Genomic DNA, 60,948 nt, shown 5'->3' with positions numbered 1-60,948 from the left:
TATCATGTCTATAGATTACCACATTGTCTATCATGTCTATAGATTACCACATTGTCTATCATGTCTATAGATTACCACATTGTCTATCATGTCTATGGATTACCACATTGTCTGTCATGTCTATAGATCATCATGTCTATAGATTACCACATTGTCTATCATGTCTATGGATTACCACATTGTCTATCATGTCTATAGATTACCACATTGTCTATCATGTCTATAGATTACCACATTGTCTATCATGTCTATAGATTACCACATTGTCTATCATGTCTATGGATTACCACATTGTCTGTCATGTCTATAGATCATCATGTCTATAGATTACCACATTGTCTATCATGTCTATGGATTACCACATTGTCTATCATGTCTATAGATTACCACATTGTCTATCATGTCTATAGATTACCACATTGTCTATCATGTCTATAGATTACCACATTGTCTATCATGTCTATAGATTACCACATTGTCTATCATGTCTATAGATTACCACATTGTCTATGGCGTCTATAGATTACCACATTGTCTATCATGTCTATAGATTACCACATTGTCTATCATGTCTATAGATTACCACATTGTCTATCATGTCTATAGATTACCACATTGTCTATCATGTCTATAGATTACCACATTGTCTATCATGTCTATGGATTACCACATTGTCTGTCATGTCTATAGATCATCATGTCTATAGATTACCACATTGTCTATCATGTCTATGGATTACCACATTGTCTATCATGTCTATAGATTACCACATTGTCTATCATGTCTATAGATTACCACATTGTCTATCATGTCTATAGATTACCACATTGTCTATCATGTCTATAGATTACCACATTGTCTATCATGTCTATAGATTACCACATTGTCTATGGCGTCTATAGATTACCACATTGTCTATCATGTCTATAGATTACCACATTGTCTATCATGTCTATAGATTACCACATTGTCTATCATGTCTATAGATTACCACATAGTCTATCATGTCTATAGATTACCACATTGTCTATCATGTCTATAGATTACCACATTGTCTATCATGTCTATAGATTACCACATAGTCTATCATGTCTATAGATTACCACATTGTCTATCATGTCTATAGATTACCACATTGTCTATCATGTCTATAGATTACCACATTGTCTGTCATGTCTATAGATTACCACATAGTCTATCATGTCTATAGATTACCACATTGTCTATCGTGTCTATAGATTACCACATTGTGTATCATGTCTATAGATTACCACATTGTCTATCATGTCTATAGATGGTACTTGAGTCTGGAGATTACCACATTGTCTATCATGTCTATAGAAGGTACTTGAGTGGAGAACATGATTTATTTATTAGTTGGCTTTAAATTGGTAACTGTCAGTGCTCTAATGTGTGAGATTTATACTGTTTCTGTTGTCTTTGTGTTTGTTGTTAATGGTGCTTTGTACCAATTTGTAGCTGAATCCTACAGTTGGATATTATATTGTACTGTAAAACCACTTGTAGGAAAGGTTTGGGTGCTTACAACCAGGTTGATGTCACATTCTTTTTGAGTATAATCATGATGTTTTACCATATTCTTGCGCTAGACGTTCTTGTTCATATAGAAAATAAGATGTGGTATAATTGCAAATGAGACATCTCACAAGAACCCAAATAACAAACAATGAGCAAAGCTTACACTGCAGTCATCTATCAATGGCATCAAAATGACGAATGTAAAATAATTCAAAGGAGAAAACTAACAGCCTAATTACCTTTCAAACAAATTACAAAAACACAGCAACCACTGAATTACAGGTCCTGACTTTGGGACAGGCACACACATACAGAATGTGGGGGGGTTAAACATGTTAGCAGGATCCCAACCCTCCCCTAAATATAGCCTGAGACAGTGGTGCAACAGTACAAAATATGAATGAACTACAAAAGTCAGTTGAAAAATGCTTTACTCATTAGATGGATACAAAAAGAAACACTTCTAATTTAAACAGAGTTGACGTGGCCGGGAACTTATACATTCCAACAACAAAAAGACATTAAGTACAGATCTGAGAGTACTCAGTTACTGACAGCTAGTTCAAAGCCAATAACAAGTTATACAAAAATCATGCATCTAAGACTAAATTATCAATCAGTACACATCCAACATCTAATGATTTATAGTTTTACGTTTGCCATAAAGGGGCCTTTTATAGTTGTATGGGTTATGCAACTTATGCTCATTGTGGATGGCTGTAGTATGGCATGCCATGTAGTATATATGGTGATCTATAATCGTATAAATCCACACCATTAACTATGTTGATAAGTTTTTCTTTGGCAATCATACTATAAAAAAGAAGATGTGGTATGATTGCCAATGAGACAACTCTCCACAAGAGACCAAAATGACAGGAATTAACAAAACTATAGGTCACCATACGGCCTTCAACAATGACCGAAGCCCATACCCCATAGTCAGCTACAAAAGACCCTGAAATGACAATGTAAAACAATTCATACATGTGAACCTCCCGACGGGAGTACAATAATCCTGTTTTCAGGGGTCTCCTCCCGTCCTCCGGGTTAAGAGAAATTCAAACTAGAAAACTAACGGCCTTATTTATATATTTTTAAAAACAATGAACGAAAAACAAATATGTAACACATAAACAAACGACAACCACTGAATTCAAGGTTACAGGCTCCTGACTCGGGACATGTACAATGTTATTGAAGGAATCTAGTTTTTATTGATCTTCAGATACACTAGGATCTAAATATGTTTCTGTTACAGATAAGACATCAAATTCGTCAGTGAAATTATTTAAAGTCATTTGCAACGAGTGGCTGTTGAAAAATAATGTTTATCCAATTCTTGAACCAACGCATGTATATATCATAAACTTAGTCTTCTGTGCCTGATTGTTAAATTGTTTTCTCATTCGTAAATATAGCTCAACATGCAGACTTCTAATACGTTCAGGTATTTCACATCCATTTTTTTATGGAAATATTCTTTATAAAGCACAAAGGTGTCAGTATTCACCTCAGAAACTTACAAAACCTTTGAATAGACTTATTAAGAAGGGATATAATTACGATACTGTTGTCAAGTCATTAAAGATTGCATATTTTGGCGTTAATATTGAGTCACTGATAAGGTCTTTGCATCGGAACTAAACACATTTATTCTAAAAACAGTTGTTGGCATGACACGGGTTATGTTCTTTTCATATATGTTATGAAGGTATGATACTAAACCCCTAACGGGAAGGATTGTGCCTGATGTTCATATGATGAAATCATAATCTTTCAGTCAGTTTAATTGAAGTCTGGAGCTGGCATGTCAGCTAACTGCTAGTAGTCTGTTGTTATTTATGTATTATTGTCATTTTGTTTATTTTCTTTGGTTACATCTTCTGACATCAGACTCGGACTTCACTTGAACTGAATTTTAATGTGCGTATTGTTATGCGTTTACTTTTCTACATTGGTTAGAGGTATAGGGGGAGGGTTGAGATCTCACAAACATGTTTAACCCCGCCGCATTTTTGCGCCTGTCCCAAGTCAGGATCCTCTGGCCTTTGTTAGTCTTGTATTATTTTAATTTTAGTTTCTTGAATGTGTACAATTTGGAAATTAGTATGGCGTTCATTATCACTGGACTAGTATATATTTGTTTAGGGTCCAGCTGAGGGACGCCTCCGGGTGCGGGAATTTCTCGCTGCATTGAAGACCTGTTGGTGACCCTCTGCTGTTGTTTTTTATTTGGTCGGGTTGTTGTCTCTTTGACACATTCCCCATTTCCATTCTCAATTTTATTCTCTCTGTCTGTTAAGATTTAACAAATATGGAGGCTCATTAAACAAATGGAAGTGTTTAACGACCTTGACTGGCTATACAGCCCTCGCACGGTCAGATCATTAAACTGTTAAATGCCGTGTTATGAAGCCGAAGTTTACCGATTGTCGTTAAAGCTGGGGTCACACATTCACGATTTTTACTGCCGTCCTTGACAGGACCATTCCCGATTAAAATTTGTCAAAAGTCTGATCAAGATCCTGTGAATCGTGGATGGAAATTTTATTTGTATCTTTCGCCAGGTAAAATTCGACCGAGTCTGTCACGACTGCGTCCCGATTCTACCGAATGTAATCCGACAGAGATCAGATAGTGACAATACACAGAACATTGTTAGGAATTCGATCCGATACAGCAGAATCTGTCACGACATAGGCACGATTGTAATCCGACTAGACAAAATCGGCTGAGTTTCCCCGAATGTTACGGGACGCACCTAACTGTCGGGGTGCTTTGCCGAACTATTCGGACCCTTCCCGACCAGTAGGAATCTGTTACGAACTAAAACGACTGCAATCAGACAATAATAGGACATTCCAGATAATTGAGGATACTAATCCGACTTTTTCACTTTTCGTGTCGTATCGCTGTCTGATCTCAAACGGGAGCAATAATCGGCAATGTGTGAACCCCGCATTACAAACAACTAAAAGCATGGTCATTGAGCACTTGTTTAATATGTACAATCAGATAATTGTTAATTTTAATAACAGATCCATGCGTATTGCGATCACCTGATTTTTACGAGGAGGGTTACGCTAAGGTCACTATGCATACTGAAAATATGTCGGCGGATTGCTTTCTGGAAGCAAGCAATTAAAAAAAAGTAATCTTCTAAATGTGGAAAAAAAAAGAATTTTCTACAGAAAATAGTATATGTACATAAGTTATATAATGAAGACTATCCATTTAGTTATAAAAAACATGCATATTTCTTTTTGTGTTTGAGGTTTCATATGACTTTAATTACATATCGAGATGGATTTTATCGATTTCACTAACACAGTGTGGGAACAGAACTGCACGGTTTTCTATTAATTTGGTCATTCGGGAGTCATTTTTATACGAGCGCAAAAAATTTGAAAATTTTTTGGTCGTATATTGGTATCACGTTGGCGTCGTCGTCGTCCCTAGTCGTCGTTGTTGTCGTCGGCGTCCGAAGACTTTTGGTTTTCGCACCATATCACAATGAAAATATGTTGAAAGTTACCTTCAAATCAATTATTTTGGTATTTTCGAAACGTAAACAAATACAGTTTTCGCATGATCCTTTATTCTACAATAGACATTCTCGCATATGATAGTGAAAATGAACTAGCTGGATTCGCACTTTATATACACTGTTATATATATTTGTTTATTTTACACATTACAGGTGTAGTACATTGGCGGCTCCAGGGTTATTCGATTGTTTTTTTTAATTATGTTATCGTTTCATGGTGTTCTGGGGATTGGAACACCACCTTTTCAAAATGAATTATATATCTGCGTGTACAGTACGTGATGGATGTTTGTTACATAAGAAAAAGTAAATTAAATCACATATTTACTGAAACAAAAGACAGTAATTGTTTTATTCTATATTCCGAGACAGTACTTATTATAGAGAAATGTATTTGATGACAATTATTTGCCAAAAACAATCTATATCAAACGATTTTAACATAATTATATACGTAAAAGCACGCGCAGAATGCGCAGTGAATATACTTTTAGCCGCAGGTCAATATGATTACTTATTCAAAATACCATTCATATAGAAAAACCTGTTAATGCGCTATCAATATGGAATAAAATAAATTATTTTACCAGACGGACATTTCTTTTGAAAGTTGAAATATGCCAAAGAATTGTTTACAGCCAATACTAACAACAACACAGACCACATAATCATTATGATATCTGAGAGAAATGATTCGTAACACAAATATTATTCATGTTTTTAGAAACTGTAAATAATTTATAGATTGACCTGTAAATCTATAAACCACAATGTGTTACCTCTAAATATGAAGTTACCATGACAAAGTGATATCCAAGAACTCTTTTGGTAATATTCCAACTATATATAGTACGTGGAATTCTTTGTTAATTCTAGATACTTATAAACTATTTTTACCGATTTAAGACACCCCTCGTACCTATTGCGTCGCTCATGCCTCTAAAGACGAAAAATAGAAAATAAAGTTTTATTCCATCGTTGACACTGCCATATACATATTGACATCTGATTTCACTCCCGCGGTGTTTAGTGGAGTTCGTGCTATTTCTTAATAAGGTCTTTCAACTTTTCTGTGGAAAGACCTATTGTGTTTCTTCTTCTGATTATTATTAAATTTTTTTCTTCTTCCGCCACTTTTTTCTGACGGTGCTTTTTTGTTTCGCAAGATTTTGCTCAGATTTTTCGCGTATGATATCAGACAGTTATTACAATTTTGAAACTGACACTGTTAAGCCGAACACTTCTTATTGTAAGAGTTATCTCCCAAAACACTGTTTTTCTTGTGTACAAATCTCCTTCGCAACCGTTAAAGATTACGACACAATTATTTCACTTCTCGTTATATCCTCAGGATCTCAAAAATAATTTTGAACGAAGCGGTCTAAAAACTCCAGATGAGAGTTATTTCTCCTTCTGTATTTAAAAAATATTTTATAGAATGCTACGCCGATGATACGCAGATTTATTTGTTTTCGAACCTCTTGATAACTGGAAAAACACATCGAATCGAATTGAGGACTGTTTGGCCGATATAAGTTCCTGGATGTGTGTAAACATGCTTAAACTGAACGAGGACAAAACGGAACTGATGCTATTTGCTCCGAAAAACCGATTGAAAGATTTGAAGGATTGCAATCTCACCTTTAAAGGAAACATCATTACAAGTTCTGAGTGTATTAAAAATCTGGGCGTTCATTTTGATAAGACTCTGTCAATGCACCAACAAGTCAGTTCAGTTTCGAGATCATGTTTTTATCAAATACGAAATATAGGCCGCATACGTCCGTACATCAACGAGGATGCATGTAAAACTCTGGTCAATTCGTCGATCATTTCTCGATTGGATTATGGCAATGGTTTACTCTATGGACTACCAGCTTACATGATTCAGAGACTACAAAGGGTTCAGAACACTGCTGCGCGAGTGGTTACAAGAAAAAAGAAATACGAACACATTACTTCGACACTTGAGTCTCTTCACTGGCTGCCTGTGCAATACAGGGTGCAATACAAAATATTATTATATGTATTCAAGTCTGTGAAACATGAAGCGCCATTATATCTTAGTGAACTTGTAAATTTATACAGACCATCAAGATCATTAAGGTCTGAAAACAACTTAACACTCGTAACTCCTATTGTGCGAACCAAAACCTACGGCAATAGAAGATTTGATCAAGCAGCGGCCATCCTTTGGAATGCATTACCAAAAAAAACTTCAAAATGCAAAGTCGGTGCCTGTATTTAAAAAGAACTTAAAAACTCACTTTTTTCGACAAGCATTTTTAATCCCTTAAATTCGTTTCTGTGATACATTGTGCCATAGACGTTAGCCTGCTTTTGATTTATCGAACCTTTCTTTTAACTGGAGATATGTTTCATTTATAATATGTACATTGTATGTTTTTTAGTAGCACACATATTTTTCATTTCAGTAATTATATTTTTACATGGTAATATTCCTTTTCCATCTTTTGAATACGTTTTCAAATTTTTAACTTATATTAGATAATTTGTAATAGCAATCTTACTTTAGACTTTTTTGGCTATTTATTTTACCAACTTTATTCAGTATAATTTTTTACTCGTTTTTTTATTTTGATTCATTGATATATATATTCCACTTTTTTGTAAAAATTTCCACATTATTAATCCTTTTATCTAGAAAAGTTTTAACACTTAAATATTTATTTTGTGGGTTCATGTTTTATATTTTTATCACTGTCTGTGTGTATATTTCGTTTAACATGTGATGTAAAGCGCTTTGAGTAATATTGTTTTAGATTTAGCGCTATAGAAAAATTGTAATAATAATAATAATAATATAGAAACCATATATTTCTGGAATCATCGTTCAATAAGCTATCATTTGACGCTGGAAATTACAGTTTAAACCGAATTTTACTACTTTTACTACTTTCATATCAAAATACATGGTTTTTGGTGGAAAGACCTTCAATTGTTTTAATTATCATTTATAACTGTTGATGTAAATGTCCTTTATTTTTGTGAGTCTTTGTTAACTCCTTGATTTTGATTGTTATTGTCTAGACATGGTCTAATGGTGCTATCCAAACAGTTTGAAAATATCACTACTACTTAAATGTATTTCATTGTATTAAGGAAAGTAAATGAATTCCATCGGTTAAAATGAGATAAGATAATGTATACTATTGACAGCAATTACACATGTGATTTAAGACACACGAACACATACTGTTGACAATCCTAGGACAAGTGATCTGAGTCACATACGCATTTACTCTTGACAGCCTTAACACGTGATCTAAGACAAATAAACACATACTATCCTAAGACATGTTATCCAAGACACATGAGCATATACTCTTGACAGACTTTACACATGTGAGATAAGACACACGAACACATACTGTTGGCAATCCTAGGACAAGTGATCTTAGTCACATACGCATTTACTCTTGACAGCCTTAACACGTGATCTAAGACAAATAAACACATACTATCCTAAGACATGTTATCCAAGACACATGAGCATATACTCTTGACAGACTTTACACATGTGAGATAAGACACACGGACACATACTGTTGACAATCCTAGGACAAGTGATCTAAGTCACATACGCATTTACTCTTGACAGCCTTAACACGTGATCTAAGACAAATAAACACATACTTTCCTAAGACATGTTATCCAAGACACATGAGCATATACTCTTGACAGACTTTACACATGTGAGATAAGACACACGGACACATACTGTTGGCAATCCTAGGACAAGTGATCTAAGTCACATACGCATTTACTCTTGACAGCCTTAACACGTGATCTAAGACAAATAAACACATACTATCCTAAGACATGTTATCCAAGACACATGAGCATATACTCTTGACAGACTTTACACATGTGAGATAAGACACACGGACACATACTGTTGACAATCCTAGGACAAGTGATCTAAGTCACATACGCATTTACTCTTGACAGCCTTAACACGTGATCTAAGACAAATAAACACATACTATCCTAAGACATGTTATCCAAGACACATGAGCATATACTCTTGACAGACTTTACACATGTGAGATAAGACACACGGACACATACTGTTGGCAATCCTAGGACATGTGATATAAGTCACATACGCATTTACTCTTCAGAGCCTTAACACGTGATCTAAGACACATAATCACATACTATCCTAAGACATGTTATCAAAGACACATGAGCATATACTCTTGACAGCCATTCCACATGTGATATAAGACACACGAACACAACTATTGACAATCCTAGAACAAGCCATATAAGACATATACGGATATGTTTTTGACAGCCTTTACACATGGGATATAAGATACATGATCATATGGTCTTGACAGCCTTTACACATGTGATATAAGACATATACGCATATGTTCTTGACAGCCTTTACACATGTGATATAAAACACATATGTATAGGCTCTTGACAGCATTTGCACATCTAATAAAAGAAACATACGCATATGCCCGTGACAGCCTTAACACATGTGATTTATGACACATACGCATATGCTCATGACAGTCTTTACACATGTGATATAAAACACATACGCATATGCTCTTGACAGACATTACGCATATGATATAAGACACACGAATACATACTATTGACAATCATAGGACATGTGATCTAAAACACATACGCAGTAACTCTTGACAGCATTTACACATGTGATTTAAGACAAATGAGAACTTATTGTTGACAACCCTAGGACATGTTCTAAGAAACACGATCATACGCTCTTCACAGCCTTTATACATGTGCTATAAGACATATACGCATATGCTCTTGACAGCAATTACGCATATGATATAAGACACACGAATACATACTATTGACAATCCAAAGACATGTGATCTAAGACACATACGCAGTTACTCTTGACAGCATTTACACATGTGATTTAAGACAAATGAGAACATATTGTTGACAATCCTAGTACATGTTCTAAGACACACGATTATATGCTCTTGACAGCCTTTACACATGTTATATAAAACACATATGCATATGTTTTTGACAGCATTTGCACATCTAATAAAAGAAACATACGGCATAAGATTATGCTCTTGACAGCCTTAAGACATTTGATTTATGACACATACGCATATGCTCTTGACAGCCTTTACACATTTGACATAAGACATATACATATGCTCGTGATAGTCTTTTTAAATGTGATTTATGACACATACTTATATGCTCTTAACTGCATTTACAAATGTGATTTGTGACACATTCGCATATGCTCTTAACAGCATTTACACATGTGATTCATGACACATACGCATATGATCTTGACAGCCTTTTCACATATGATATAAGACACATATGCATATGCTCTTGACAGCCTTTATACATATGATATAAGACATATACACATATTGCGTCTAACAGCCTTAACACAATTGATATTAGACACATACGCATATGCTTTTGACAGCATTTACACATGTAATATAAGACACATACGCATATGCTCTCGACAGCATTTACACAGGTAATATAAGACACCTACGCATATGCTCTTGACAGCCTTTACATATGTAATATAAGACACATGAGCATATGCTCTTGACAGCCTTAACACATGTAATATAAGACACATGAGCATATGCTCTTGAAAGCCTTAACACATGTGATATAAGACATATACGCATTATGCTCTTGATAGCATTTACACATGTGATATAAGACACCTACGCATATGCTCTTGACAACCTTTACACATGTGATATAAGACACATGAACACATACTCTTTTCAGGCTTCACACATGTTACGGTGCTTCTGAATCAGGGGTTATATCAATTGAACAAGAGTTTTCGACAGCGATGTACGCACATCAACATTGGTTACGAGTTACGTGACAAAGAAAAAACTGTTAAAGTGTTAACGGGTAATCGTTCCACCTCACAGAAATACCATTGAAAATTTGCTGTAATCAATGTCATTATATCTGTACATGTTGGAACAAATAGTATGCACTATTTATTCCGTTAGGAACATAATATAAGATTTAATCTTGTGGAAATGGTAGTCCAGAATATTTTTTCATTTTGGAACTTTGATTATGAAGGAACTTCTATTTCGTGACAGAAGGAATTTTTAGAAGTTGAACTGCAAAGGGTTAGTGTTTTTTTTTATATTAAAATGTTAGAAATATACTCAGTTCAAGTTGTGTGGAAATTAAAATCATAAGAACATTATGGACCGTTCCACGTTTTAGCGTGTAATAGAAGCCGAGGTCGTACATAATTTAAAGGAATTTCGAAATGTTCACGATAATTTGATACATTAAAAAGTTTAGCTTCATTTAGAGTAACACGAAGCTATCTAGTTTTAACGGTCCAACATAACTGTCATTTAGAGTAACAAGAAGCTATCTAGTTTTAACGGTCCAACAGCTTCATTTAGAGTAACAAGAAGCTATCTAGTTTTAACGGTCCAACATAATTGTCATTTAGAGTAACGCAAAGCTATCTAGTTTTATCGGTCAAACAGCTTCATTCAGAGTAACAAGAAGCTATCTAGTTTTAACGGTCCAACAGGCTCATTTAGAGTAACAAAAAGCTATCTAGTTTTATCGGTCCAACAGCTTCATTCAGAGTAACAAGAAGCTATCTAGTTTTAACAGTCCAATAGCTTCATTTAGAGAACAAGAAGCTATCTAGTTTTAACGGTCAAACATAATTGTCATTTAGAGTATCAAGAAGCTTTCTAGTTTTAACGGTCCAACAGCTTCATTTAGAGTAACAAGAAGCTATTTAGTTTTAACGGTCCAACAGCTTCATTTAAAGTAACAAAAGCTATCTAGTTTTAACGGTCCAACAGGCTCGTTTAGAGTAACAAGAAGCTATCTAGTTTTAACAGTCCAACAGCTTCATTTAGAGTAACAAGAAGCTATCTAGTTTTAACGGTGCAACAGCTTCATTTAGAGTAACAAGAAGCTATCTAGTTTTAACGGTCCAACATAATTGTCATTTACAGTAACAAAAGCTATCTAGTTTTAACAGTCCAACAGCTTCATTTAGAGTAACAAGAAGCTATCTAGTTTTAACGGTCCAACATAATTGTCATTTACAGTAACAAAAGCTATCTAGTTTTAACAGTCCAACAGCTTCATTTAGAGTAACAAGAAGCTATCTAGTTTTAACGGTACAACAGCTTCATTTAGAGTAACAAGAAGCTATCTAGTTTTAACGGTCCAACAGGCTCATTTAGAGTAACAAGAAGCTATCTAGTTTTAACAGTCCAACAGCTTCATTTAGAGTAACAAGAAGCTATCTAGTTTTAACAATCCAACAGCTTCATTTAGAGTAACAAGAAGCTATCTACTTTTAACGGTCCAACAGATTCATTTAGCGTAACAAAAGCTATCTAGTTTTAACGTTCCAACATAATTGTCATTCTCTAAGCAACCTCATTCAAGTGTAGATGAATATAAAATCAGATGCGGCTCCAGGAGTTTTAGATGAATATCAAATCGGATGCGGTTCGATGATTTTTAGATGAATATCAAATCGAATGCGGCTCCATGATTTTTAGATGAATATCAAATCGGATGCGGCTCCAGGATTTTTAGATGAATATTAAATCGGATGCGGCTCAAGAATTTTGAAAAAAAGGAAGCTAACATTCTAAGTAAATACTTTTGACATTAATTGTCTGCGTTTACCATATATAAAGCTCATTATACGGGGCGTGCTCCCTCCGTTTACCATATATAAAGCTCCTTATACGGGGCGTGCTCCCTCCTGTCTCCATACGTTAACCGTATATATAAAGCTCCTTATACGGGGCGTGCTCCCTCCTGTCTCCATACGTTTACCGTATATATAAAGCTCCTTATACGGGGCGTGCTCCCTCCTGTCTCCATACGTTAACCGTATATATAAAGCTCCTTATACGGGGCGTGCTCCCTCCTGTCTCCATACGTTAACCGTATATATAAAGCTCCTTATACGGGGCGTGCTCCCTCCTGTCTCCATACGTTAACCGTATATAAAGCTCCTTACACGAGGGTCTGAATGGAGGGGGGGGGGTGTCTGTTATTCTGTAAACATTTAATTTTCACCCCTTTTTTCTCTAATCTTCAAAAAATAAGTCTATTCTTTAAAAGTGATTTTTTACGCATTATTCTCTAATTTTTTCCCCAATTTTCTTTAATCTTTAAAAGAAAGTAAAAAAACATTCTTTTAAATGAATGAGAACGGTGATTTCCAAACAACAGCAAGGCTTTCATTTGTTTCTCAACAATGACGTGTTGATGTGTATTGTTCTGCATGATTAAAGTGCTAGTTCCTTGAAGTAACAAGTCCAAATTCTCATCAGTTCTTTCCAGTGATTTTGACTACTTATAAGAAGATGTGGTGTAATTGCCAATGAGACAACTCTTCAAAGAGACCAAATGACACATAAATTAACAACTATAGGTCACTTTACGGCATTTAACAATGAATAAAAGCCAACCGCATAGTCAGCTATAAACAGGGCCGGATTCAGGTTTTTTGAAAGAGGGTCGTAGTTTGTAAAGATCGCCGAGCGGAGCGAGTCTAAATTTTGTTTTGGCCCCTTTTTAGGACTAAAAACATTAAATAAGTGAAATATGCACTTTTTAAACGGTTCCTGGTGTGGGCATGCATATTTTGTAGTTGCTGGTAAGGTGTAAGGGTTGGACATTTTAGATGCTGTATCTCCTTTTGGATCCAAGAGCTATGTACTGAAACATTTAATGTGTGATTTGTCAGTAAAACATAGGCATGGAAAATTCTCGCACGTTTGTTGTAAGTTAAGTTAGAATAACCTCACAGAGTTCTTGTTGTTAACAAGATATACGCTGGGCTATTCGATTGAATTTGAAATACGACCGACACGAGTTAAGAAAGACAAACAAGCAATTTTTATCCAAATGTTTGGTTGATATGTTTCACCCAACAACATTAAGGGAAATAAAGGGTTCCAAATCAATCAAAGGCTAAGAATGAGTCTGAAATGACAACGAATTTATAAATGCCGGCCGACAAATGAAGACATAAAGGCCACACCCAGCAGGCAGGTTGCAGTCTGGTCTTGAAAAAGTATTCCATATATCAGTTCGGCGAAACAGACATTCCGGTCAGACATGAAAACCCCTGCCACAAAAAAATATGCCCGCTTTTATTCATCATGTTCATTTAATGCTAAATAATTCTGTTGGGAATTTTCGTTTCTAATAGTAAAAAAGTGGACAAGATTTTTGTTTTGCGTCTAGAATTTTTGTTTAAGGCAAAAATCAGAGTTAATTTTTTTTTCTCTCAAATATCTAAGACTGTCTCCTCAAATCAAATGGTTCGTACTTACGACTTTAAATCTATATAGAGCTTATGCTGACTGGGGATCATTATTCAGCTATATTATTTTAAAATAGGCTGGGGCGTTTGGGGTTAAACATGTTTCCGTAGTTAGATACTATTGCTGTGGAACTTTTTTTTCATGAGAGTGTAATAGTCTATAGAGCATTACTTTCTGTTTGGTGGAATAGTAAATAGAAGTCAATATGTTCTTGCTAAATCCTGTGTCGCTTTGAAGGTGTCACGATTGTCATCCTCAGCCTACGCAATGTGTTACTGTAATTTGAATTTCAAAATGACTGAGAGACGTTTTATTCGCCCTCTACGCCCCCCTCTGGATCCGCCACTGAATTAAAAGTCCGAGTTGAAGTATCGGAAACCAGTTCACATTGACTGAATCCTATAGTCTGTTATCACGAAACCAAAAAAGGTTTACCAAGTTTGTTTTCACTTTAATCACATTTTTACAATGCTAATTTTGATAATTTCCTTTAAATTTTAAGAAGGGAATATTCTGTTAACAGTTAATTTTTAGCGTTTTCTTTTATTAATCATTCAATATTCATTATACTTTTAGACCACGCATTTCTCTAATCTTTATTTTTTTTGCCCGTTATTCTCTTATCTTCATTTTTTAAGGGCATTATTCTCTAATCATTTAACCCCATCCAAACCCTCTTATACGGGGCGTGCTCCCTCCTGTCTCAATAGACCACTTTCGAGTTCATCCGTCACCGGAAAAAAATCGTCAATTATACGCGCCTTTATGGCGTCATTTACCAGATAGAGGGGGTCGCCTGTATCCCTGCACTATTTACGTTCATCAAGCGTCTTAGTGATCGTCATTGTGCAGGATAAACTAGAAATAATGGATGTTCTGTAGGTACTTAATGACAATTCCCTAACGACAGCAATGCTGATTGTCAATTTTGAGAATTCAATTTGCCGAATAATTCGTACAATATAGAATTATAGTTTTCCAACCACTCGCTCAACATTGGAATGGAAGTGACGACGCCCCTAAACGCACAAATGACGTTCCCTAAAACCAGAGTTTTTGACGGAAATGCATCGAACTCGAAAGTTGTCTATACGTTTACTGTATATAAAGCTCCTTATACGGGGCGTGCTCCCTCCGTTTACCATATATAATTCTCCTTATACGGGCGTGCTCCCACCGTTTACAATATATAATTCTCCTTATACGGGGCGTGCTCCCACCGTTTACAATATATAAAGCTCCTTATACGGGGCGTGCTCCCTCCTGTCTCCATACGTTTACCGTATATATAAAGCTCCTTATACGGGGCGTGCTCCCTCCTGTCTCCATACGTTTACCATATATATAAAGCTCCTTATACGGGGCGTGCTCCCTCCTGTCTCCATACGTTTACCGTATATATAAAGCTCCTTATACGGGGCGTGCTCCCTCCTGTCTCCATACGTTTACCATATATATAAAGCTCCTTATACGGGGCGTGCTCCCTCCTGTCTCCATACGTTTACCATATATATATAAAGCTCCTTATACGGGGCGTGCTCCCTCCTGTCTCTATACAGAAAATCATCCCTGGAAATGCAAAGGCTATTTATAAATTTATAAATGTAGCTGTACAGTGGAGCGTAGGGGACTATAATCCAAGTAAACAAGTTTTAATCTGTAACGTTTATATTTATGACGTCATTAGAATAGTGATACTTATGACGTCAAAGTGTTTAAATAACGTCGAAATTGGAATGAAACAGGTACTTGTCAACATGCGAACGTTATGAAAAATGATCGGCAGTAAAATGAACATTGCAAAGTGAAAAATGGTTCGATTTACAAAAGGAAAACTGTTTTGGATATAAGAATACCATGTTGTCAATCCACAAAGTGTGTTAAGTGACAAATGTTTATGATGCGCGGCATGTGTTCATTAAAAATATCTGATGGAGTGTAACTGGCGGAAACAGTCACCAAAGAGTAGGTAGGGCAGTTTGATCTTGTTTTCTTTTTGCACATTCTGCATAGTTTTCTTTTTGAACCTACAAAAATATCAAAATAGTATTCATACCACATGAAACGTTTTGAAATAATTGCATTGCAATGAAAATAATTTTGCCGTCGTGGATTTTGATAAAGCCGTTATGATCTACTTAACGTATGTATCCCTTTTTTTATATACCAAGCCCAATAATGTTTATTTTAATGTTCTTTTACGACATTATACAATTATGTTGTAAATGAATCTCAAGTCCAACAACACACCTTGCCAGAAGTATACATAGTGTTTTCCTGTCATTTGTAGGGGTATTGCTGACATTGATGGCTGCCCTCTTTCAATGGTTGGGTTTTTGCATTCCCCTATCAATTTTTGCAAACACTCGTTTTGAAAACTTTCGACGATTCGGTCTGATTACTTGTTTGTATATGAGGTATGCATTGGCTGGAAAAAAAATCACTGAAATATGTTTATGTGTATCGTAAAACAATACTTGATTTACTCCCCCCAACCCACACACCCAAATAGAAAGATAAGAAGATATGCTATACATTATATATATAAATATATATATTAATCAGTTACTATACGTTTATATATGAATAAAAAGTTGAAATAAAACTGTCGGGACTATTTTTTAATTTCTATTATCAGTGTTCATATTTATTATGATCAACTAAAAAATATTGATTCAGAATGGACTGAGAATGAGATAATTCTATGGAACGCCATGACTACCTTATGTTAATGATCAGCATAATATGCAGTGCTCACAACACTACGTTTAGTAAAGCTTTATTACATGGATCTGACCCCTAAGTTATAAAGACTGCTAAGGATTTTATTGAATTGGGGTCAAAGGTCATTCATAAAAAATAGAAAAAAACCCAACTTTTGTAGTATTATTGTCTTATTTGAAGCAGCTGGTAAGATAGCTAATTTAAATTTTACCTTACACGATACTATGATAACGTCTCTCTGATTGTTAGTTGCATATCGTTCATGGTTTTGCGATAATTGACGTCATTTTGACGTTTTCACTTTGCTATAGGTAAAACGGTACTTTCTACAAAAACGACGTATAATAACAAATATTTGAACTGAAATGTGTTAATATTTACAATAATTGATGGTGTGCCATGCAAAAAAAAAAAAAATATGATGAAATATTTGTAAGTTGGACGAGTAAAAGGGACAGAAAACAACGCAAAAAAGAGAGTAAAAAGTAGACGTCTTTGTCACATCAACAGTGACAATAGTCTCTTTTTTAACAGCCTACAAACCGTGTCAAAATCAGAAATCACTATCTTAAGTGTTTAATACAACCACAAGCAAAGTTAAAGAGGATATATGAATCACATTTTAAATCCGTCCGTCCGTCAGTCCCCGCTTGTTTGCGGCCCGTTGTTTTTACGAACAATGTTAGATACTATATCCGGAATATTAACATCATCGGTTCTTGATATATTACCAATACCCATGATATCATCATTAAGACCGAAAGGGTAGACTGTCTGTAATTTAAAAAAAAAGTTGAACTCAACTATTTTCCGTGATCGTGCAAATGTCGAATGAGATTCACCATGCTGCTTATTTATTACTTCTTCATGTACTGTTAAACATTTGGTAGGATGATTGTGCGTCTTTATTTGATAATAGATGATACTTTTGAATTTATTGTGTCTTTTAAAACGGTACAGGTTTAGATAAATATCGTCCAGTTTTACATACGTAGTGAAAACCGCAACACGGTTTGTTTCATATAAGTAAATAAATTAAACTGTTTGTTTTTCAGGTTATGTCAGGGATAGGGTAAGGGTTAGGGTTAGGTCAAAATCTAAAGAAAATGTGCGATCATTAAATGTTGTCCTTACCGTATTGTTGGTGGGACGACCGGGACATATAAGTCATTTTTTTGACATGACACCCATCGATAGAATGGTTGTTAAAATGTAAGCGGTAGTATTTTTTTAAGATAAGCGATTTTGAGGATTGGGACGTGTAGCTTCCTTTTGCAGTCTTTCGGGTTTCACAGCAGACCTCAATACTATAAGTATCATTACAATATTCTTTTAGTTCCTAAGTTTTACCTTTAGCATTCCAAATACGCACCAAAAACTTAAATATTAACCCACATACTATCCTACTGCCTTTCGATACATTTATTTTTGGCATTGCACAAGTCATGTCTTCTTTGACTGTCCATGATGTTAAATAGTAAATCCCTTGGATGAACTTTAGTTGATTTTAGTCTCTGATGTATGAATTTTTTTTTATCATTTATCATTTTGGCTTTTAACTAGCTATCAGTAGCTGTGCACTCTCAAATCGTACCTTTTTTGTTAATTGACCTGTTCACACTATTTGTAATCCTGTTTTGTAATTTAATATTAACTTATGTCTGGTATTTATATCAGCTTTGATAAGTTTTTGGAATTATTATAATTTTTCACTTCTTCGTACTATAAACATAAAACATAACTCCTTTCTCCTTTACCTGTACATGAAAGAACACGAAGTGTTATCCATCACAAATTCTATATCTTATTGTTGATATTCACCCCACAAGTACCACGTTTTAGAATAATCAGCTGAGCGTAAGCGAGGGATAAAATTAACGAATATCACGGCCCAGGCCATGTGTAAATTTCCAATAATCTATGGCTTCCATGAATTATTTCGATTCTAATAAGACAAATACGATCATTAAAAAACCTGAAGCGAGGGTGGTTAAAGCTGTGTGTGTGGCTGTTCTTTTTTACTCCCTGTTGGACTAGGCTCAAACATTCTAAGAAATCCGTAGCTTGCATGGATTATTCCGTGAACAACCGCTAAAATAAAAATGTGTTTCATTCATAAAACCAACAATTGTTTTTTTTGATTTACATGTTTTTCTCGTAAGCTACCGTCAAATCCAAAGTTGACATTTCGTAACTAAGGAGCCGCTATGTTGACTTGCTGAAATCAGGAAATATGCGTATAATGCAAAAGAATAGAAAATCAAATAAAACCTACCCTGATAATCAATTTTAATACAATAGTAAACAACATTTCATTGGTTCACGTAACAGAAAAATTTCAACTACATTTGTATGACGTCATGTTTTGAAATGACTTAAATGTGCCAAAAACATTAATAGACTTTCGCAGAGTTTGATTTGATTTTTATTTTGTTGGTTTCTCCGAGGTTTTGTGCATAACTTCTTTTTGTTATGCATCCGAATAAGAATTAAAGTGATTTTTTCTTACTTTAATTGCAATTTTTAAAACAATAAAATCGGCAAAAAGTAAAAACACAAAAATACTGAACTCCGAGGAAAATTCAAAAAGGAAAATCCAAAATCAATAGGCAAAATCAAAAGTCCAAACACATCAAACGAATGGATAACAACTGTCATATTCCTGACTTGGTACAGGCATTTTCTAATGTGCAAAATGGTGGATTGAACCTGGTTTTATAGCTAGCTAAACCTCTCACTTGTATGACAGTCGCATCAAATTCCATTACATTGTCAACGATGCATGAAAAAAACAAATCAACAAAGGGTTTGCAAATAGGTTTCAATACATGTGGATTTACGTGGGAAGTATATCGTAACAGCCATTTTTATGTAAACCACGGAGTCTGCGCTAAGTATAGATATATCGAGAATTTTATCACAGTGTTGTTTACAAAGCGAAAGAAGCACGTCATATTTGAATAACGAGTTATTCTTTGAACTATCTGTTTTTGTTGCTTTTACCTAAGTTAGAATGTAATAATGAAATTCAGTAATTAACAAATCAATGTTCGTTTGAACACCAGCTGTTAATAAGAGCCCTGTATAGAAATGTAAAGTGAATACCAAAAAACACTAATATCAGACTCAATGTAGATACCAAGAGAAACCTGTAAAAAACGTAATGTGGATGGAAAGAAAATCCCATAAAAAAACATGCATAAAGACTAATGTAGATATATAGAAAAAAAAAATTGAAAAAAGACGCAATGTAAATTCAAAGAACACACACAGTGAAAAGACGTACTTTAATTGAAAAGAAAAACCCTGCAAAAAATGTAATGTAGATACCACGAGTCATATGAAGATATCACGAGTCATATGAAGATACCACGAGTCATATGTACTGTTAGTTTTATTTTCTGCGAAGTTTCATTGAAGTCTTTTTCATTCCATCCTTGCCTTTCCAACTGTTCCACATCATAGATGTCCATGAATTCGTTCCTGGTATCCATAAACCATTAAGATTGACCCAGGTACAGGATTTATACCACCACGCTCCCTTTCGGCCACTTGCACAGCTACTACGTATACCTTTATCTTTTGTACTGAATACGGCGTTATTGTTGTATGTAAATCCCGATGAATCACCTAGAAAAGTTAAATAAGTTTTAAATATTCATGTCAATAATCATATCAATACTACATATTACACATATGCACCTTTGCATTCTTATAGTTTGGCATTGTAAAAGTGGTAATAATCATATCGATACTACATATTACATATATACACCTTTGTTTTCCTATAGTTTGGCATTGTAAAAGTGGTAATAATCATATCGATACTACATATTACACATATACACCTCTGCATTCTTATAGTTTGTCATTGTAAAAGTGATAATAATCATATCGATACTACATATTACTCACATACACCTTTGCATTCCTATAGTTTGGCATTGTAAAAGTGGTAATTATCATATCGATACTACATATTACATATATACACCTTTGCATTCTTATAGTTTGTCATTGTAAAAGTGGTAATTATCATATCGATACTACATATTACACATATACACCTTTGCATTCCTATAGTTTGGCATTGTAAAAGTGGTAATTATCATATCGATACTAGATATTACATATATACACCTTTGCATTCCTATAGTTTGGCATTGTAAAAGTGGTAATAATCATATCGATACTACATATTACACATATACACCTTTGCATTCTTATAGTTTGGCATTGTTAAAGTGATAATAATCATATCGATACTAGATATTACATATATACACCTTTGCATTCTTATAGTTTGGCATTGTAAAAGTGATAATAATCATATCGATACTAGATATTACATATATACACCTTTGCATTCTTATAGTTTAGCATTGTAAAAGTGATAATAATCATATCGATACTACATATTACACATATACACCTTTGCATTCTTATAGTTTGGCATTGTAAAAGTGGTAACAATCATATCGATACTACATATTACACATAAACACCTTTGCATTCTTATAGTTTGGCATTGTAAAAGTGGTAATTATCATATCGATACTACATATTACATATATACACCTTTGCATTCTTATAGTTTGGCATCGTAAAAGTGGTAATAATCATATCGATACTACATATTACATATATACACCTGTGCATTCTTATAGTTTGGCATCGTAAAAGTGGTAATAATGATATCCATACTACATATTACATATATACACCTTTGCGGTCTTATAGTTTGGCATTGTAAAAGTTGTAATTATCATATCGATACTACATATTACATATATACACCTTTGCATTCTTATAGTTTGGCATCGTAAAAGTGGTAATAATCATATCGATACTACATATTACATATATACACCTTTGCAGTCTTATAGTTTGGCATTGTTAAGTGGTAATAATCATATCGATACTACATACTACACATATACACCTTTGCAGTCTTATAGTTTGGCATTGTTAAGTGGTAATAATCATATCGATACTACATATTACACATATACACCTTTGCATTCTTATAGTTTGGCATTGTAAAAGTGGTAATAATCATATCGATACTACATATTACACATATACACCTTTGCATTCTTATAGTTTGGCATTGTAAAAGTGATAATAATCATATCGATACTGCATATTACACATATACACCTTTGCATTCTTATAGTTTGGCATGGTAAAAGTGGTAATAATCATATCGATACTACATATTACATATATACACCTTTGCATTCTTATAGTTTGGCATTGTAAAAGTGGTAATAATCATATCGATACTACATATTACATATATACACCTTTGCAGTCTTATAGTTTGGCATTGTTAAGTGGTAATAATCATATCGATACTACATATTACACATATACACCTTTGCATTCTGTTTGGCATTGTAAAAGTGGTAATAGTCATATCGATACTACATATTACATATATACACCTTTGCATTCTTATAGTTTGGCATTGTAAAAGGGGTAATAATCATAGCGATACTACATATTAAACATATACACCTTTGCATTCTTTTAGTTTGGCATTGAAAAAGTGGTAATAATCATATCGATACTACATATTACATATATACACCTTTGCATTCTTATAGTTTGGCATCGTAAAAGTGGTAATAATCATATCGATACTACATATTACATGCATACACCTTTGCATTCTTTTAGTTTGGCATTGTAAAAGTGATAATAATCATATCGATACTACATATTACACATATACACCTTTGCATTCTTATAGTTTGGCATCGTAAAAGTGGTAATAATCATATCGATACTACATATTACATATATACACCTTTGCATTCTTATAGTTTGGCATTGAAAAAGTGGTAATAATCATATCGATACTACATATTACACATATACACCTTTGTATTTCTTCTAGTTTGGCATTGTAAAAGTGGTAATAGTCATATCGATACTACATATTACATATACACACCTTTGCATTCTTCTAGTTTGGCATTGTAAAAGTGGTAATAGTCATATCGATACTACATATTACATATATACACCTTTGCATTCTTATAGTTTGGCATTGTAAAAGTGGCAATAGTCATATCGATACTACATATTACACATATACACCTTTGTATTTCTTCAGTTTGGCATTGTAAAAGTGGTAATAATCATATCGATACTAGATATTACATATATACAGCTTTGCATTCTTATAGTTTGGCATCGTAAAAGTGGTAATAATCATATCGATACTACATATTAAACATATACACCTTTGCATTCTTATAGTTTGGCATTGTAAAAGTGGTAATAATCATATCGATACTACATATTATACATATACACCTTTGCATTCTTATAGTTTGGCATTGTAAAAGTGGTAATAATCATATCGATACTACATATTACATATATACACCTTTGCATTCTTTTAGTTTGGCATTGTAAAAGTGGTAATAATCATATCGATACTACATATTACACATATACACCTTTGCATTCTTATAGTTTGGCATTGTAAAAGTGGTAACAATCATATCGATACTACATATTACACATAAACACCTTTGCATTCTTATAGTTTGGCATTGTAAAAGTGGTAATTATCATATCGATACTACATATTACATATATACACCTTTGCATTCTTATAGTTTGGCATCGTAAAAGTGGTAATAATCATATCGATACTACATATTACATATATACACCTGTGCATTCTTATAGTTTGGCATCGTAAAAGTGGTAATAATGATATCCATACTACATATTACATATATACACCTTTGCGGTCTTATAGTTTGGCATTGTAAAAGTTGTAATTATCATATCGATACTACATATTACATATATACACCTTTGCATTCTTATAGTTTGGCATCGTAAAAGTGGTAATAATCATATCGATACTACATATTACATATATACACCTTTGCAGTCTTATAGTTTGGCATTGTTAAGTGGTAATAATCATATCGATACTACATATTACACATATACACCTTTGCATTTTTATAGTTTGGCATTGTAAAAGTGGTAATAATCATATCGATACTACATATTACACATATACACCTTTGCATTCTTATAGTTTGGCATTGTAAAAGTGATAATAATCATATCGATACTGCATATTACACATATACACCTTTGCATTCTTATAGTTTGGCATTGTAAAAGTGGTAATAATCATATCGATACTACATATTACATCTATACACCTTTGCATTCTTATAGTTTGGCATTGTAAAAGTGGTAATAATCATATCGATACTACATATTACATATATACACCTTTGCAGTCTTATAGTTTGGCATTGTTAAGTGGTAATAATCATATCGATACTACATATTACACATATACACCTTTGCATTCTGTTTGGCATTGTAAAAGTGGTAATAGTCATATCGATACTACATATTACATATATACACCTTTGCATTCTTATAGTTTGGCATTGTAAAAGGGGTAATAATCATAGCGATACTACATATTAAACATATACACCTTTGCATTCTTTTAGTTTGGCATTGAAAAAGTGGTAATAATCATATCGATACTACATATTACATATATACACTTTTGCATTCTTATAGTTTGGCATTGAGAAAGTGGTAATAATCATATCGATACTACATATTACACATATACACCTTTGCATTCGTATAGTTTGGCATTGTAAAAGTGGCAATAGTCATATCGATACTACATATTACACATATACACCTTTGTATTTCTTCTAGTTTGGCATTGTAAAAGTGGTAATAGTCATATCGATACTACATATAACATATACACACCTTTGCATTCTTCTAGTTTGGCATTGTAAAAGTGGTAATAGTCATATCGATACTACATATTACATATATACACCTTTGCATTCTTATAGTTTGGCATTGTAAAAGTGGCAATAGTCATATCGATACTACATATTACACATATACACCTTTGTATTTCTTCAGTTTGGCATTGTAAAAGTGGTAATAATCATATCGATACTAGATATTACATATAAACACCTTTGCATTCTTATAGTTTGGCATCGTAAAAGTGGTAATAATCATATCGATACTACATATTACATACATACACCTTTGCATTCTTTTAGTTTGGCATTGTAAAAGTGATAATAATCATATCGATACTACATATTACACATATACACCTTTGCAGTCTTATAGTTTGGCATCGTAAAAGTGGTAATAATCATATCGATACTACATATTACATATGTACACCTTTGCATTCTTATAGTTTGGCATTGAGAAAGTGGTAATAATCATATCGATACTACATATTACACATATACACCTTTGCATTCGTATAGTTTGGCATTGTAAAAGTGGCAATAGTCATATCGATACTACATATTACACATATACACCTTTGTATTTCTTCTAGTTTGGCATTGTAAAAGTGGTAATAGTCATATCGATACTACATATTACATATACACACCTTTGCATTCTTCTAGTTTGGCATTGTAAAAGTGGTAATAGTCATATCGATACTACATATTACATATATACACCTTTGCATTCTTATAGTTTGGCATTGTAAAAGGGGTAATAATCATAGCGATACTACATATTACACATATACACCTTTGCATTCTTATAATTTGGCATTGTAAAAGTGGTAATAATCATATCGATACTACATATTACATATATACACCTTTGCATTCTTTTAGTTTGGCATTGTACAAGTGATAATAATCATATCGATACTACATATTACACATATACACCTTTGCATTCTTATAGTTTGGCATTGTAAAAGTGGTAATAATCATTTCGATACTACATATTACATATATACACCTTTGCATTCTTATAGTTTGGCATTGTAAAAGTGGCAATAGTCATATCGATACTACATATTACACATATACACCTTTGTATTTCTTCAGTTTGGCATTGTAAAAGGGGTAATAATCATAGCGATACTACATATTACACATATACACCTTTGCATTCTTATAGTTTGGCATTGTAAAAGTGGTAATGATCATATTGATACTGCATATTAAATATATACACTGTTGCATTCTTATAGTTTGGCATTGTAAAAGTGATAATAATCATATCGATACTACATATTACATATATACACCTTTGCATTCTTATAGTTTGGCATTGTAAAAGGGGTAATAATCATAGCGATACTACATATTACACATATACACCTTTGCATTCTTATAGTTTGGCATTGTAAAAGTGGTAATAATCTTATCGATACTACATATTAAACATATACACCTTTGCATTCTTATAGTTTGGCATTGAAAAAGTGGTAATAATCATATCGATACTACATATTACATATATACACCTTTGCATTCTTATAGTTTGGCATCGTAAAAGTGGTAATAATCATATCGATACTACATATTACATACATACACCTTTGCATTCTTTTAGTTTGGCATTGTAAAAGTGATAATAATCATATCGATACTACATATTACACATATACACCTTTGCATTCTTATAGTTTGGCATCGTAAAAGTGGTAATAATCATATCGATACTACATATTACATATATACACCTTTGCATTCTTATAGTTTGGCATTGAGAAAGTGGTAATAATCATATCGATACTACATATTACACATATACACCTTTGCATTCGTATAGTTTGGCATTGTAAAAGTGGCAATAGTCATATCGATACTACATATTACACATATACACCTTTGTATTTCTTCAGTTTGGCATTGTAAAAGTGGTAATAATCTTATCGATACTACATATTAAATATATACACCTTTGCATTCTTATAGTTTGGCATTGAAAAAGTGGTAATAATCATATCGATACTACATATTACATATATACACCTTTGCATTCTTATATGTTGGCATCGTAAAAGTGGTAATAATCATATCGATACTACATATTACATACATACACCTTTGCATTCTTTTAGTTTGGCATTGTAAAAGTGATAATAATCATATCGATACTACATATTACACATATACACCTTTGCATTCTTATAGTTTGGCATCGTAAAAGTGGTAATAATCATATCGATACTACATATTACATATATACACCTTTGCATTCTTATAGTTTGGCATTGAGAAAGTGGTAATAATCATATCGATACTACATATTACACATATACACCTTTGCATTCGTATAGTTTGGCATTGTAAAAGTGGCAATAGTCATATCGATACTACATATTACACATATACACCTTTGTATTTCTTCAGTTTGGCATTGTTAAAGGGGTAATAATCATAGCGATACTACATATTACACATAGACACCTTTGCATTCTTATAATTTGGCATTGTAAAAGTGGTAATAATCATATCGATACTACATATTACATATATACACCTTTGCATTCTTATAGTTTGGCATCGTAAAAGTGGTAATAATCATATCGATACTACATATTACATACATACACCTTTGCATTCTTTTAGTTTGGCATTGTAAAAGTGATAATAATCATATCGATACTACATATTACACATATACACCTTTGCATTCTTATAGTTTGGCATCGTAAAAGTGGTAAAAATCATATCGATACTACATATTACATATATACACCTTGGCATTCTTATAGTTTGGCATTGAGAAAGTGGTAATAATCATATCGATACTACATATTACACATATACACCTTTGCATTCGTATAGTTTGGCATTGTACAAGTGGCAATAGTCATATCGATACTACATATTACACATATACACCTTTGTATTTCTTCTAGTTTGGCATTGTAAAAGTGGTAATAGTCATATCGATACTACATATTACATATACATACCTTTGCATTCTTCTAGTTTGGCATTGTAAAAGTGGTAATAGTCATATCGATACTACATATTACATATATACACCTTTGCATTCTTATAGTTTGGCATTGTAAAAGTGGCAATAGTCATATCGATACTACATATTACACATATACAGCTTTGTATTTCTTCAGTTTGGCATTGTAAAAGGGGTAATAATCATAGCGATACTACATATTACACATATACACCTTTGCATTCTTATAATTTGGCATTGTAAAAGTGGTAATAATCATATCGATACTACATATTACATATATACACCTTTGCATTCTTATAGTTTGGCATTGTAAAAGTGATAATAATCATATCGAAACTACATATTACACATATACACCTTTGCATTCTTATAGTTTGGCATTGTAAAAGTGGTAATAATCATATCGATACTACATATTACATATACATACCTTTGCATTCTTCTAGTTTGGCATTGTAAAAGTGGTAATAGTCATATCGATACTACATATTATATATATACACCTTTGCATTCTTATAGTTTGGCATTGTAAAAGTGGCAATAGTCATATCGATACTACATATTACACATATATACCTTTGTATTTCTTCAGTTTGGCATTGTAAAAGTGGTAATAATCATATCGATACTACATATTATACATATACACCTGTGCATTCTTATAGTTTGGCATTCTAAAAGTGGTAATAATCATATCGATACTACATATTATACATATACACCTTTGCATTCTTATAGTTTGGCATTTTAAAAGTGGTAATAATCATATCGATACTACATATTATACATATACACCTTTGCATTCTTATAGTTTGGCATCGTAAAAGTGGTAATAATCATATCGATACTACATATTACATATATACACCTTTGCATTCTTATAGTTTGGAATTGTAAAAGATGTAATAATCATATCGATACTACATATTACATATATACACCTTTGTATTTCTTCAGTTTGGCATTGTAAAAGGGGTAATAATCATAGCGATACGACATTTTACATATATATACACCTTTGCATTCTTATAGTTTGGCATTCTAAAAGTGGTAATAATCATATCGATACTACATATTACATATATACACCTTTGCATTCTTATAGTTTGGCATCGTAAAAGTGGTAATTATCATATCGATACTACATATTACATATATACACCTTTGCATTCTTATAGTTTGGCATCGTAATATGGTAATAATCATATCGATACTACATATTATACATATACACCTTTGCATTCTTATAGTTTGGCATCGTAAAAGTGGTAATAATCATATCAATACTACATATTACACATGTACACCTTTGCATTCTTATAGTTTGGCATTGTAAAAGTGGTAATAATCATATCGATACTACATATTATACATATACACCTTTGCATTCTTATAGTTTGGCATCGTAAAAGTGGTAATTATCATATCGATACTACATATTATACATATACACCTTTGCATTCTGTTTGGCATTGTAAAAGTGGCAATAGTCATATCGGTACTACATATTACATATATACACCTTTGCATTCTTATAGTTTGGCATTGTAAAAGTGGTAATAATCATATCGATACTACATATTATACATATACACCTTTGCATTCTGTTTGGCATTGTAAAAGTGGCAATAGTCATATCGGTACTACATATTACATATATACACCTTTGCATTCTTATAGTTTGGCATTGTAAAAGTGGTAATAATCATATCGATACTACATATTACATATATACACCTTTGCATTCTTATAGTTTGGCATCGTAAAAGTGGTAATTATCTTATCGATACTACATATTATACATATACACCTTTGCATTCTGTTTGGCATTGTAAAAGTGGTAATAGTCATATCGATACTACATATTACATATATACACCTTTGCATTCTTATAGTTTGGCATTGTAAAAGTGGTAATAATCATATCGATACGACATATTACATATATACACCTTTGTATCTTATAGTTTGGCATTGTAAAAGTGGTAATAATCATATCGATACGACATATTACATATATACACCTTTGTATCTTATAGTTTGGCATTTTAAAAGGTGTTAGTTTTTTTTACTGTTAATGAGGTCCTAACACTTAACATATGTAAGGGCCTTCTATAGCCGACCTTACAGTATGGGGTCTTATGGTTGCATTTAATAGTTGACATCTAGTTGATTTGAACTTTGGTAGATAGTTGTCTCTTTGGCAATCATACGGAATTCCTCATTTTTACATATATTTGTTTAGGCAATATTCAGCTTAAAAATTATAAAACATTATAAATTAACCACAAAATTTTCTTAAGTGTTTTTTTTTCAGATATTGTGATTCGGTTCATTTCGTATGGTTTTTGATTTTCCTGAATAAACAAAAACTTTATTTTTTGGGGAAATTTTATTTCTAAGTTTTTGCACAAGTCTACATATACATATTTATTCCTAATCATTTTATAAACTATGTATTTGCATTCAGGTATCGCAGATCAAATTTATTCGTTCATAGTGTGTTAATTTACGTTTTTAAATTGAGTTTAGCCTTCCAATTGATATTTTATCGTGTGATTTTCTATGTTGTGATGTTATACTATTGTTTCAGAAAAGGGAAACTGTTTGGTGACATTACAACGATTTAATCCCGCTGAAAATGTTTGCACCTGTCCTAAGTCAGGAATCTGATGTACAATAGTTGTCATTTGTTCATGTAAATTAAACGTGTTTCAAGTTTCTAGTTTTTTTTATATAGATTAGACCGTTGGTTTTCCCGTTTAAATGGTTTCACACTAGTTATTTCGGGGCCCTTTGTTGTTCGGTGTGAGCCAAGGCTCCGTGTTGAAGGACGTACCGTGACATATAATGGTTTACTTTTATAAATTGTAATTTTGATGGAGATGTGTCACATTGGCACTCATACCACATCTTTCTTTGTCTATTTAAACTTATTTCTTCGGATTGAGGAACTTTATTTGCCATGCATTTTGATTTCTTGATTTTCCATAAGACTGAAAAACACGTTTATAGATAAGTAGGTAATTCGTTAAAAATTGAAGTTGTGGTTCACTTGTACCTACTGAATCGAATAATATTGGAACCCCACGAAAAAGATGAAACTACTAAGATTTGTACCTCACGCATTAAAATCAATCAACGACAATTGGTAACCTACAAAGAAAAATTAATCAACGAAATTTGGTGTCCCACGAATAAAAATGTATTCGGGAGCATTGGTACCACACAAATAAAAATTAATCAAGTAACATTTGTACCCAAAGTGTATCAATGAATCAAGGCACATTTGTATCTCACGGATAAAAATGTATCCTGGAGCATTGATACTACACGAATTAATATGAAGCAAGGAACATGTTAATTCAGAATAAAAATGAATCCAGGAACATTGGTACCCATACACTGGTTTTAAACTGATCACCGTAACTGCAGTTACGGTGATCCCAACATGTCGGAACCTAAAGCAGGTGAAATCGTCTTTTTGTAATTTCTTTGTGCACACGAATTGTTTGAAAGACTTACTCAGCCGCCAGGTTGATATATACGGTGTTATTATGCCCCACCTACGATAGTAGAGGGGCATTATGTTTTCTGGTCTGTGCGTCTGTTCGTCCGTTCGTCCGTTCGTCCGTCCGTCTGTCCCGCTTCAGGTTAAAGTAAGTTTTTGGTCAAGGTAGTTTTTGATGAAGTTGAAGTCCAATTGACTTCAAACTTAGTATACATGTTCCCTATGATATGATCTTTTTAATTTTAATGCCAAATTAGAGGGTTTACAGTAAAATATTCAAGCAATGTGTTATGACTATCTTCTTTTGAACATTGAGTGACATGTTTTTATCTGTTAGCTAATTAGTGACATTTTACCTTATTCATAATATATGTTCTTAATTGTCATAATCAGATTATCATTTAATATTTATTCTTCAAGTTCTAAAAATAGTTTATTCTTTGTCAGTTAACAATATTACTCAAATTAATTGTTATTTGTTATGTCTATACTTGTCAATTGAAATGTTTATAAAAACTTGTTTATAATTTTTATAAGCAAGATTTGGACTCGGGACTTTACACTGAACGCAGTCCATCTGTAATAAAAGTATTAGTATTCCGTGCTGAATTATTGGTTTATTCATCGCTAATTCCAGAGTCTCAGTAGTTAGTTTTCACCAGAGTTTCAGTGTCAGAGTTCTCAATGCTATTCACAGCAATCGTTCGTTGTGTGATCAGGTACATCACACAGTTTCAGTAACAAGAGGCCATTCAGTCAGGCTCTTGTTGCACAACATACAAGTCATCCTCGTTTCACCGGTGACACATTGTTCAATTGAGTTAAACTACTAAAATCTCTGAAATTACTCAACAAATACTTTTTCCGAAGTAGCCAGACGAAAATTTACCGCTATCTACAAATAACCGAAGACTACTCAAATATATATTTCAATGAAGTCTAGCCTGAATCTCTGGAATTAACCGGTTTTTTTGGTAATCAAAAATCTCCGGATTTACCGGATAAAAACCAAAAGTAAATCTAAGGAGTTGCCCGATCAGTACTATCCTCTGGAATTATCCAATTAATACCTATCTTATTCTCTGGAATTATTCGAATAATACCTACCTAAATCTCCGGAATAATCGGACACTGTAAGTCTGAAATCATCGTCTTCATCGTTGATCTTAAACTTGTTATAAACAGCGTATCCTTTATTACCGGCTGCATCCTCAAGGTCGAAACGAAGTAAATATGTATCTAATTTGGTTATCAAATGAATATAACTGTTGCCTGTGGAAAGATCAAATTCATTACTTTAAACCAATTGCATGACTTGACAAGTGACTTAATCTTGTAAATAGAAGTTTGGACCGGAAAAAGAGGTTAGTACTTCATTTTTTCAGAAATTCGCTAACATGTTTAACCCCGCGACATTATTTATGTATGTGCCTTTTCAAAGTCATGAGCCTGTAATTCAGTGGTTGTCGTTTGTTTATGTGTCACATATTTGTTTTTCGTTCATTTTTATTATGTAAATAAGGCCATTAGTTTTCTCGTTTGAATTGTTTTACATTGTCTTATCGGGGCCTTTTGTAGTTAACTTAGCGGTATGGGTTTTGCTCATTGTTGAAGGCCGTACGGTCACTTATAGTTGTTAATGTCTGTGTCATTTTGGTATCTTGTGGACAGTTGTCTCATTGGCAATCAGACCACATCTTTTTTATAAAAGGATGCGGATGGAGAATTCATCAGTTTGGTTTTCTTTAAATTCTAAGGCCATTTGTCTCTAATCTTTTTTTCTTTTAGTATCACATTATTCTTACTAAGTGTTTTGGTGTAATCGTCTTTATTCTTTATTTTTAAGCCCACTATTCTGCACATATTGTATCTCATCCTTTTTTGTGTATACCCTGTTAGCCTCACTTAATCAGCGTTGGTTGTGCTTATGCTTGTGATAAAGGATACGAAAGCTTAGACCATACAGATACGTCGCTAAAAACAATATCAATCATTGAAAACGCGATCGTCAAGTCAAAGTGTTTTTTCAACAGTTTTTCCAAAGCTATGTTTGAATATTTTTGGTAAGGTGCAGTCCTCTATTAAAATGCCCTTAAAATGAGAACCCGAAGAAGCGTAATGTTTTATCAAGATATGTAGACGTTTACCGATGTCATACAATGTACTGCAGAGAAATGGGCAAGTCAGGCCATCTGTCATAATACAGGGTTTAAAGTCATTCCTTTGTGTTTATTAAGTAAGAAAGAGATTAAAATGTTCAGTACTAGTATTCTTAATATCTAGTTCAATGGTGTTGATGTGGTGAAAACAGTCACTGACATGATTGTTATTAAGTGACATGCTATCATAAAAATATGTGAAGGTTTTTTCAAAGAGCTATGCGTGATTTGTTTTTGTCTTTCAGAAAAATCAAATTCTGCTTCCTGTGGATATAAGGAGTTCACAACAAATGAACAATACATAATAATTGTCTAGACATAGTATTTATTCAAACTTATATAATATTTTGTTGATCAAAGAGTCGAGAACGTTTATTATAGTATCTATGTTGTGTTTCTTTATTCAATAATAGTATCAAAGGTACCAGGATTATAATTCAGTACGCCAGACGCGCGTTTCGTGTACATGAGACTCATCAGTGACGCTCATATCAAAATATTTTTAAAGTACAAGTACAAAGTTGAAGAGCAATGAGGATCCAAAATTCCAAAAAGTTGTGCCAAATACGGCTAAGGTTATCTTTGCCTGGGATAAGCAAAATCCTTAGTTTTTCGAAAATTACAAAGTTTTGTAAACAGGAAATTTATAAAAATGACCACATTATTGATATTCATGTCAACACCGAAATGTTGACTACTGGATTGGTAATACCCTCGGGGACGAAATGTCCACCAGCAGTGGCATCGACCCAGTGGTGTAAATAGTTGATCATGACTAACAAAGGCAAGCGGCTTCTGACTTGGTGCAGGCGCAAATTTGCGGCAGGGTTAAACATGTTTTGTGAGATCTCAACAATCCCTCCATACCCCTAGCCAATGTAGAAAAACAAAACACACAGTAAAATTAAGTGTAAACGAAGTCCAAATCCGATTTCAGAATAGGTAACAAAAGTAACTGAAAAAAAGGACAATGATATATAAATTAACAAAGGACTACTAGCAGTTACTGACATGCCAACTTCAGACCTCAATTAAAATGATTGAAAGGTTATAAGTTAATCACTTAACCAGAACTCAGTATAAAGATTACCACAACCATCTTTGTATTCATTCCAATGTCAATAGATGTCTACATTGACGTCTATAAACTACTTACCTAACCAGAACTCCGTGTTAAGATCCCCAAACCCTTCCTTGTACTCATTCCAATTTCGATAAAAGTCAACAGCTCCGTTAAATCTATTTTGAATAACCTGTAAACAAATCGTTATTTTAGAAAAGTGTAATTTAAATTATATCAAATTTTGTTTCTTATTACATTTTTATTTTTTTTAACCTTTCAAATAGACCGAGAAAGTCACTAGCCTTAACATAACATCAGCACAGTGTAAAAAGTAGAATAGCAAACCTACGGAACTCCAAGAAAAATTCAAATGGCAAAATCAAAAGTTCAAACACACAAATCGAATAGGTAACAACTGCAATATTCCTGTTTTGGTACAGACATTTTCTTATTAAGAATATGTTAGATTATAACTGTTTTATAGCGAACTTTACCTTCTTCTTGTAATGGCAAATTCATTCATTGATATTCCAAATAAAACACGAAATGTCGTGCTTTATACTAACTAAGATGTTTATGAAAACAGATTTTGTATTGGACAATTATTAAAATCAACTAAAATTTGTAATCAATCATTCACATTCACTATTGTTATTTCTGTGAATGAAACATAGTCGTAAAATGTTTCTTTCCGTCCAAGTATTGAAGAACAGGAGCCGTAATAAATCGTTTGTTCTACGAACATTCTTATTCAAGTAAGGAATACGGCTGAAGATTTTCCTATGTTTCGTTATTGGAAGCGTTAGATTTATTTTTATAGAATTCCCCTTTTTGAGTTCGCCTTGAATTTTTTTTTTGTTATACCTTTTCACAAACGAACTTTTATTGATATTGTTTAAAGATTTGATGCGTTTGAAGGATGTTTATATATACAAAAAAAAAACCCCAAACTTTGAAAGTACATGACCAGACATTGAATGAGCTTTATAATAATAATAAAAAAAAAATAGGTCAACATTTACCGATTTACTGATCGAACTTGATTGTAAATAGTTCGAGCATAAACATAGCCGGGAATACATTAAACATTTATGATTTTTTTACTTAAAGCCTTTGTCGGGCAATTTGTTTACTTACTGATAATAAAGTTAAAACATTGGTAAAAAGCATCCTAATTTTTCTAAATATCCCCTATGACATCATCAAATGTAATTCATAATTTATTAAGTGACTCAACAGTCGGATTTAACCATGGAGGCTTTGTTTATATTCATGTAATAATCCAAAATGTTTTATACAAATTGAAAACTTACGATCCAGCCTCCTCCATCTTTATCCATGTCACAGTAGACACTTACTCCATTCGGAACATTTTCTGGGTAGATCTTGTATATTCCACTAGGTGATCCCATACTTTTAAGATCAGAACAGTCAAAGATAGTGGCTGTAGGGAGAGACAGAATTTTAAGTTTTAACTTGCAAATGTTTAAATCTATATTCATACATGTTCTGATTGTTTTTCTTTTATTTGTTTGGATTTTAACTACTGAAGTAAAATGCTACAAATAACTGAAGTCAATGTACAGTATGATTAAACAGACAATAATAGTTCAAGGAATCGATTACAAGTGTAAATATATACATATATACAACTCGTCTAAACATCAACCCAACAATGTTAGATCTGTAAATTTTCTTTCGCAAATTTTTGGTTCTTCCCTCGCCGGGATTCGAATCCATGCTTCTGAGATATCTTAACACCAAATCGCCTGCACTGTAACCGGTGCGCTGGACCACACGACCACCTGGGGTTATAAAAAATGAAGATTTCGGTGGCTGGGTGTTACCTTTCCACGTCAGTTTTAATCTAGCATCGTAATACAGTACACGATGTATAAGGCATGAAGATGTTATTTTTACAGATAAGCTAAATTATCTATAGTAAAAGATCCTGCAAATTAATGTAAGATGCAGTCATGATGAGTATATATGATGAGTTTGTTCACAGAAAAAAATTATATTTATAAGTACGTCTGAGCCAGTGACAACTCTACAACAGATTTATCCATCGGATCACTAGCAGTGATGGTGATACATGGCTGTGTACATTATGTATATACAACTCGTCTAAACATCAAGCCAACTATTTTAGATCTGTAAATATATATATATATATATATATATGACCTCGTATGCATGTTATGTTTGCCTTTACGTTTAAACATATTTATTCATATTGGATTGGGAAACAAGTTTTTTAACTTATATTAATCCCTTTTCACTTCGCGGATAGAGTGCTGCTTTGTAGCGGCATTAACCTGCTCTTTTTCGAAATCTTCAAGGGTGTCTTTAACGTGCAAGAGATATGGCTCTCTCTTAACACGGGTCAGCCATTTATCGTCCCATTCCGACGGACTATCATCGTTTTCTCAAGACCATACTCGCAAATGGTGTCAAGGGAGAGCCGAAAATTCAGTGCCCGAAATTTTCAACCCCGACGGCAATCGAACCAGGAACCTTTGTGTCAGTAGTCCGATGCACTAACCACTACACCACGGCTCTCACCTTTTCGTAGTCTTGGTGGAACTATTTCCAAATATATGTCACAAGCCGAAAAACCTATGCATATCTGTAGTTCGGAAAAATACTGGTAGATCTCGATGTTATTACATTAATATACACGATCCCAATAAATACTTGAAAATCTCGTTTTATTGGGGTCATATTGGTACAGGCATTCTCTTATGCGGAAAATGGTTGATTAAACCTGGTGCTGTTGCTAGCTTAACATCTCACTTGTATGACAGTCGCAGAAATTCGAGCATTAAGAACTTGATTCTTGTACATGTAACACTTTTCATTCCAAATTATGTCAATGTTCAATAAAAAAGTGCCTATGAAGAAATGCTATGAGCATAATGATAAGGGGTAAGACTCATCTATGATAAAGGTATGTTCATAAAGGACGAAATAAAACAATCTAGATTAAGGTGGCATTGCAATGTCGTGTGTTTCTTCAACGTTAAACAACTGTCAAAAACGTTTTTGAAGCTTCGAAAATAGGGTTTTTAGAGTTGACTGCAAAACAAAAAATAGAAAGATCTCTACAAATTGGTTCAAAACAAACAAATTTCGAAAACTTGCAAAAACGCATAGTAAAGTAGAAAAGCTATCTACTGCTATCATATGGTAAAAAAGGCTTCTGCATAAGAATACGATTCGAAGAAATTTTTAAAGAGTGGAGTAGAGTTCCTGACATCCTTACTTTTTGACTTACATTATCCCTTATCATATTTATTTAGGAGATGTCGCTATCTATTAGTTAGTGGGTAAATAAGCTTTTGTCCCACCCAAACGGCAAGAGTGTTCGCACTTTTATTAATAGAAAACTGTGTGTCAATTGAGATCGAACAGACAAAAACATCACGTATCTAATGCTGTATCTACGAAATTACTCAGTTGTCTAATATATGTGGTCACTTTTATTATTGAGGTTATTAAGTAAGTTTAAACTCAATTCGTGTTATTGCTACATAAGTTGACGACATTGAATCATTTTAATGGAAAAAAAAGGGGCGATGGAAAGCTAATGCGTTTTAGCGGTATACATTCGTTAGTTACGCAGTCCTTATAACAATAAGATAACAGTATTGTATTATAGTTCTACCGTTAAAAACATGTCAAATACACAGCTTTATTTTGTCTTTCATGCAATTTTACTTTAAGAAAAGAGGATTTGAAAGAAAGTACAAATCAGATATATGGCTCATCAGTAGGTAAGGGAGCTTTCGTACAGACTAGAACACATACTTGTATAAAAGAGGGACGAAAGATACCAAAGGGACAGTCAAACTCATAAATCTAAAATAAACTGACAACCCCATGGCTAAAAATGAAAAAGACAAACAGACAAACGCGTTACATTGTACATATGTTTTACATAGTCAATCGCTTTATCAGCCATTTGATATTTGAAATCAAGCGTGTTTAATAGAGGTACATGGATCATATCTTACGTCTCTCCGTGCTGTAATAATATCTGGCATCTGACAGGGGGTTTCCGTCAATAATGGTTTCGAATATTGTGTCATATCCAGTACACTGAGTTCCCGAGAATATCCAGCTCTTACATACAGCTTGATTCATACACGTATGTGCACATCGTAGTTTGCTTGTATTGTAATTAAATACAATATTTGTGGTGAATTTAAATCCGTACAGGGATGTATCTTCGGCAAAATGGTTGGTATCCTCCGCAATTGTTGAACCTTTTAAGTAAAAGTAAAATAGTAATCGAATTGCTCTTTATTGTTTGTTTTTAATACAAAATACGTAGCTGCATATCTCTAAATTGCGTGTACATGAAAAGAAATAGTAAAATAAGAAAAATTTCGACTTTCAAGCAGAGTACCTTTTCAAATGGCAAAACGAAAACCGGAAAAACATCAAAGGAATGGAAAACTGCTTTCATATTTTCCTGACTTGGTACAGGCATTTCCTTATGTAGAAAATGGAGGATGTAACCTGGTTTGATATTTAGAATAATGTTTAGCTTGACCTCTCACTTGTATAAAACTTGCATATAACTGTAGTTTACTCATCTGAACAATTCTCATGTGCAGCTGATAAAAATTGTACAGATGAGATCACATTTGATGTTAAATCAGCGTTCACTATATAAAACTAATTGTAAACATGTCTACCTCATGTGATTTTTTATGTCAACACGGCCTTTTGGTTTTATTTGTTTCACTTTATGTCCATAAAACTTTCTACTTTTTCACAGTATTATATAAAAAACACAGCAAAAGCTGATTTCTAATTATAAAATAGTTACATCAGACGTAAATATAGAAAATAGTATCCTTTCTACTTGAGACTGTGACACATCTAGTTTTAGATATGTACCCTATGGTAATGTCATTATAGGAGACCTCAACATCGTCGAAGACCATGAGGTCAAATAAATATCAGACAACCCGTTGTCGGGTTGCTACCCCTAAGTTGGTGATTTTATGAAAATTTTTGGTTATTATCTTGACTATTATTATCGATAGTGATAACCTGTAAACAGCAATAATGTTGAGCAAAGTAAGACCTACAAATAAGTCACATGACCAAAATGGTAATTTGACCCCTTACGGAGTAATTGCCTTTTATAGTAATTTTTTTAACATTTTTTCTAAATTTTAATAATTTGAAAACATAACAGTATATTTCCTCTGTAACTACTGGACCAAGTTCATTATTGATTAAAATAATTGTTTTCAGCCAGAATATGCATTTAAGTAAGATCTACAAACACATTACCATCACCAAGACACTTTTTGTCATGTTTCTAAAGAGCTGGGAAATTATATAAAATCCATGAAATGCAAACCTTGCCTAGGTAAATAAGTTTGCATTGACACTTGTCATTAGTTGTGATCTTATTTGATTCAATAACATATTCATGTTTATTATTATTATCATTTTCTGTTGTCTATACAACAATAAGATAACTCTTGAATATCTATTGATTTTAAATATAATAAAGAGTAAAGATATTGTCGATTTCTTCGTCTAAATAGTAAAGACTTCTTTTCTGCGAAGATTAGATATATGGCGCATCAGTATGTTAAGGAGCTTTCGCATAGACTAGACCATGTATTTTTAAAAACCCGTTTCATTTGTCAAGTCCAATTGTTGATGTTTTACACAGTCAATTGCTTTAACAGCCATTTGTTTCGGTAATTAATAGTTGAAATAAAGCTTGTGGAATAGAGGTACTATTTATAAATATTTCAAACGATATGTCTTATAGTTCACTTACCCCATATACCGATGAAATAAACCATAAAAGAATAAAAGTCTCTTTTCATTATAGTTGTTTTTATCATGCTAGAATTAAAAAGAAAAAAAACCACATTCATTAAAAGTTCACATAAGTTGCATGGTTGTCAATGAGACAGCTATTCACTAGAGTGTACAAGTATACCTTCCATTCTATATATTGTAATATTCAGTGAGAGTAACATATATTATAGTTTAGACATGATTTATTCCTTTTGAGTGGTTTGTGATGAGAATTCAAGTGTATTTGTTTAAAATCAAAGTTTGAAAATCAATACACAAGTAAATGTATCATCTAAACTACTATATGATTTCAAATATTAATTACAACTTAATTAAAATGTTATTTGTTTTTCACATGGTCTAGTTTGAAAAATCATTATTTTTCAATATCCAATAATAAATAATTTAAAAGTTTTACATGTTTGCTTTTCATTGCCTTGTCATAGCTGGTTATGCTGTATTGCTTTTGTTGAAGGCCATACGGTATATATAACATTTGTATTAGGTATATGGAAAAATGGAGTTGTATCATTAACGATCGTTATCATTGTCCTTTGGACGTTTGAATAGCAAAAACATTAAAAAAAATAGATCATTTTAATCTGAAATGGTATGCACACGTGATCTATAAGATTAAAAAAAAAGTAAAGTGTCACGTCGTGATAGAAACTGATTTGTTTTATAAAAGAGGGGGAATCACGTTGACGTAAGAGCTTCATATGTGCGCGCATTGAACGCTTTTACAACCCTATAAAATTGCAAAAAGGAGCATTCAGTTCTTAGAATTTTAATTGTAGTGTACAACCACGAACTTAATCGGTAATCGTTTCGTACATTAAGATTTTTATTTGTTTATATTTCTAATGGTTTTTGTATTGTATACGAAAACCAAATTAAATGTGGGACAACCTTGCTACTAAGGATTCTAATGAAACATGCGATTTCTAAGTTAAATAGTATATACTTGTTACTAGAATGAATACTCGAACGCATATACATAGGTAAAAATATACCTTAAACTAATATCGTACTGCGGTAAAATTTTACCAAAAAAGCGGTATTATGAAATAATTCTTGTGGGTTTTTTTTCTTAAAAAAAGACAAGTATGATGCACGTTTTTTGGTTTAAATTGCATTTATTATTTCATATAACTATTCATTGATTAGTTTACCAAATATAAAGAAAACATTAGGGAAAATATAAATAAAGACATGATTATTTCTAATGGATCACGCTTCAAACTTAAATCAGATAAACAGTTATATGGGCGTTTTTCAATAAAAACATGTTTTCTTGTCCCAGCCACTTAAAAAAAAAAATATGTTTGATCTTTGCAAGTAATTTTTTGTGCAGTCAGTACGTTGAATTAGATTTAACATTTTTAAGCAAAGAAACAGTTTATTTGTAGAGGGATTGATAAGATATTGACTCCTGAATGGTCCAAAACAACCAAAATGGCATGTCCCTAGACCGCCTGTTCAACATTCATACTCTCTCTAAAATATCGTAAAAAAATGAAGAAATAAATGTTATTTTTACTTTACATAAGTTCTTTAATAATTCAAAAGTATGTTCAGAGCCAACATATTTTAATAAACAGCTTTCAATATAGGATTTTTAATTTCAGAAGGTGTGTCCCTCACAAAATGTCCACTACGAAACGAAGTCATTAAAATTTGCTAATAAACAGTTTTATAAAATCAATGTAATTTTTGTTTGCAAGAAATATAAACATTAGGGTCTTACAAAAGAAGTGATGCTTTTATAACGGCAACTAAATTGTTGGTAAGAAAAATTGAGCACATCAAATGGACCAGATTGATACCGTATTTTTGTTAATGTCCACTACGAAACGGGTCAAATCTCCTTCAGTATCTGGTTTTAAAATTATGAAAAAAATATCAGTGTACAGCTTGATAAATGCTTTGATGAATACAATCAGTCTTGTTACTATTGCAATATAGGGATTGCGGGAAAAAAAATAAAATATGCGAATATGTCCCCTACGAAACGGTCCTGTACGAAACAAGTATGGGAAAAAAAACGTTTCGTAGTGGACACTACCACTACCACGCAGTCTTTTTTTAAAATCTTTTTTCAATTATATTCGTGCAAAACAAATAACAAGGGTTAGTTTCATGTAATTTTTATTATGTTTTTATTAACATATAATAGGGTTGATGTCAACTACGAAACTTTTTGTCCACTACGAAACGGTTTTGTCCACTACGTAACGCATCAAAATGTCCACTACGTAACATGAGTTGTACCTTCATATGTGAAGTACTGTCTAATCTTTAACGATAAAAATGGTTTTCCAATTCAGAAAAAAATGAGATTGTTCTAGTATTTAAAGTAAACAAACTGGAATGTCAATAGGAAACATTTTAAATTGCAAAAAATATGTGTGTTTAAAAGAAGTTTCGTAGCTACGAAACAGTACACAAATTAAGAATATTTAAGATTGCACTTTTTGTTTACAAACAGGTCTATAATAGAGGTATTCAAAATAACTCTTGAAATTAAATTTTAGACAAGTTGATTTTCAATTTTTTTTAGGTCTGAAAGTTACGTTTTTATTGAAAAACGCCCATATCACCATAACACATTTATAATTTAAAGTAATGATACAAACGCTCTCAACAATGTAAAGGACTGATATTCGTTATATGTGAACTTAAAAATGTTTTAAGTTGTGAATATTTGTCTTTCATGTTATATTAGATGACGTCACGGTCATATGACAATTTAATGACTATGAGATAATAAACAAGACACCGTCAGCCAATCAGAAGACGCGTTACATTCAAAAATTAAATTATTAAAAATTGAAAATTAAGAGTTAATTTAGTTATTTATTTTGTTAGTTGCAACGGATTATAAATGCCTAAATATAACATTTTTCACTAATCTCTTTTTTCATTTTTACGAACTTTTTCTTGGAGCCCTGTATATGGAAAAGTACATCAGTTGGCTTTAGGAATTCTTGAAACTCTGGCAACAAGAATTTGATTCGATCTCGTAAAATCGTTTTCCATGTTGTGGTGGAAGGTTAGTGTTTTCCAGAAATCCCCATCTACTTTCACTTTAGTTTTTCTTCTTGCTGTATTCCCTCCTTCTAATAGGGAGCACCAATTTCAACTTGATATTTTATGTTTATAATCAATTTACTCAATCCCAAGTTGCAGGTGTGTTCGAGTCCTATCTGAGTTGACCAGGATTGTGAGTTTTTCTATCGAAGTTATGTACTGTCCGCGCAGTTCGGCTTCTTTTAATAATTATAAATAGCAAATAGCGCTGAACGTGGTATTGAACATCAACAAATCAATGAATAAATGTTTTACCCAAAACAAAGTTTACTTATTGCTGATATGCAGGGTCAAATGAACCCTGTCAGATGGGTAGTCTTAAAAGTTTAATTCGGTTGATAATTATCATGTGTTGTTGATAATTGGGAGGTTTATTTTTTAATTTTCAATATCCTTTCATCCGTTCGTGTGTCGGATTATGAAAATCTTATTTATAGAAATGATATGTTGACATATTGGTATATTTTCGTGTTTTCCTTGTACGTATATCACGATTTCGTGCTCTCTTCACGCCAAGTTTTTTTTTACATCTTTAGATATCTGTTTTTTTTTCTATAAAATAATACCCACGTAATTTCAAATGGGGAGGGGTATAATAAATTTTTAATTCCTTTTTAGGAAGATTTTACACTAGATAACTTGCAAAAAGAGACATTCGTCAAACACATAGTGAGTAAACCTTTTTTGATTAATTTCTTCATTTTATACTCATATGAAAAAATTGGGAATGGAAATTGGGAATGTGCCATAGAGAAAACAACCCGACATAGCGCAGAAAACAGCCGAAGGCCACCGATGGGTCTCCAATACAACGAGAAACTCCCGCACCTGGAGAAGTTGTTCAGCTGGCCAGGGTTAGGGTTAGGGTTAGGCCTAAACAAAAGTATATGCTGATTCGGTAATTATGGACGCCATACTAAACCCCGAAGTATACACAAGTATCTAAAATAAAAAATCATACAAGACTAACAAAAGCCAGATGCATTTGACTTGGGACAGTGACTACTTACTGCATGCCCGCACCTTTTGAATTAATTCATTGAGGATTTAAAGAAAATCATTACATCTTTCAAAAGATATTGCATAAACCATTCTGATGCATTTTGTTATTAACACAAAGTTAAACTGTATTAACTACATATTTGACAATTATTTTGTTTTTCAATTTTCAGACGAAGATTTCAAAACTATTAACAACTAAGAAGCAATTGATAAAGGAATTGAAGGAAATGAATGACCTAGCTGAGAGGAAAGTAGGTATATCATGTGCAGAACAAAAATCTGCTCATCACATGATACACGTAAATTGCTTGATCTGAAATATAGTATTTTTAGACCACCATAGTTTTTCGAACCCAAAGTGTTAGAAATTGGATAATTCACTTATTTCTGGGATATCGGCAGGGTATTTTTTGGAAGATTTTATATATTTCATATTTATAGAGGCTAAATTATGGAAATATAACTGAATTAATTATTTTACTCAGTGGATGAAAGGTTGTTTATAGTTATCAATGAATTTCATAGAAACAGTTTTTAACCTTATTCCTATGAACTGCTTACGTTCGCGGGTATTTATTTTCGCGATTTTATAATTACTGCCTTTTAGTTGAAAGGTTTGATTTAGATTCGCGTGTATTTATTTTCGCGATAATAAGCGAAATTTGTTTAAATTAGTACACCGCGAACTGAATTGTTCATTAGAAATTAATATAAGTACAATGATTATACTTTTATATATCAGACCCACGTTTCATCTACAAAAAAAAACAACTCATCATTGTCAATCAATTAAAAAAAAGTCAAAAAGGCCAAATAAAGCACGAAGTTGAAGACCCAATTCGTACTTGTAATGTCACAAAATTGAATGTATGGTTGTGTTGCCCTTTCATTTTATTATTATTTCTATAACTTGTATTTTTACTGGAATTTCATTTTATAGCTTAACTATATCGATTTTACTATTTGTGAGTCAGTTTGCGTTACATTCTACAATTGCTTTTCCACCGAAAAAAACACTGATTATAGGAAAGAAATTGTCTGCTTTTGTCCTTTTTAGTTGATACCAAAATGAGAATGATAATTTGAATTTTTTGAAATTTTAAACAAAGTAATGAATAGACCGTACATGTTTAGATTTATTTTGCGACATTTTAAAACAGTTGTTTTGTAGGACAATCATGAGATAAAGTTCTTTTAAGGATCTAAGCTCCTCTGCTTTTTGAATTTTTATTAGTAATCCTCTAGTTTTATCAATGTAATGCAATAACAAAATGTTCCCACTAACACCTTGTTTTTTTTCTACAACTTGATTACATATGGTTAAACTAGTCAATGTATAAAAAATTTAGCGAGAATTATTTCCCGCCAACTTTTAATGGCTCATATCTCGAGAATAATCACAGACACTCCTCTTTTTCATTTGCCATTTTAGTTTCTTTAAGGAATGACTGTAATACTAATATTTTTTTCTGTCTATGAAGAAATAACATCAAAAATGTGGTGCACACTTTTAAAGTGAGCACCACTTTTGTTATGTTATTTCGAATAGACAGATAAAATACTGTACTTGTACTTTTTTCGCGGGTACTTATTTTCGCGAATTGTGTATTTTAAACACGTTCGCGGGTATTTATTTTCGCGATTTTATAATTACTGCCTTTTAGTTGAAAGGTTTGATTTAGATTCGCGTGTATTTATTTTCGCGATAATAAGCCAACCGCGAAATTTGTTTAAATTAGTACACCGCGAAAATAAGTACAATTACAGTATTACAGCTATTTCTAATGATTTAATCCTATATTCCATTTTTAACCGGAATCAACCGTGAAAAAGCGATGATGACGTTACGATCACATGACTAAATTATGTCTATGAGCTCAAGAACAAAACGACGTCAGCCAATTAGAAGACGCGTTACATACAAAATTATATTATTTATTCATATACTTACAGTCTTTTACAAAGCTTTTGTTTTTAAATAGAATAGCAAACGTCACGTAAGATTTCTAAATGACATATTAAAGGTCAAGAGAACATAAGGGTTAATTGTTTATAATCTAATTAGCAGAAGGTTCCACAGCAGCCTGTATCGCAGGTATTCCAACAGAAATATGCTAATATAGTGCGGGAGTTAGACGATGTCAATGAAGAATAAGGTGAATCCTTGATGAATGAACTTCACTACTATCCAGAGGTGAAATTCAGTAATGCATACCATTTTATTCTAAATACTTTTGTAAAGTGTATATTATTTTACAAACTTAACCTTTACCCTATATGAGCTTTTTCAACATAATTGTTTTGACTTTTTAGGCTAAATACTACTATCATAATGTAAATTATTGAGTAAGCAATATATTATATACAATGGTTTATTACAAACAGAGACATGTAGCTATATTTTCACTATTTCTACTATCGAAAATTAAAATGTTTTTTGTATTATAATAAAACTTATATTGAGAGACAAGCAATGAAAATCATAGAGAGTAGTTTTTTTTACGTCGTAACCATTCTTGACATCATATTTTTAATCCAAGAAATTCTGTCAGTTTTAACACAAATCATAGAAACATTTGATAAACAGTCTTCTTTTCTGTTTATTTGTGAGAGCTGTTTCATGAGTCGTTGTTGGAGGTATACAAAAGTTCATGTAAAAAAAATCTGTTAAGTTATTAGAGCAGATCTCATCAGAATTGTTTATTTTCTAGAGAAAAAAAAATTCTTAAAAAATCTACCCTTATGTGCTGTTCCAGGAGAAATGGTATTGGGATAAGAACAAGTTGTCTCAAAATATACATGAAATCTGTTTGTCAGGGGAATTCCAAAAGTAATCGTATGCAATATGGTAGAAAGTGACCGGAGTGAAATTTGATAATTTTAAATATTTTTTATATGTGAACATATTCTTGTTTTTCAGTTAGCACCAGCGCAAAGATTAACACCATTTGATGAGTCATCAGAAATCCGAAAACGATGTGATGAACAGGTCGTGGAAATGGTTGACAGAATCAAACAGGTTTGTAGATAATCTCTGATACAGCAAGATAATTATGTTAAGTTGGAGACCTGCCCTTAGCGTTTTTAGACACATTTAACTATACATATATCTACATATATATATATGTGTGTGTGTTTGAACAATGCTTTTACTAGGAACATGTATAAGTCAGTAATTCTCAGATATAGTTTTGATTATGTATTTGAGTTTGCAACATACTTATTTGCATTGCTTCTTTTTATTTGCATCAGCATTGAAGGTTAATGCTTCCATAAGATAAATGAACATGAGTAATTATGCTTGCAAATATAGGTCCTCATCTGTTTTTTATTACGTTCAACTTTTCGACACATCTTTACACCACTGGGTCGATGCCACTGCTGGTGGACGTTTCGTCCCCGAGGGTATCACCAGCCGAGTAGTCAATGCTTCGGTGTTGACATGAATATCAATAATGTGGTCATTTCTATAAATTTCCTGTTTATAAAACTTTGAATTTATCGAAAAAGTATTTTCTTATCCCAGGCACAGATTACCTTAGCCTCATTTGGCACATTTTTTTGAAATTTTGGATCCTCAATGCTCTTCCAACTTTGTACTTGTTTGGCTTTATAAGTACTTTGATATGAGCGTCACTGATGAGTCTTATGTAGACGAAACGCGCGTCTGGCGTACTAAACTATAATCCTGGTACCTTTGATAACTACTTCATAACATGGCTCGGACATGAATAAAACACCTCATGGGTTGAAAAATATAGCAGAGCTTAAGAATTTATACCAAAAACCTGTTGGGGATAAATTCTATGCCACGAAATTTAGAAAAACTGTGTCGTTTTTTGTCCGAGACAAGACACCACAAATAGCACAATCACTAGCTGATCACAAGGCACATTAACAACAGAAAACCTTAAATTATTAATGATTGGTATTAAGATGCGAACAGTTATGCTATGGATAATTCAGGCAAATACAATTATACAAAAATGAGAAATAAATATAATATAAATGATAAATTTTCTGTTCCTTTCACATACTTATACATAATTAACTACGTTGTAAATATATAAGAACATCATTATCTCTGTGTTATTCTAATTTAAGAAGTTATATTCATTTTGTCGAATATTATCCATCTTGTGTACACTCGTACCTCTTATGTTGTTTAATAACTTTTTTACGCTAAATGTAACCCCTTTTTGATTTCATTACCGCAGTAAGAAATATAATACCTTGAATAGAAAATTATACCGTTTTCATAGAATATTACCACGGTTTTTTTTTTGTAGAGAATATAACCCATTTTTTGTAAATCAGTACCGCTTTGTCAATAAATCGATTGTTTTCGGCAAATGTTACTACTTTTGGATTACATTACGGCAGTTAGGTAATATTATAATCATTAACCCTTTATTAAAATTTATTTCTAGTGTAGGCAGCCGTTTTATTGCATTTCATTGGAAATTTTCAATTCCTTAGATAAAGAACAGGAGTGGAATAGTATTTGAGTGTGTTTGTCAATCTGGTTGCCTTGTACTTTAAAATTGCCCCCGCCTTAACTGACCAATGTTCCTTTGTTCTTTTTCAGGAAGCTTCCGCTACAGATAACTTGCTAATAGAGACAGGTGGCAAACACATTGTGAGAATAAAATAGTGATTGTTCGGACGCAATAAATTATTAAACGTGTTGTTTTATAATTTAAAATATTAACCTATCATAAATGTGTTCCAGTTGAAAAGAGTTGCATTTATGGTGTTTCTGTCAATCTGTTCACCTCCAAGCAGGAGAACGTGTAAAGCACATTGTAAGTAGGTATTTATATATTCATATACTTTTTAATACGCTTAAATAAATAGAAATGGGATTTAGTAATACAAACCCAATCTAAATGTGTTCAAGTTTTTTTCCTTACGCCTTATTAGCATGATTAAACAATTTTTAAAGCAGATGTAAAAACAATTTTGCAGATTGAAGTTAACCACGAGGAAATCGAAAGTGAATACTCAAAGGAGAAACTTCGCGTGGAGCTTAATATGGATGACTATACCTGCATACATGTATGTATGTATGTTGACTTGTGTGTATGTGTTATGTATGTGTGTGTTTGTGATGTGTATCCATGTGTTTTATGTGTGTGAAGGTATGTATGTTATCCTTGTTTGCAGTTTGGTCATACCTTTACATTTGATGTTTTGGTTTTTATTTGACAACAATCAATATGGTTTTAAGCAGTAATTTACCTGATAGTAATTCATAAATTCATAAATTTATGTATTAATACATCCACGAATTCATGAAAACATGCTTACATGTATACATACAACCATACATGCAAACATATCTGCATACATCAATGCAAATATATTTTATTGGGGTTGGTGTATTATGGGACGTATATTCAGAATATTTTACGATCGATTTTCTTTTTACTGACATTTTGTTTCTTATTGAACGAGAACATACGCATAATGGGGAGTTTGTTATTAATTTGATAGAGAATTGTTCGTTTTTTTCAGAGAGCAAATATATTACTATTTCGATGTGTAAGGGTTACATTATCAATGTTTAACAATGGTGATAGCACTACGCTTTTTTATACTCGTTTTGTTTATTTTTTCTTGATTCGTTGAATTTATTAATTTTAGTTTCAAATATATAAGGTTGGTTTGCCAGAGGTAGAAAGAGAGTCACCAAAAAACCTCGAAAACGGGTTAGGGTTAGGGTACGGGTTAGGGTTAGGGTTAGGGTAGTATACTTTGGCGAGATTATTGAGGTGCCCTTTTTCACTTCTGCGCATGTCTGCCCTTTTCTGTGACTGCGCATGCGTAAGAAGGGTTAGGGTTAGGGTAAGGGTTAAGGTTAGGGTTAGGGTTAGGGTTAGTGTTAGAGTTAGGGTTAAGGGTTATGGTAAGGGTTAGGGTTAGAGTTAAGGTTAGAGTTAAGGGTTAGGGTAAGAGTTAAGGGTTACATTTACTATTTTGTTTATATAATAGGCTTTTTGTAACAATTTCTTCAAGAAGGTATGACAAAATTTGCATATTGAAATTCAGGGGAGATAATCTATTAAGGCTTATGTCAGAAATTGCTGGTACAACAGTCCAATGTGCTGCACCTAATTAATTAATAAATGATAGCCTTCCATGAAGGAGTTTAAGTGTTAAGTTGTTTTGTATTTGTTGTATTCATCAATATATTTACCCTATTTCTTGAATATTCTCTACCGACAGTTATTTAGTACTTTATGTACGTCGGGATGAAAAGTTTTTCAAAAATTAAGCGCTTCGTAAGTCTACGGTTATACTAAAGTTTTGTCGACAAGAATAGAAAATGCCAATATTACTTCTTTTTGAATGATATTCTGGTACTGGCCTTATAATTGAGTACTTTTAAAAACATCCTGATGCAATTTTTGACATTAATGGGAATGAAAACCCGTTTAAATCACAAAATTTGTTGTCGGTATCAACAAAAGGTGGCAATGTCTTCCCTTCTCTCTGATTTTTCTGGTCCAGCATCATTCTTTTATTGTAAGAATGAATAGTTTGACACAAATTAAGAGATTTATAAGTGTGCGGTTACTGATATTTATGTCGCGAAAGAAGTTTAAAGCGACAATATTTCATCTTTATTATGATTTGAAGTCTACGGTTACTAAAACCTTTGTCGACAACAGTAAGAATGCATAATTTGAGGTTTTTAAGTCTATATTTATGTCGCGAAAGAATTTAAAGCGACAATATTTCATCTTTATTATGATTTGAAGTCTACGGTTTCCTAAACCTTTGTCGACAACTATAAAAATGCATAATTTGAGGTTTATAAGTCTACATTTATGTCGCAAAACAATTTAAAGCGACACAATTTCATATGTTTTTTTGATATTCTGACAATGAAGTAATATTTATGAGTTTAGATGGATTCTCAGACACAAAAGTGAAGAAATGAAGGTTTCTGGTTGTTGTATTTGTTATATCTTGTTGTATATCTATAAATGGTGCCAATATCTATCCTTTTTAGTGATACTTCTGTGCCGGCATGAACATTTTCTTCTTTTGATGCATAATATGACGCAAAATGAGAGCTCTATAAGTTTACGGTTACTTTTATTTGTGTCGATAACAATAAAAGGCGACATAATTTTTTTCTTTTGATTAATATTCTTGTACTGGCTTGGTAATTGATTGGATTTGAATAGATATATTTTCTTAAAATTAACTGTTCCGAAAAGATGACAAGGCGATCTACAGGATGAAAAGTTATTGGTATCATTGAAGTGTACGGCCGCACTTTCCTACCTCACTGAACAAACGTTTGTGTTATATATATATATATTTTTTTTTTTTTTTTTTTTTTTTTTTTTTTTTATAACTATATTGATTTCATCTTTGCAAGTGAGCCACACATTTTAAATTTCACACACCTAATTCTGAAAGTGATAAACGGTGAAAAACTCTTTTGGACCGTGTCAAAAATAGCCGGCGTTTTTCTTCTTTCGTCGATTTTGTCCAATCACGTTTCATGTTGTTACTCAATAACCCCGCTAGATATACACGTCTTATATACACCAATTACTGCCGCTTTTTGTCTCCTTAGGTATACAACAAAGTTTCAGCCTTAAGGTAGTAAATTAACAGAGATTTTGTTATTCTTGTGGGAAAAATGCAAATCTTAAAAAGAATTTGGGAGATTTTTTAACCCAACTTTTTAGTTACAGGAATGGAGTTTCCGACTTGAGTTTATGCAAAAATTTCTGGAAAAAACGAGTCGAATTTACTTCGATGTTTTTCCGATTGCTTGAGAAACGGCAAAGATACGAGCCGACAAACACGGCCACATTACCATGTAACAGATTGGTAGGAAAATGAGGAGTTTACAATGAACGACCAAACAATAGATTCATCACGTAAAGGCCTGTCAGGGCTTTCTAAAACGCTACAGATCTTTCAAATCGGATAAGAAATGTCAAAGCTATCAACGTTCAAAGTTTTATGCTATTTTCAATGAGAGGGTTAGGGTCAGGGTTTTTTGGTTAGGGTTAGGGTTAGGGTTAGGGTTAGGGTTAGGGTTAGGGTTAGGGTTAGGGTTAGGGTTAGGGTTAGGGTTAGGGTTAGGGTTAGGGTTAGGGTTAGGGTTAGGGTTAGGGTTAGGGTTAGGGTTAGGGTTAGGGTTAGGGTTAGGGTTAGGGTTAGGGTTAGGGTTAGGGTTAGGGTTAGGGTTAGGGTTAGGGTTAGGGTTAGGGTTAGGGTTAGGGTTAGGGTTAGGGTTAGGGTTAGGGTTAGGGTTAGGGTTAGGGTTAGGGTTAGGGTTAGGGTTAGGGTTAGGGTTAGGGTTAGGGTTAGGGTTAGGGTTAGGGTTAGGGTTAGGGTTAGGGTTAGGGTTAGGGTTAGGGTTAGGGTTAGGGTTAGGGTTAGGGTTAGGGTTAGGGTTAGGGTTAGGGTTAGGGTTAGGGTTAGGGTTAGGGTTAGGGTTAGGGTTAGGGTTAGGGTTAGGGTTAGGGTTAGGGTTAGGGTTAGGGTTAGGGTTAGGGTTAGGGTTAGGGTTAGGGTTAGGGTTAGGGTTAGGGTTAGGGTTAGGGTTAGGGTTAGGGTTAGGGTTAGGGTTAGGGTTAGGGTTAGGGTTAGGGTTAGGGTTAGGGTTAGGGTTAGGGTTAGGGTTAGGGTTAGGGTTAGGGTTAGGGTTAGGGTTAGGGTTAGGGTTAGGGTTAGGGTTAGGGTTAGGGTTAGGGTTAGGGTTAGGGTTAGGGTTAGGGTTAGGGTTAGGGTTAGGGTTAGGGTTAGGGTTAGGGTTAGGGTTAGGGTTAGGGTTAGGGTTAGGGTTAGGGTTAGGGTTAGGGTTAGGGTTAGGGTTAGGGTTAGGGTTAGGGTTAGGGTTAGGGTTAGGGTTAGGGTTAGGGTTAGGGTTAGGGTTAGGGTTAGGGTTAGGGTTAGGGTTAGGGTTAGGGTTAGGGTTAGGGTTAGGGTTAGGGTTAGGGTTAGGGTTAGGGTTAGGGTTAGGGTTAGGGTTAGGGTTAGGGTTAGGGTTAGGGTTAGGGTTAGGGTTAGGGTTAGGGTTAGGGTTAGGGTTAGGGTTAGGGTTAGGGTTAGGGTTAGGGTTAGGGTTAGGGTTAGGGTTAGGGTTAGGGTTAGGGTTAGGGTTAGGGTTAGGGTTAGGGTTAGGGTTAGGGTTAGGGTTAGGGTTAGGGTTAGGGTTAGGGTTAGGGTTAGGGTTAGGGTTAGGGTTAGGGTTAGGGTTAGGGTTAGGGTTAGGGTTAGGGTTAGGGTTAGGGTTAGGGTTAGGGTTAGGGTTAGGGTTAGGGTTAGGGTTAGGGTTAGGGTTAGGGTTAGGGTTAGGGTTAGGGTTAGGGTTAGGGTTAGGGTTAGGGTTAGGGTTAGGGTTAGGTTAGGGTTAGGGTTAGGGTTAGGGTTAGGGTTAGGGTTAGGGTTAGGGTTAGGGTTAGGGTTAGGGTTAGGGTTAGGGTTAGGGTTAGGGTTAGGGTTAGGGTTAGGGTTAGGGTTAGGGTTAGGGTTAGGGTTAGGGTTAGGGTTAGGGTTAGGGTTAGGGTTAGGGTTAGGGTTAGGGTTAGGGTTAGGGTTAGGGTTAGGGTTAGGGTTAGGGTTAGGGTTAGGGTTAGGGTTAGGGTTAGGGTTAGGGTTAGGGTTAGGGTTAGGGTTAGGGTTAGGGTTAGGGTTAGGGTTAGGGTTAGGGTTAGGGTTAGGGTTAGGGTTAGGGTTAGGGTTAGGGTTAGGGTTAGGGTTAGGGTTAGGGTTAGGGTTAGGGTTAGGGTTAGGGTTAGGGTTAGGGTTAGGGTTAGGGTTAGGGTTAGGGTTAGGGTTAGGGTTAGGGTTAGGGTTAGGGTTAGGGTTAGGGTTAGGGTTAGGGTTAGGGTTAGGGTTAGGGTTAGGGTTAGGGTTAGGGTTAGGGTTAGGGTTAGGGTTAGGGTTAGGGTTAGGGTTAGGGTTAGGGTTAGGGTTAGGGTTAGGGTTAGGGTTAGGGTTAGGGTTAGGGTTAGGGTTAGGGTAGGGTTAGGGTTAGGGTTAGGGTTAGGAGGGTAGGGTTAGGGTTAGGGTTAGGGTTAGGGTTAGGGTTAGGGTTAGGGTTAGGGTTAGGGTTAGGGTTAGGGTTAGGGTTAGGGTTAGGGTTAGGGTTAGGGTTAGGGTTAGGGTTAGGGTTAGGGTTAGGGTTAGGGTTAGGGTTAGGGTTAGGGTTAGGGTTAGGGTTAGGGTTAGGGTTAGGGTTAGGGTTAGGGTTAGGGTTAGGGTTAGGGTTAGGGTTAGGGTTAGGGTTAGGGTTAGGGTTAGGGTTAGGGTTAGGGTTAGGGTTAGGGTTAGGGTTAGGGTTAGGGTTAGGGTTAGGGTTAGGGTTAGGGTTAGGGTTAGGGTTAGGGTTAGGGTTAGGGTTAGGGTTAGGGTTAGGGTTAGGGTTAGGGTTAGGGTTAGGGTTAGGGTTAGGGTTAGGGTTAGGGTTAGGGTTAGGGTTAGGGTTAGGGTTAGGGTTAGGGTTAGGGTTAGGGTTAGGGTTAGGGTTAGGGTTAGGGTTAGGGTTAGGGTTAGGGTTAGGGTTAGGGTTAGGGTTAGGGTTAGGGTTAGGGTTAGGGTTAGGGTTAGGGTTAGGGTTAGGGTTAGGGTTAGGGTTAGGGTTAGGGTTAGGGTTAGGGTTAGGGTTAGGGTTAGGGTTAGGGTTAGGGTTAGGGTTAGGGTTAGGGTTAGGGTTAGGGTTAGGGTTAGGGTTAGGGTTAGGGTTAGGGTTAGGGTTAGGGTTAGGGTTAGGGTTAGGGTTAGGGTTAGGGTTAGGGTTAGGGTTAGGGTTAGGGTTAGGGTTAGGGTTAGGGTTAGGGTTAGGGTTAGGGGAATGGTAATTTTTTAACGCTTTTTACCGCTCCCCTAATTTTGTTAGGTGACGTGTGGTAATTTGTGGTAATTTAGCGGTAAATGGTAACTTTATTGCGGTAAAATGTCTCTTTTTGGCGGTAATTGGCTGTTCCCGTTTTTTTTTGGTTCGGGAATGTGGCAAAATGGCAACTTTTTGGCGGCAACTGGTACCTAACTTTCAAAAAAAAAACTAAGTCCAGCTTTTTTTTCTTGTTTTTTAAATGTTGATTTTATTTCATGTTTTAGATCATTTGGAGTATTTTGAACTATGTTTTATGTTACATTTTTTTTTCTAATTTTTTTTTCCAATGACCTTTGAACCAGTGCACTTTTTTTATTTTTCATCAAAATGCTTACCGCTGTTGTAGATCATCTGAGGAGATGGTACTCTTTACTTCTGTCCACCTGAAAAAGTCCTGATTTGCTTAATAAACTGTATTTTTGATCCCAAAGAGGGGTATAAATGACCTTTTTTTCAAATTTTTCTTTCCGAATTCTTTCAACCCTGAGTGAGTTTTTTGACACGGTAATGACCGTTTTAAGTTGTGTGTTGTCAGATTCACCTTTTCTATGCATGAAATTGCAACTGTCAATGTACGTATGAAAGCGAAATACACTCACAAGCAAAAATAAACTGACCAAATCACACACATATAAAAAAAAAAATAATAAAAAAAAAAAGATCTCTGATTGGCATAAAAATTGATTTCCCATTAGCACTCGAGTGTTTTTCTTTATTTTCAAATTTTCAGCTGAATCGGAGGAATTTTTTTTTTTGACCCAAAAAAAACTAAGGCATACCCCTTACGTTTTTTTTAAGCCAAAAAAAAAAAATCCTCCCGATTGGTCTGAAATTTTGCAAGGACATAGAAATGGAAAAATCTGATCCAGATTCATCGAAAATTTATTTCTTTTCTTTGAAATTTCGTAGGAATTATGCCTTCAAATTTTTTTAATCAAAAAAAAAAAGTACTCTGATTTGCCTGAAAATTCGAGAGGCATGAGCTCTCGGCCATTGTTTTTTATTTTAAAAGTTTCAGCTGAATCAGAGCACTTTTTTTTTTAGCCTACAAAAATCTTAAGGCGTACCCCTTACAAAAAAATTCTCAATTTTATGTATGTATATGGGTATATGTATATGTGTAAATGTATATGTGTGCATATGCGTATATGTATACGTAATGTATGTGTATATGAGTGTTTTTGTGTTTATGTATATGTGTGTTTATGTGTATATGTGTGTATATGTGTGTCTCTATATTTATATATGTGTATATATGCGTGTGTGTACATGTGTATGTGTGTGTATGTATACGTGTTTGTATATGTGTGTGTATCTGTGTATATACACATGTGCATATGTATATATGTCTGTATACGTGTGTATAAATATGTGTATATATACGTGTGTGTATATGTTGTATATGTGTGTATGTGTGTGTATGTATACGTGTGTGTATATGTATATGTGTGTATATGTGCGTGTATATGTGTGTATGTACACGTGTGTGTATATGTATATGTATGTATATGTGTGTATGTATACGTGTGTATATGTGTGTATGTACACGTGTGTGTATATGTATATGTATGTATATGTGTGTACATATACGTGTGTATATGTGTGTATGTATACGTGTGTATATGTGTGTATGTATACGTGTGTGTATGTGTGTATGTAAACATGTTTGTATATGTATATGTGTGTATATGTGCGTGTATATGTGTGTATGTACACGTGTGTATATATATGTGTGTATGTATACGTTTGTGTGTATATCTGTGTGGATGTGTATACGTGTGTGCATATGTATATGTGTGAATATGCGTATATGAATACGTGTGTATATACATATGTGTGTTTATGTGTTTATGTATATGAGTGTATATGTGTATATGATTATGTGGGTATATGAGTATGTGTAGATGATAATTAGTGTTTATGTGTATAAATATATCGGTATGTGTATGTGTATACGTATATATGTTTCTTCTTTCCATAAATTGCCCTTTTTAAGAGTAGCCTTTTACCGCTAATAACTTCACACGTTACCTTATCTAGCAACTTTGAACTTTGATTGTATAACAAATAAGGTTTACCCTGTAAATGACTCTTTCAAACAAACACATTGATGCTAATGTATTGTAACTTTCACAATAAGGTAAATACTTGCAATTGAATTTTTAAACATGTTTTTCAGTGCAACGAAACTGCTATCGATAATGCATTGAAACTTGGTAGATAGACTTCTAGTGTCATATACCAAACATTGTGAAGTTTTTTTGTGAAAATTCCGACCAGTTTAAAAGTTGAAAAAAGTATGGCTCATTTTTCCATGAAACTCATTTTAGTTCTCTATCCACGATATCCATTGTACACGAATAAGTCCTTGTGTATCTGAAGATCAGTAGCTTGTTCTAATAGATCCTAAATTTCGAAGCTGTAGCATGTCTGATTACATCATGCAAAAATGTACTAATAACCTCATTTCAAATGGGTATTATTTACTTTGTTTTGTATGGCTTGAAAATGAATAAACAATTCAAATTGTCTCAACCTTTATTCTCTTTCTGCTTATTCCAGAAAATCGTAAAATAAAAATATACAAATATCAATTCTCTTTTTGCATATATGAAAATAATAATAATCACAGAAAAACCGTTCACTTTCACTCACAAAACTACACCCATCAATGTACATAAATGCACAGAGTAATATAAACTCACCAGTTTAAAAAAAACCGAAACACACAAACACATTAACACACACAAACACATGTGAATTGATATACACAAACACATTAACACACACAAACACATTAACACACACAAACACATTGACACACACAAACACATTAACACACAAACACATTAACACACACAAACACATTAACACACACAAACACATTAACACACACACACATTTACACACACAAACACATTAACACACACAAACACATTAACACACACAAACACATTAACACATACAAACACATTATAACAAACAAACCAACACATTTACAAACACACACACACACACACACACACACACACACACATATATATATATATATATATATATAAATATACATATAAATATATATATACATACACATATACACATAGACACATAGACACATAACCCCACATATACATATATACACATATCCACATCAACACATGTATGTGTTTATTGACATATACACATACATATGTGGATTAACAAATACACATAGACATATAAAATATATATTTAATGTACACATTTAATTCTCATGTATATACATACATGCATCTACAAACAAACTAACACTTGCATACACACACACACACACACACACACACACACACACACTTACACATACACATATACATACATGTATATGCACACAAAATATGCACATGCACACACACAAACATACTAACGCACATACATACTAACACACACACACACACACACACACACACACATATACACACACACACATACACACACACACACACACACACACACACGGTTGTAAATCATCAGCTAAATAAAATAAAAAACATGATGAGGACATATTAGTGCTAGGCTATCTGTAAGTCACTTATTTCGAATCATCGGCTCAAATAAAAAACATGAATATGACATATAAGTGCTAGGCAATCTGTAAGTCACTTATTTCGAATCATCGGCTCAAATAAAAAACATGAATATGACATATAAGTGCTAGGCTATGTGTAAGTCACTTATTTCTGTTCTTTCTGCTGTCTTCTCATCTCACACCGTACTCGATCCACAATCTTTTTTAGGTACGCTTTCCCAAATTTCTTTTTCAGCTGATCCAACATTTGAATTCCTCTTTCGTCCTCTTCTAATGATCTGAGAATACTTGCCAAATTGACGGCCCCCTTTTTTATATTGTCTCTACAAATGTCCAGTAGTGTTTTCGCCTCCTCGGGGTCAAAACTCCTTCTCCTGTGGTTTCCTTTTTGTGAATCGTTAACCTCCTCATCGTTTTCTGAATGTACAATGTCATTGTCCACCTCTCTGTAATCCTCATCTTTCTGCGAATCTTCTTTCTCACTAAACGTTTCCTCTCTGCCAAAGTCTTCCTTATTCATCTTATCTTTCTTTTTCATCTCTGTGACCACGGGCCAATGGATGCTTGTACTCATGTCTTTGGTTCGAGCTATAAGAGCAATTTCAGTTTCACCATTACTATTAGTGGCAGTATCGTCAGAAAGTTCCACAATGTTTGCAAGTTTCATTGGAGCTGTACGAGCTATGTCAGATTCAGAATTAGTGTCAGTGTCGTCCTGAAGTTCCACAATGTTTGCAAGTTTCATTGGCACCATAACCTTTGCTATCAGATTGGTGACCGTCATGGCATTATTTCGCTGGTTTATTATATTATAGTGGCGATCGGCCGTCGTAGCACTGTGCGTCATGTGTGCGGCTAAGGACTCCCTGCTCGTAGGTTCCGCCATTCGTACATGTGTGGCCGTACTTTTTCTTATTCTGGTGGCTGTGATGGATTTGTTGCTTACCGGTCCCTTCTTCCAGATGTTCTGGATTGCCTTGTTGATAAGGTTTGAAGTCATTCCCGAAAATTGGTGGTCAATTGGGACCGTAATAAATATTGGATGCTTTGGATCTATTTGAAATCCTGTAATTTTAGTTGTCCACTGAATATAGGTACGCACCATGTTAAAGACGTCGTTTGTCATGCCCAGGTTAACGGGCCCCTGTGCACTTGTTTTGTGTTCTGCAATCTGAAAAAGACATATTTGTAAATATTTATATGTTTAGTTTTATAACTAGAAAGCATAATTTGCAAAATAATTGCCAAATACCCTTTATTGGTTACCAGATACCGCAAAAGGTTGCCAAAGACCGTTTATTGGGTACCAAATACCGCAAAAGAGTTACTATATACCGCATATACTGACGGTATTTAATGACCCTTTTGCGGTGACCAGTAACCTATAAACGGTATTTAATGACCCTTTTGCGGTACAAGGTAACTCATAAACGGTAGTTGGTGACTATTTTGCGGTAAAAGTTTACTTTTTTCCGCTAATTGGTTACTTTGTATCCAATAACCGCATTAAAGTTGCAAAATACCGTTTCCTCATTTGCGGTGAAATCGTAACGTTTTGCGGTGAAATGGTAACGTTTTGCGGTAATTGTTAACTTATTTGCGGTAGGTGGTGACTATGTTTCCAACTACCGCATTTTAGTTCCCAGTTACCGCAAAAGAGTTACTATATACTGCAAATACTGTCGGTATTTTATGACCCTTCTTTGGTGAAAAGTGACCAATAAACGGTACTTGGTAACCCTTTTGCGGTACAAGGTAACTTATAAACGGTAATTGGTGACTATTTTGCGGTAAACGTTTACTTTTTTCCGCTAATTGGTTACTTTGTATCCAATAACCGCATTAAAGTTGCAAAATACCGTTTCCTCATTTGCGGTGAAATGGTAACGTTTTCCG

General features: G+C 33.6%; 1 protein-coding gene across 1 annotated transcript; it reads right to left on the bottom strand.

Annotated features, from left to right (window-relative positions):
- Window positions 1–20,529: 20,529 nt before the first annotated feature.
- LOC139494708 (ryncolin-1-like) lies at window positions 20,530–36,128 on the bottom strand. Its single transcript, XM_071282890.1, has 4 exons — window positions 36,004–36,128; window positions 34,784–34,880; window positions 32,576–32,740; window positions 20,530–20,805 (listed from the first exon to the last, which is right to left on the bottom strand). Exons 1-4 carry the CDS (start codon window positions 36,100–36,102, stop codon window positions 20,570–20,572), a joined length of 597 nt encoding a protein of 198 aa, XP_071138991.1. The 5' UTR covers window positions 36,103–36,128; the 3' UTR covers window positions 20,530–20,569.
- Between the last annotated feature and the right edge of the window lie 24,820 nt (window positions 36,129–60,948).

The sequence above is a fragment of the Mytilus edulis genome, chromosome 11 (genome assembly GCF_963676685.1).
Source record: "Mytilus edulis chromosome 11, xbMytEdul2.2, whole genome shotgun sequence".
Classification (NCBI taxonomy): domain Eukaryota; kingdom Metazoa; phylum Mollusca; class Bivalvia; order Mytilida; family Mytilidae; genus Mytilus; species Mytilus edulis.
The sequence above is the reverse complement of the archived record's forward strand: the minus strand, read 5'-3'. Positions and strand labels throughout refer to the sequence as shown.

Bases quoted from the DNA above. Each gene is read 5' to 3' on its own strand.
- LOC139494708 (XM_071282890.1), bottom strand. From the start codon at position 36,102: ATGGGATCACCTAGTGGAATATACAAGATCTACCCAGAAAATGTTCCG. The intron at 32,741-34,783 runs GTAAGTAGTTTA...ATCTTTCCACAG, and splicing joins TAACACGGAGTTCTGGTTAG to GCAACAGTTATATTCATTTG. The intron at 20,806-32,575 runs GTAGGTATTATT...TAACTTTTCTAG, and splicing joins CGATTATTCCGGAGATTTAG to GTGATTCATCGGGATTTACA.